Source organism: Netta rufina (assembly GCF_964035555.1).
Source record: "Netta rufina genome assembly, chromosome: 11".
Lineage (NCBI taxonomy): Eukaryota > Metazoa > Chordata > Aves > Anseriformes > Anatidae > Netta > Netta rufina.
Genome location: NC_140134.1, coordinates 6,508,625 through 6,568,892, shown reverse-complemented (window position 1 = coordinate 6,568,892; position 60,268 = coordinate 6,508,625). Strand labels below are relative to the sequence as shown.

At 39.0% G+C, this 60,268-nt stretch overlaps 2 protein-coding genes across 2 annotated transcripts; one reads left to right on the top strand and one right to left on the bottom strand.

Moving 5' to 3' along the window:
• Window positions 1-2,515: 2,515 nt before the first annotated feature.
• On the top strand, window positions 2,516-40,304 carry MTMR10 (myotubularin related protein 10). The gene is made up of 16 exons (XM_084293763.1): window positions 2,516-2,763; window positions 3,431-3,491; window positions 15,356-15,492; window positions 17,012-17,084; window positions 19,550-19,692; window positions 26,375-26,465; window positions 28,961-29,138; window positions 29,617-29,704; window positions 29,867-29,955; window positions 30,814-30,944; window positions 31,069-31,138; window positions 31,330-31,400; window positions 32,316-32,485; window positions 33,885-34,055; window positions 34,966-35,148; window positions 35,680-40,304. The coding sequence occupies exons 1-16, from the start codon at window positions 2,704-2,706 to the stop codon at window positions 36,277-36,279; spliced, it is 2,316 nt and encodes a 771-aa protein (XP_084149889.1). The 5' UTR covers window positions 2,516-2,703; the 3' UTR covers window positions 36,280-40,304.
• An 814-nt stretch (window positions 40,305-41,118) lies between these two features.
• FAN1 (FANCD2 and FANCI associated nuclease 1) lies at window positions 41,119-59,985 on the bottom strand. The gene is made up of 14 exons (XM_084293566.1): window positions 59,876-59,985; window positions 58,205-59,635; window positions 55,185-55,325; window positions 54,018-54,213; window positions 52,937-53,170; window positions 52,297-52,428; window positions 51,052-51,160; window positions 50,246-50,365; window positions 48,542-48,706; window positions 47,429-47,597; window positions 44,679-44,782; window positions 42,765-42,959; window positions 42,267-42,395; window positions 41,119-41,523 (listed from the first exon to the last, which is right to left on the bottom strand). The coding sequence occupies exons 2-14, from the start codon at window positions 59,502-59,504 to the stop codon at window positions 41,386-41,388; spliced, it is 3,132 nt and encodes a 1,043-aa protein (XP_084149692.1). The 5' UTR covers window positions 59,505-59,635; window positions 59,876-59,985; the 3' UTR covers window positions 41,119-41,385.
• Window positions 59,986-60,268: the final 283 nt, after the last annotated feature.

Here is a 60,268-nt window from a genome sequence, read left to right as displayed (position 1 = left end):
TCTCCTACCCCTTTTCTGATTTTAGTTTTCTTTGAACAATGTTCTGAATATGAACAAAAAACATTCAAGAATAAACATGAGGGCAAGTCGCCACAGTATTTCTCACTTATCAAACACTCAAGGGACTTGGCTCGTGAAAGAGTCACCGTCAGGAGGGGAGCTGTGGTTTGCACTCACAGCACTGTCAGGCACTCAGCATTATACCACCAGCGGCTTCTGCAGCACAGCACGTTCTGTAAAATGGAAAGGAGCTGAGCCCAAAACCATGCAGCTGAACAATGCCGGGTAGACAACGTTTTTTTGTTTGTTTGTTTTGGTTTGGTTTGGTTTTGTTTTTGTTTTTTTTTTTTGTTTGTTTGTTTGTTTGCTTGTTTTTCCCAGCATAAAATATAAATCCTATATGTAAAAGTACAGGATAAAGTGAAGGGAACTGCCCGCTGACACTGAATAGATGGGACGCTTGTGCACGGAGGTACACTTGTTCTAAAAAATACCAGATGGGATTGTTTTAATCTTCTGTGCCTGAAAGTCCAAGCATAGTGGATGGTTATGGAGGTCCTTGCAGGTGTTCTCCCCTGGGCTGTTGAATAGCTTTACACGTGCACACAGCCTTCTTCTTTGACCTCAGCAGGTGCCAATGGATCATTTCCCTCCTCACTGTTCAAGCAAACCTCCCTGTGCCTGGCATCAATGGGGCACCATATGTCAGGGAATCTGGACGGTGCCCTGAAGTCTGTCCTTTCATTGAATACCTATCTCCTAACCTCACCGAAAGTTCACAGGGTCTGCAGTGCTGTGTGTTTCCCAGCAGCTGGTGCTAGGTGCTGTACATGCCATTTTGTGTCATAAGTCATTTTGAAACTTGGTTTCCTGGTTACCAAAAGAAATAGCAGTGCAACGTTTTGGAGTTTAGGTGGGCAACTGCATTGCTTTCACATTTTGGAGAAGTTAAAGTGAGCGATCTGGGAATGCCTTGAAAACCTAAGTAAAGGGAACTCCATGGCTGTAGACCAGCATCTGCTTTCTCCAGTGGTTTGCACGTCTACAGCAGTGAGCAAGAGGGTGGCTGGGGCAGCAGCCTGGGAGCTTCACCAGTATGTCCGTACAATATTCCATAGCCGTAACGTGATGATACACCTCATGTAAAAGGTGACAATAAGAACTTGGTAACAGTAGCTGATTCATGCTGGAGCTGGGTTCTAACACCAGTTACCTGATCCAACCCCGGGTTACAACAAAACCTCCCTTGGCGGGCCTCAGGCAGAGGTTTCAGAGTCTCCAAGTGGCTCAGAGGCCGAACCATGGAAACCCTCCACTTGAGTCTACATTTTAATGTTGTGCCCAAACCCTGTCTTTTGCAACTTCTTTTCTCTGGGGAAAGCCAGGAGCAGATGCGGCGTCTCGGCCCTCGCCCAGAGGCAGTGCTGAGCTGGAGCACCAGCCCTGAGGTCCCCTGTGCCCTCGGGAGGCTCTGGGAGCAAATTCCCCTTCCCTCATCTCGAAACAAGGAGTGGCGGGTGAGGGAGGTCTCTGAGGGAATGGGGAAGATGTTGTAACCTAAACCTACTTTCCCTCTGGTCAAAAATAACAGCATTGATGGGAAGTGCTATTGCAGGAAGTGGGTAACAGTACCTTTGCTGTTTCTGCCTGCCCTACACTGCTGTGTTACGCTGTTTGGAGCTGTTTACGGCTAAATGTAAATGTTTACCCTTTCCTAGCCCATGGCAGCCAATTCTTGCCATCTGTAATTTTGCACGCATTGCTGTTACAGGCTGTGAGAGCTGTGAGGGAGCGTCACGCTTGTTCTCACTCAAATTCCTGATTATTCAGTGACGTGTACAGAAAAGCGATTCAGCCATTCTTACAACTGTACCTGTTGTTAGAGCTGGCAGATCAGCAGGTGAGCACACCTGTCTGCCTCTTTTATTTTTTACCAGGGTTAGTGATTTACTAACAGGAAGGGTTTGGCTGCCCCTTGGTGTGGCTCAGCCCCAGGTGCTGCTTTTGGGACAGCTCAGCAGCACCTCAGGCTGTGCGCTGTGTGCCCCCCGCACCTTTTGGCCCGCTCTGCGGTGAAATTTCATCCCTTTGTAGGCAGACAAAACACAACGGGTGAATTCCAGCAGTTTAATGAGCGAAGGGCTGGACGTGCCCTTGAAAACGCGTCACGAACGCCGCGTACAAGCTGCACTTTGTGATCTGTGTCGCACAAAGCAAGCGGCAGCGCCGTGCTTGAACAACCCGTGAGCCGACAGCTGCTTCCAGCGGCTGCTGCTGAGGCGATGGATGGGGAGAGCTGGGGGCCGCCCCCCGCCCGCGGCCCCCTCCCCTCCTCTCCCTTCCCCTCCCCTCAGCGGCCGCTTGGCCCCTGCGCGCCGCCGTACGAGGGCCGCGGCGGCCATGTCGGGCGGGGCCGCGGCCCGCCCCGGCCCGCCCCAGCCCGCCGGGGCCGCAGGGAGCCGCCGGGCCGGGAGGCGGCGCCGCGGGGCGGGGCGGGGGGAGCCGCGGGGCTCCGGGAGGGCTCCGGGAGGGCTCGATGAGGGCTCGGGGCAGCCGCCGGGCGCTGGCTCCTCCCTCGGGGCAGGGGGCGCGCGGGGCCGCCCACGCCGTGTGAGTGACGGGGAGCGCCCGGGCCGGGCGGCTGCGGGGCGCCGGGCCTGAGCTGACGGCCCCCGGCGCCCGCTCCCGGCGGCAGCAGCGGCCATGTTCTCCCTGCGGCCGCCGAAGCCCACCTTCAGGTCCTACCTCCTGCCGCTGCCGCAGGTAACGGCGCCGGCCCTCGGCTCCCCCGCGGCTCCGACACCTGCGCCTCGGCTGCCGGCACCGGGCGGCCTCAGCGGGGCCTGCGGCCGGGGGTGTGGGGGGGCGGCGGCTCCCTCCTCGCCTCAGGAGGGAGCCGGGCTCGTCGCGCAGGGCGGCGGGGGGCGGTGGTTGTGTGGCAGGGTCTTTATTTGTCGGGTTTGGAATTGAAAAGCGAGCAGGTGTGTGTGTGTATGTGTGTGTGTGTGTGTGTGTGTGTGTTCTGCGCCTTTCTTCTTAGGAAGCTTTCCCTGTGCTTGGGAAGTTGGTGGCGTTAAACGCCTCAGGGCTTTGTGCCAGCCTGCTGCTGTGCCCGCGGACAGCTCGCAGAACTCACGCCGTTACCGAGTGCCAAGCCCGATTGTTTCTCATTCATCCAGCGGCTTGTTATATCCTAGATTACACAACCAGTTAAATATTAGCAATTAAAATATTATACCTCTCTTCTGGTAGAAAACTAAACATCCCCAGCCACCTTTACAGCAGGCTGTTGCCATGATTAGATCCTGCCTCGTTATAATCAGCTTGTTAAAAGAACGACTTTCTCCTGTGCCCCAATAGATCAGACTTGCGTCTGACTGTAGGATTGTGTCTTTCTAAGAAAATTCCTTTTTTTCTCTCCTTCCCCCAGTCTGAAGACCATCTAACTGCAGAACCCAGGATTAAAAAACTGGAACCAATACTTCTGCCAGGTAGGCGTAAACCAGAAATTTGATGGATAACTCAACAAATACATATTTAAGACTTCTGTTTATTTTAGTAGGATTGGTAACATGTAAATTGTTTTCCCTCTTTTCCTGTGTTTATTGATTTCAGTATATTTTAATCTTAGCGTGCTCCTCCAGAGAGTGAAACTTCTAACCAAGTAGGAAAATCTAGTGACATGCTAATCTGCAGAGAGCTGTTCTGACCTGTTTACCTAAACCTGAAAAGCTAAATAAATACATACGCGGTTTTGCCTGTGTGATGGTTTACTACGTGTAGAATAATGTTTTTATTCTGTTGTGAGTATTTGAAATGGAACTACGGCAAATTTTGCAGCTTCTGTGGTATTTCTAGGAAGACCCCATTAGTAATTACAGTTTTGTCAGGTAGCCAGACCTTTACAGTCTGTTGAACTCACTACCATAGCATGTGTTGTGGTCTTTATTTTAAAGGGAAGTGTGTGGAACTTCCACCAAGCAGGTATGATTGACTCGTGTATTAGAAGACTTCTAATGCTGTCTGTGTTCACGTGCTCTTATTGAGTAGGTAGCTGTGAGGTTATTTTGGAACCTGTCTGTAAACCTGTGCAGACTATTCTTCTTAATGTGTGGATGAGAAAAGCAACGTTTTTCTTACTGTTCATAATTACGTAGGTATACAGTTCTAAGCTGTTGGTGACTTCCTTTTCACATTTAAAATCAGACATTATCTTTGGTAAATGATGTTTTGATCAGTGAGCGTTTCCAAAAGCCTTTTTTCAGCTACTAAAGGAACAGTCTACTGTTTTCAAGATTACTTTAATTGCAAACTGTACATCACAGCCATAAATTTGGCAAGCTCCAAAGCTTGCTGTTTTTAAGGTAATTTTTAAGTTTGAAACAGAACTTTATAATGTATTTTTTTCTTAGCATTTAGAGGGTATAAACTTACACACAAAGTAATATAGGAAGCTTTCGGTATCATGTTGTCAAGGTTGATAAAGCCTGCTAACTTTCAAAGTGATCAATATAATAAAAAAGTTACTCTTCAGAATTATTTCTCTCACTTCTTCACATGGAACTGTTGTTAATTCAGCCATGCTAATTAATATATGGTATGGTGCAGTGAGGTACCTGAAGAGGCTGGAATCCTGTGGAAGAGATTCAACTGAAAGATTACATGCCAGCTGACTGAACCTCTTTCATGAAGGAAGAGTGTACAGATTTTGCATGGGGTGTGAATACTCCGAGATACGTTGCTAAGAGCGCTCAGTATTTGACATATTTTTACGCTTGCTAAACTTCTGCTTAACAGTTGGAATCTTACTGGTTATGTTGCAGTTGTGAGTCAAAGACCTTGGATGAATTACAAGGAAGTGACTGCATGTTCTTCTCCGAGACATTCCACAGTAAATGCGAGGCAGTACAAGATTGCTCTTCTCAAACTGTGACACATCCTGCATTTACTGTGGGGCATGTGCATGAGCAGTTACAGAAAACAACCCACGTGCAGCAACGTTTTGCTGCGTGGTTAATTCTTTGTGAAAGTCCGAAGTGCACTTGAAATGGTGCTGACTGGCTTTGTTTTTCCTCAGCTGGCTTATATTTATCCCAGGTTTGCATCTTTTCTCATTTCCCTTGTTTCTGCTGTTTCTGAAATCAATATGTGATGGCTTTGGGGACATTTGTAGTAAGTTGTTCTCGGTAATATAGAAAGTGATTGAAAGAATGGGACTCAGAGCACAGAATTAAAACTGCTATTAAACTTTCTGCCTCCAAATTATTCTGTAATAAAATTCACTGCTGTGTACAGCTACAGAACAGTTGTGACAAAATCTTTTTGTGAGCATCAGTCTGTATGAGGGTGGGGTGAAGTTTAGAAGTGACTTATTTTAAATGACTTAAATGAAACTCTTCCTGTTTAAGGTTAAGCCTAAGTGCCTTTTTTTTTTTTTTTTTTTTTTTGTCATCAGCTAGTGCAGTAGAAAACTGCATAAACAAGTACACATTGTACTGTTGGGTAGACAGGCTTTTGGATTTGTCATAACCTAAGTTTCTGGCCAAATTCCAACTCATTTAATTACATTAAAGCTGACTTGTACTCCGCTGCAAATGCAATTTGAGTATGGTATTCTAACATCCTGACCTTAACAGTATTGTGGAGTTGCTTTTGCTTTTGGAAACCGAGTCAAACCTGAGCGGCTGAATGTTGATTATTATCTTTTAATTGGTGGATTTTTTAAGGAGTTATTCTGGAACTAAAATACATTAGCACAAACAGTTAATTACTTCAGTAATCGTCAAAAACTGCAAATAGCTACATTAAGTATGAAATTCCTAACATGTAATCATATTGAGGGAGTAGTTTACTAAAAACTGAATTCTAAAGTAGGACACCAGTTAAATACCTTGCTGCCTAGCTTGTATTTTTATGCTGTGGAGGTTAGGAAAGGGAGTTCCAGGCATGGAAATATGAGTCAGGTTATAAAATTACAAGGTTTTTATTAAAAAACATAAAAACAAAACAACATAAAAGTCCTTGGAATCTACATTGGCATAAACTTTGATCTTATAGAGATTCTTTTCAAAGTTTCCCCTGGGTGTCCAGACGAATAGAGATGCCTCTCTTCAGCTTTTGGAATAAAAGCCTCTAATTTTCATGGAACTGTGTACCTTGACCAAGGTGTGGCTTTAAGAAGAGCAACAGACATCATTTAAAGCAAGTAAAATAAAATAAATAAATAAATTGGTTGTTAGTGGCAACAATGATACTGCTATAGTGAAAAGCAAATATCTTTTTATAGAATTTGGAATAATTTCCTTCAAAAAATGTAGTAAAGTTTTAAGATGGAATTAGAGAAATGTTTTCTTTTTTCTGTAATTCCATTCTCTTAATCTATACTCCTGATCAAGTATTTTTGCTGATTTAGTTGCAGAGTTGGCCTGTGCAATGGTTTCACTTTTTTGTTTGTTTGTATAGCTTGGTTTATAAGCATATCCAAAAGGAAAACAGAGGAATGGCGAGTAGTCTGCTAGACAGTCTATTGAAGCAACTTGTCTGGCTAGTAAGTAATTAGCTTGTGTAATAAGTAATTAGCTAGTAAGTAATTAGCATTGTGAGAATGAAGTTAAAGTTGTGCTTCGTTTATCATTACCGATACTAAACTAAATCGTGAAGGTGTGTATTGCTCTGGTAATAAACTGTAGCACATTTTCCACATCAATGTCTAGCATTTTTTGAGACATCAACCAAAGCTTTCAAAGAAAATTGTACAACATAGCTGGAATATGTGTATGCTTCTAGGATCTTATTGGAAAAACAAAGCACAGAGAGGAGCGAGCTGTACACGGATGGATGGATGGATGAAGAACTAGTCCAGTGTCTGTACTGTGAGCAGTGCTCTTCTGGGGTGTAGGCATGATCAGGCAGAAAGGTCCTGCCAGTTGGCTCACACCAGCTCTTCTGCAGGGGATCGTGTAACTTCTGGGACATCTGGTGAAGTGTGAGGAAAGGATCGTTCTGCCTGAATCTTAGTACTTGCTTGCACTAATTATTTTAGTGTTGCTCTATGTACTAATCTGCTAATTGTTTAACTTAAAAATTTTACAGATAGCAAATATTACAGACTGGCTAGAAATAGTTGAGCAGCTTTTATTTTTAAAAGTTTATACATTAAAACCATAGCAGTGAACTGAGTTGGAATGGTATTTTTATCATTAAGACCTGCTCACATTAAGGGAACGTTGGTGGCAAACTGCTGTTGCAAAACAGTTATTTGTAGTCTTCTTGTATCTGCACCACGTTTCGGGGCTGCATACTAGAAGGCAACTGCAGAGCTGTTTGTGAGCAGATCCCAGTACTGCCGGGCTGGGTGGGATGCTGCATGCAGCACGGTGTCTGGGAAGGGGAGAGCAAGGCCAGCAGAGCTTCCAGCTGCCTGTTCTGTCCTCTCTGCTTCCCTCAGTGCATGGCCCGGGGACTTTCATTTCAGACTAACATAATGGGGATCTCCAAGCGAGGCGTTGCAGAGCATCATAGCGGTGGTGCTTTCATATTTAATTCCTCTGGCTGGATGTTTCTTGCAGGAATTGATCCAATTGCTTCCTTACAGCCATGTAAACTTCTGCCACCCACAGCTTCCTCTGGTTAGGAGTTTGGCAATTTGATTATGTGCTGTTACAAACTACCTTTGTTGGTTTGCTCTCAACCTACCACCATCTGGTTTCTTTGGATACGTCCTAGTTCTTCCCTCACACAGCAAACATCAAACTCTACTCCTCTAATCCATGTGACTCGTGATTTTCAGACTTATGGCACACATCTGGTGTTTCGCTTTCTATAGCACAGCCTTCTTAGTTGGTACTAACAAGGAAGCTTTGCTTATCTCTCATCATCCTTCTGATCACCTCTGAACAGAGGTGCTGTCTTCTTGATGAGTTGTAACTGCATGTTGCGTTCAAGATTTTCACTAATGGATATATTTTTTTGTTTGTTTAATAATGTCAATTGGATTGGCTCTACCACCTGCTTTTTGGTTTTGGATTTATTTTTTATTTTTTATACAAGTGCCCTTTGATAGGCAACTGTAGAAGTTTAACTGTGGGAACTTTTAAGACAGTATCAATAAGTATCTGATTCTCTCTTGAGATAGCTTCCAGATCTTTCTCTCTCTTTTTTTTTTTTTTTTTTTTGCTTTGCAAATCTTTAGAGCGTTGACTCGTGTTCCACAGCAGCTGCAATACATCTTGTGATAGGAGGAGGAAAGTACACTTTGAAGTACACTTTGGTGAGACACTATTGCACGTAGTACCCCAGATATGTCCTGTCTGCTTTGAACCCCCGCGCCTCTTTCTTGGCATTTTCATTTGGTTTCTGATATCCCAGCTCTGGAGAAGAGAGGTCAGGGTGTTGGAGTGTGAGCCCCAGCCCTGTGACAGCGGGGTGAGAAGCAGAGACTAAGTTAGTGAGCTGAATGTGTAACCCTAGAGACTTGTCAGGTCTGCTTTTCTTGTATACTAGGTGTAACCTCTTTGGTTTAGCACCTCAAATTGGAAACTGGGGTTGTTTAATTGCTTGGTACAAGTAATAATGTTGTTACTGTCAGTGCCCTTTCCATGTGTAATTGTGGAATGAGTTGTTGATATTCAGGTATTGCGTTCTTCATCTGTTGGTGGTGAATAGTGAGGGCCTATCAGTGCTGGTAACTACATTGAGCTTGTGTGAAGTCAGGTACTGCTCATTTCCAAAGCATACTTGACTGTTGATTCTCATTTCCAGCATAGTGGTTTGCTAACTGAGGCTCTCTTACTCATTGTGCAGCTGATTAAGACATATTGCAGGGCTAGAGGCTTTTTCCTGCTTCAAATTTTTTATTTGAAATTTAAATGTTAATGTAAAAGTTTTCTATTTTTTTATTATTAAAGTTGGTGTGTGGTATTAGTTGAGTGAAAACCTTTGTAATTTCACTGTGTTTGAGGAGTCAGTGAAATATGTGAGCGTGAAATTATTTTCAACATTTCAGAACAGCTAAATTAGAGAAATGAGAATGACTGGTTGGAAAATAATACATTCCCATAACACTTTTCTGATGTAGGGTTTTTTAGTTCATACTAAGCAGTTTGCCAAAAGTTTTATTTAATTAAATTCTAGATCTGAAAACTGAAACAGCAGCTTTCTGCAAACTCATCTTTCATACTGTAAGAAGTTTAGAAAAGAACCAGGCATTTTAGTTATATTTAGAATAATTGAGGCATCACTTACTGTAAGTATATAGTAAGTGCTCTTTACTATTATAGCTCTTTTGTTTGCTTGTTTGACTCTGAATCTTCAGGCATGCTTTGGGCTCAGTTAACTGCTTGTTTTGTTTTTCCTTTATTTATTTATTTATTTATTTTTAAGGCATGGCATCATACAAGTACTACCAAAGCTACCAAAGCAGTCTGCATGCAAGATCTAAGTTCCAGATACTGTCTTACAAGTGGATTTTACTGGGTGGAGTCAGTTCTGCTTTCTTTGTTATGAATACATAACATGTATTTGTTATGGTTTCTGATTAGTAATATGTTTTAAGTATTTGTGCAAAAGTTACTTCCCATTTGCAGCAGCTTAGCTGTAGTGCAATACAAAAAACATTCCTTAAAGGTGGAAGTCCAAACGCACTTTACAATTAAATATTTTAATGTTTCACCATGTACATTTTGCAGATAAGTTCCATTAATGCCACATGTCATAAAGACCAGAAGGGGAATAAAATGTTAGCGAAGATTTTGAGTTGACAGTTCATCAAACTTCATTTTTTTTGGTCTCGTGGCAATTGCATTCACTTCCAGTGAAATAATTTTCAGCAAACTAATTTCTAAAGAAGGTGTATTTCTGTATTGACTTCCTCAGGGTTGCCTTAAAATTAAGTATTTTACAAGTTCAGAACAGCATCTGTAACTTGTGTTGATGACGTAGTTATAAAAGCCTGAGAAGCAGTCATCTCAGATTGTTCCTGATTATACTGTTTAAACTAAGTTAGGAGTTGGGAATTTGTTGTTCATGTAGCCAGACTGAAAAGAACCAAAACACTTTCTACTCGCTGGCTTCTGTCCTGCTCATGTTATGGAACTGTGACCAAATCATTGCTAAACTTTTTTTTTTTTTTTTTTTTTTTTTTTTTTTTTTTGTGATAAGATTGTTTTAATTCAGCCTAAAAATCCATATGGATGCCAAGAAGAACAGTTCATTCTTTCATTTTCATCATTACAGATGTGTTCTTCTATTAACGACTTTGTGCTGACACTTGTGTTTAGGTAACTGTAGCACAAGCCAGATCAGACCTAATTCAGTTCATATCAGGACTGACAAGAAAAAAAAGAGGGGGGGGGAATACGTCAGAATAATTTTTCAACCAAGTCATTTCTCTTACATGCATAACAAAGTCTTTCTCAAATGGTAGTGCTGCACAAGGGCTGAGATGGGAACGAACATGAACTGTTTGCATTTTAGTAGTATTACAGATTTACGCTGGATTGAAACAATTCTTAAAGTGTGATCAAGAATTGGAATCTGCTGTAATAGTTTGCTTTGGATCTGGTTGCTGATGAGAGCCTGCCTTGTAATGGATGGACGTTCTCACCACATGAAATTTTGGTTGGCCGCTTTATGTTCTTTCATCCTTTGCTTTCCATTGGAAGATTTTGTGGAGCATCCCATGCGAGTTCAGAAAAGCAGTGTGTTTTCAGAGCCCTCCTATGTTCAGTTTCTTTTTTTTCTTTTTTTTCAAGATTAACAGCTGTTATCTATTATTGGACAAATGCCCATTTAAATCTTGTAATTACAGACAGTAAATGAATAGTTCTTCTTTGAAGACTTTGACCAAAAAGTCTGGTTTTGCTATGTTTTTCCTTGCTATTTCTGAAATTTAACTAAGCTAGTTATGATGTTTCTTTTTGTTAGCACGCTAGAAGAACTGTGTAATCTTACATGATATTTTAATAACATTTTTTCTAATCACATTGACAAAGCAAGCTCTTTTGGTGCTGTGCATTTAAAACAGACCAAACAGTGGTGAGCATAGATTTTGGACAGAAATGCAAGGTTCTCCTGTTCAAAAGTAATGCACATGGAATATGTCCAAATTGGGTTTTATTCCCCATTAATCACAGTATTGAGCTGTCCTTTTTTTGTTACTTTGTTCTGCATTCTGCAGATGTACAGAAACTTAAGCATAAATTATTTTCTAAATAATTGTGAATATACTGGAAAAGTGGGGGGGAAGATGAGTGATATCTATTGTATTGTGCAGCTCTTTGGCCTTTATAATACCTGCATCCCTAAATACGTTGTAAGAGCCCATGAAAATTAGAATTTTTTTTTTTTCATGAGCTTACAGCTACTTTTTCTTGAGCACACTGAACAGAAGATTCCTTGTACAAATGGATTAGTGACATTTACATCTAAACGCCTAGAGCATGCTAATAAACCTGTACAATTTCTGTAACCTACCCGCAAGAAAAACTGTGGCTAAATGAGTGAAGATGCTGTGGGTTTCAGCTACTTGTTAAACAGTTTTTGAAAACTCACTCAGCAGCAACTTATAAAAGCTAATTGTTCATTAACCATTTTGGAACAGTTTTAGACTTGCATCTTTCTAAATACAAGTGAATTCATTAATGCATGTTTCTAGTTGTTAAATGACGACTTAAGATAACTCTTTTATTGAGAACATTTTAGTGTCTCTCTTGCACAAACAAGCTGTATTGCTGTTTTCTTAATTGGGTGCAATCACTTGCAGCATTAGTGGATGAGGATGCTAGACCAGGCTCACTTCTAGCCAGATTCCAATGTGGAGGAACAAAAAAGTGCAGAACATGCACAACAGCTGCCACGCACATTGATGAGTGATTCTGCTGCCGATCACTTAATTCAGCTTTTTTAGTTTTGCCTCTCTGCCTCCTGTTCTTGTGCATGCTTGCTGCACTTTCTGAATTGCATGTGGGTTGTCACGTGTTGTGTATTGTGGAGGATTAGGTACGTAACATGGCACAGATTCTCTGAGCATCTAAATATGGGCAAGTCAAATTATGTGTGCTTTTGGGATGTTTAGCGGGATTTGTCTGAAATGTAGCAGTTTCTGAAGCTGTGTTTTCAATGGAAGGTGTGTGTTGGGTAAATCCTTTAGTCTCCCCTGTTATTTTTGTGATTCATGTGTTCGGTGTAGCAATATTTTTATAATCACGACTAGGCTTTATATTTAAGGGTGGCAACCTGTAATTTTTCTTCTGGTTTCCTGTCAGAGTTTAAACAAACTGCTCTTGTCTCCTGAGATCATTCTTTGACTGTTCAAGTCACATGGAAGTGTTGACTGCTGTTCCGTGTCTGGAACAGCTTGTGACTGTTTACTGGAAAAAGCAGCAGCTACATTGTAAAAATGTGCAGTGTAATCTCTCTGAATAGCTCTGTTGTTGACACTTGTATAGAAAAATCACCTACTGAACTACAACTGCAGTAAGGTTTCGTTGTATAAAACTGGCTTGGTACTACTTCTGTTTAGCAACTTTACTGAAGTTGTGTTAAGTTTGGAAGGCTTACACCTTTTTCTATTTCTCTCTGTAGACATCCAAATGAGGGATGAAGGTCGGGTCAACATAAAATTCCACACCTGCTATTTACAAATTCAGTCTGAGGCTTTTGAAAACTGCATCTCCTTTGCATTTGCATGGCAAACTTTCTCATGCTTCAATTGCAAATATGTTTAAACCCTTCAGCTGAAATCTCTGTGCATACTCTCTGTCTTGCCCTGTTATAATACTCACCTTCAAAACTGACAGCTCTGTTAGGGATGTAAAATTCTGCAAAGCAGAAGATCCAAGTGAGGCCAAAAAATCTATAATGTATTTGTGTTGGAAGAAATGCAAATAAATAAAGTTGCACTAAGACAGTATTCGTATTAGCACGTTGTAGTGTAGCTACACAATTATGAGGAACAGAGGAAGGAAATAAAAAGGACTGGCTTTATGAAAGAGAACAACGCGCCAGGCATATTTTAAACTGTAGTTTATCCAAATGGAATGATTTTGCATGAGAACAGTAACGGGTCTCTTATTTCCCTACTGTTTTATAGCATCAGAGATGCAAAGTACAGAAATAGTTTGGTAATAGTAATTTGCTTTTAGCAAGAGTGCACAGTAGTAAAAAAATATTCCACTTCTTAACAGATAAGGGGATGTTATATGGAAAACACCTGTCTCTGACACTTCCATTTTATGGTATATTTGGCTCTCCGTGTCTTTTTATTAGAAATGCAGTGATGTACCAGTGTACTTGAGAGAGGCAAGACTATAAACTACTTAGGTTTGGAAGAACTGACTTGTGGAGGGAGGACGTTTGGCAGGCAGAATGTGACTGAGAACTCAGCATTGAATAGTTGAAGATTAACACCGACTGTGAGAAGGAATTGCTTAAATACACAGTTTGTGCTTTTGCAGTTATTGAGGCAAGTAGTTTATTAGGAAAAACACTGGACATCAAGAGGCTTCAGGCCAGACTATGCTAAAAGTATTGAAATATTTTAATTTCAATGTTTAACAGGAGTAGGCCCTGTCCTTTTCATGTACCCTATTAATGAGACATTGTTTTCAATTGCTGTGCACTTGGCTGAACTTTAACTATTTGTACTGAAGCTGCTGGAATCTTTTTTTTTTTTTTTTCTTTTTCCTAAAATTCAAAGGCTTATTTAATCATAGTTTAGTAATGTTTGAGAAAAACAGTTTTAAGCTCCAGCATGTCTGCTTATCCCTGTAGCACCTTCCCAACTCTTCCCACTTCTGTTATAGTTATATGTACCTAATAACTATCGGTCAGTGAAAGTCATCCCCTTACACCTGCTAGCTCTGAAAGGACCCCGCAACCCTCCAGAACACTCACCGTAATTCTGCCAGCTCAAGGCCACAGTTAATCCAATCGATTTTTGTGTTTGTTTATGACAGCTGAACTAAGAGGAGGAACTCTGCTGCTGGTTTTGATGACTTGCAGGCTAATAATGCCCCATCATGTTAGGGGCAAGCGAGCTAACGCAGCAGCTTGGCTAAGTAGCTTAGGGTGAGGAGCATGCACAGAGGCCAGAACTCGAGAGTAGCGAAATGTGCATTTCCAGAGTCAGGTGCTCCAGTGTTTGGAATGCTAAGGAGAGGTCTCTGAATATATGGTTCCTTGGGGGCAATAACCTCCTCTGTATCAGTAGAGCAAAGGTAGATGAATTTAAAGCTATATACTTACTTGTTGGGGGTACAGATAACCGAGTACTGCCGTTAGTAATAGTTGCTCAAAGAACAGACCGTTTTCTTGCAAAGTATAGGACATAGAGATGACATTTTGGAGACTAGGTATGGCCTGCAAATTAGTCTTTAGCAAACTTTAGTCCTTAGTCTTTGTTTAAGAAACAAACAAAAAAGCCAACAGCTAAAATAAAATTACACTTTTCTTGAACACGCTTCCACTACCACACTATTTACAGCAGCAGAAGGAAGTGGTTATGTGATGACAGAAGTGATAGCCCTATATAGGAGTAAATTAAACGACTGTTTTCTTCATGGAGAATGAAATTACCATTTAGCTTCCAGAAACCTCTGTTGTGAGACTAAAAAGCAGCCCTAAATACAGGGATTTACCTTTTTATTTACTTTGCTTTTTATTTAGGTAGTCCTTATTTACATCTGCCTGTATGCTTTTTTATTTCAAAGTTTATCTCAGATAACTTAATGGCTTTTTAATTATCTGGCCCTTCTGTTTTGCAAACTGATGTGGTTGGCTTGGCCTCCTTCATCAGATGGTCACAGTAGAAGCTGTGTAGGAACTTGTGAAATTCTGCAAGGAGTGTGTAACGTGTTTGTCTTCCAGTCTTGCTTTTCTGCAATCACCTGAACATCAGTTTAGAAATGCAAAGCTAATTGTACGCTAATCTTCTGAATTCACGAAGTTCATAATGGTCTCCAAAAGCACTTAACTACAGCTAGCTAATTTCAATTTTTAAATTAAATGCTATCCGGAATACATTAACATATGCCTTTGGTTTGAACTACACTGTCCTTTAAACAATGAATTTTTAATAGTGAACTGCAGATTTTAATCTCTGGGTATAGAAAAGGAGTTGTTCTCTATTGAGAATGCCTATTTTGGAAAGGTAGTTTTTTGTTGTTTGTTTTTTTTTTTTTTTATCGTTTTCTTCCTCTCTCTGGAATGGTGTTAATTAAACACAGGGATTACCCGGAAGCTGCATATAAACTGAAATGGGATAAAGAGGGGGTTCTTGGTACCACGGACTTAAAATTGGTGTAGTTTTGAGATTTATATAGGCTATTCTTTTCCCCCTCCCCTTTTTCTGTTTTAGGTGAAATTGTGGTAAATGAAGTCAATTTTGTGAGAAAATGCATTGCAACAGATACGAGTCAATATGACCTGTGGGGCAAATTGGTTTGCACTAACTTCAAGATTTCCTTTATTACAGATGACCCAATGCCACTACAGGTTTGTTACTGCTCACATTACTACATTGTGCCAACAGATGTAGAATGTTTGTATTCTCATTAAATCCTTCTTATCTCAAACTGATATAGCTCTGACACCTTCTAAAACAAAGAAAGCTGAATGATGAGGTTAAACTGTCTTATTCTCAATGCGTTGTTATTCTATCCCTTCACTGAGAATATGAGAATAGAGTGAGTTTGGGGTGGAAGTACAGCCAGTTCCCGTTACCTCTGATTATGCAGGCTTTATTGGGAAGTTCATGGGAAAAGGTGAAGCAGGAATTATATAAAAACGTGCTCCTCCTTAAGGAGGAGAATTGCAAGTGTTCCTTTTCTTACACAAGTGTCAAATCAGCAAAGCCTTTAATGTGTCCAAGTTTCTCTGGCATAACTGAGAGAGGACAAAGTAACTGTGAAATGAGCTTTCATCATAGATGAGGTGACAACAAAAGGGAAGGAAGAAATCAAGCCTTTGTCAAAGCAGAACATCTGAAATTAAAAGCCTTAATCAGATTTCTTTGAACAGCACAGCCCATGGTACTGTTTGGAAATCAGAATTGTGAGCTTTGTTATTTTCACTAGTACAGTTGTTTCTGCCTTCATTTTGGGCTTTTCAAAGAAATACTCTTACGTAGGCAAGCTCTGAAAGTAGATAGATACTTTTTCAATATCAGTTAATATACTTGACAAAAGCTACTTCAAAAAATGAAATCTTCATGACAAGAACTATTCTTTGTCATGAAGGAGTTGTCAAAACTTATTTATCAAATTTGCCTAAATATCTTTGCCTTTGTTCTAATAAGCCAAAGTAGAAGATCTTGAAAGCTTGTTCCTCTGAAAGCAATGTGTCAATGGCTATTGATTTAAGTGCATGTTAAGTACATGTAGGGTTGTTATTGTTCAGTTGTATTTTCCTTCTCTAATCTTTACTGACTGAAATTGAGATTGTTACTGATTTTGTTTTATCTGAAAGTGGTGAGTGACCACATGCAGCATACTATAATCAAGATGGATTCAGAGCACTCAGTTGTCTGGACAGAAAAGTCTGTACTAGCATTGAGGAATAATTCTTCATATTTAATCTGTTTAATTCTGTTTGATAGTATGAAAAGAAAGCTTTGGGTTTGTCCTCATGAAAGTCAAGTTCATATTTTTTTCTTTCTTATGATTACAGTAATGGAGTTAATAGCGGATGACTACAGTAATAGTTTATATTTACATATATAAATTTACGCTTCTGCTCGTTGAATATCTACCAGCAATTTTTTAGGCTAGTAAATTCAATGCAAAAGTGAAACTTTTTTTTTGCATATTCCACAGGGGTTTGCAGACTTCTGGTGTGCTTTCACCAACACAAGAAAGCATGGTTTCAGTACTTCTAATTGCCTGTGAATAGGGAAGGGTGGTACATGTCAGAAAAGTCTAGGCATGCCTGATTTTTATCATTGTTTCTTCAAAGATGTGCTGTGTATCATCTGGTTGAGAACTGCAATTAATAGCTATGAGTTCATGTGTTTCAGAAATTCCATTATAAAAACCTCCTTCTTGGTGAACATGATGTCCCACTAACATGCATTGAGCAGATTGTCACAGGTATGTCAAAAACCGTTAATCAGGATGACAGACATTAAACTTATTGATTTAAAGCTATTAACTGCTTGTTAGGTTGTGCAGAATTGTTGACACTCAGGCGGGTCTTTAGCTGGGTCTTTGTATTGGTTTTAAATGTAATCGCAGTACTGAATCAGCAGGGGTTCCAGGATAGACACCTGTTAGAGCAATACACGTTTTGTTAGCAACCTGTCTTCCAAACATCTAAATCTCTTCCATTTAAATACACTGGACTGCAAAAAATGCATCACTTACACAATTTACACATAGCTGGGATATCCCACAAAACAGATAGATGCTTGGGTTTTCGATTTTGTCTAACCCTTAGGCAGGTTAGTAGCCAATGGTCCTCCAAACCTACAGATGGTAATGCACCATTAATCTGAAGAAGTAACTAAGCATAATTTTAAGAACCTGTTTTTGATTTGTTGCATACTCTAGGCTAACTAGTTTGCTAAAGATAATGTTCTTTGTCTTTTAGCTAAAGAATTTCATTTAGATAATAAGTTTTCAAATCTCGATTACAGTAAGAGCTGTTAAATACTTGGCTTTCTAATTGCACTTAATTTACACTTAATGTAAATCATTACTTACCTATAAGTTTTCAGTACCTAAAGTCATCCAGTAATCCGTTTCCACTCTGGAAGTTGGTTTTAATTGCAGTGAAAAGATTAATATGTGTCTGAGGAAGAACACTAAGAAGAAATGTGGTCTGTTTGTTCTTTTTTTTTTTTTTTTTAAGAATAGATTCTATTGACCTGTTACATGGTCTTGCCCTGGCCCACATTTATTGCCCTTTTTCAAAATTACCAGGTAGCTGTGACAAAACAGTGCAAATCTGTAGATGACAGTTTTGTGTGGAGAGATTTATAACCATGGTGTTGCAGTCTTCTCATTTAACATCTCTTACAAACTCCCATATAATAAATTCCCCTAAGTAAGGGGGAAAAGCTAATCAACGTTGAATGATTGTTCTATTAATTCTGTCTTCTTTCATGTGCCATGTGTTGTTCTTGAATGGGAGGGCTTCAGAGGTAGCACTCGTTTCAGAATAAAAGCCAATGGATTCTAGGTTATTCTTTACTGCATGTTTCCCTAGATTAAACATTCAAATAGCCTGAATGTTTGCAGTTTCATGGGAAGAATGTTAGAAGTTATCTAGGACCCCTTTCTGTTTAGCTTTTCTGTTAGTTTGAAGTTCTGTAGAGCAAGATGGCAGTATTTCCTGCCACATACCTGAGGAAATTAGTCTTTGTTCTTTTATTATTCTATTGTTCTTCTGCAGTCTTACACTAATTTTAGTGAAGCATAAGCTTTTACTGACAAGAACTGAGAGAGTTTTCACCAAAACTGCAGAGGAGGTTGTTTGATGGTTGTCACATTCAAGGTGAATAGCTGAAGGTGTATTGATTTTATATAAACAAACAAACATACACACGGGCCAGGTAGGAGCTGTTTCTTTCAGTTGTGCTCCTTGCCCTTTGAGTTTGTGGTCCAGATCTTAACCCAGCAGTTTAGAAAGTGCAAGATCCAGCTGAAGGCATAAGGAGCATGAAAGGTGCTAGAGGTGTTTCTGAAAAGAACTGTTAGTCCATCTGAAATGCCTGAAGAAACTGCACTATAGAAAAAGTAAGCTATAGATAACACTGTTTAGTATTTATAGTGGTTGTTGGCTCCTTGTCTAGCCATAAACTCTCCACCCTTTTCCCAGGAGATGAAAGAGCTTAATGCATAAATGTTTAATTTCCATCCTGTCCTAAAACGTTTGTCTTCTGTTTCATGGAAGTACTTTAGCTTAACCCAGAAGATGCCATAGCTGGCTGGTTGCAGGTAATTCATCATTCAGCAGCTATGTGCCCCAATTTTCCCATTTACCACACACAAAATCTCTGTGGCTTTTCTGGTGTTTAGTTTTATAAAATTTAATTTTCTCCATTTGAAAAGGGGTTGCGCAGGCCAAGAGACACAGCCTGTCTATGCAGGCCTAGGCCACCTGGCAATTTACTATACTTACATTTTTGGGTTTTAAGTAAGAAATGCAGTTAGTCTTAACTTGAATGCTTATTTATACATCCAAGTGACAAAACAAACCAAAAAACTGAGCATTTCTGCCAGTTACTGTACATCAGAAGGGCATTGCAGCGTATATGATGATCTGTCTGGGAGCACAAATTACTCTTTGAAATACTGAATGTTAATTACTTGTTTATGAAGTTGTCATTGATGCGTATAAATAATCCAGACGTATGGGAAACAGTAATTCAGCCACTTGTTTGAAAGGAGACTGATCAACAGGAGGACCTATACGAGCTCTTACTTAAACTGAATAGTTGAATCATACGATTAAATGAGAAACTGCTTATAGCAACACCACCGTATCTGTGTTTGAGCCAGTCTTGTGTTGTATACTTACAAAGCACGGTCCAATAACTGTCTTTTCTTTACAGTGAATGACACCAAGAGGAAACAGAAGGTTCTTGGTCCCAACCAAAAACTTAAATTTAATCCAACTGAATTAATCATTTATTGCAAAGACTTCCGTATTGTCAGATTTCGTTTCGATGAAGCAGGTCCTGAAAGTGCAAAAAAGGTATTATATCTTTTTATGAAGTCTTTCCTTGTAGTCGTTACATGTAGCAACAGGTATGCTAATAATATTTTGTGTTTTAATAGTGGTGGAGGGGATGGATTTGAAAATTAATTGCATTATATTGCAGCAGAGCATCTAGATTTTAGAGTGAAAATTAGTAGATTTTAAAAAAAATCTAAGATGACATGTTAACTCTTTTCATGTTAGATAAACCTACATTTCTTGTAATATGTTATATTTTTTAAAATTACTAACTTAAGATTTTTTTTTAAATACTATGCAACAGCTGTATAACAGCGTTTATATTTCAATATGGAAATTGACACGTTTTCAGCAAGCAGTAACCTTAGTTTAGCCATAGGTAAAGTGTACTATTTTATGTATACTTCTGATAGACATTGCACAGCAAGTTCTTTGATAACCTTTTGAAACAACCGATTTGTCTAATTACATAAAAAATGTGCTTTCTCCATGTTGTCTTAGAGTTGCATGCCTTTTGAGGAGTTACCTCTTTCTGTACACTACTAGAAATTTCATTCCTTCCCCAATTTTAACACTAGTTGCCATAAGTTCCAACAAAGTCTTACAATGTTGTTTAACCTGGTAAAATTCCGGTAAGTTTCTGCTGATCAGAGGTGGTTAGGCTACATAAAACTAGCTGGCCAGCCTCCTGGCTCTGGAATGTTGTTTGAGTTACATGTCCTCTGACCTCCATGGCACCACACTGTGGCCAAGCACGACACAGCAGTCTTTTTGTAAGGAGTGACCCAATTTGCTTACAGAGGTTGAGTTCCCCTCTCAGTAGGATCAAATTTGAGCTTAACCGTGTAAATCCTAAGCACCATCTGCCCAGACATAAGTCTGTTTGCAGTTATCAACTGCATGATGCCCAATTTATCACTTCTTCACCTTCTGCTCTCTTACAGAGATCCAGTAGCAGAAACCCAGTTATGAAGCCCACTGTTCTTTCCTTGTTATTTTCTGCATTCCTTCCTTCCTGCCTGCTGGCTTTGTTTGTAACCTTTCAAGTTCGGCAATCTTTCAGCTGTCAATTCCCCTTTTACAGCTTCTCTGAAGTCACCCTGGAGCAGTCTATCTGCAATATCTTTATAGCAACTGTTTCTAATTGGTTGTCAGAGCTAAGAAGAGTGATTAGCCTGTAGGAGGGAGGAAGAGTGCAAACTCAGCATCTCATTAACAGTTCTTGTGCTGTACTTCCTCATGCAAGAGCAAAAAGTGAAACCTTTTTATAAAGATGCTTGCTTTATGCATTCGTAATTACATGGGCTAATGTGATAACTGATAGGAAGAAGAGTTCCAGAGATCCAGAAGGTTCTGAATCTGCATAGTTATAAGATGGCAATGGTGGTGACCAAAAGCATAATTCCCCTTTACGAATATCAGAAGGTGGTCACAAGGAATAGAAGAAGACTTGTATAATTTTTACTATCAGTTGTATGGCTAGTGCCACAGTTTTGATGTGTCCAGTAGGTTACTGCATCTTTGTTTGGGTGTATGGGAAGCATGCTGTTACTGAGGGGAGATAGTTACCATAAACTAGTGTTTCTGTAACAACATTATTCTGTTAACATTAAAATACAGTTACCTAAAGCCATGAGGTCCTTGGATTGGTTTCTCTGTCAGGATTTTGCTTGTATTATTTTGGTGAACACAAGTAGAATGGTCTTATGTAGCATATTTATTGGAATTGGTTTGTTCTTTCTGGCATAGAAAGGGATTTCTAGCACCACACTCTTGAAAGATTATCTCATTCTGTTCCTGACCTTCAAGTAGTATATATTAGCAAGGTTAAATAAAATAAATAAAAAGATTATGCTCATTTTGGAGCTAGGTGTGAAAACCTCCTGAGTGGAAGAAAAAGGAACTGGATAGAATTATGCTTAAACATTATATAAAGGTTTTTCTAGGGTGTTCATTGTTGAGAAACTGCAGAGCTCAGCATTTCTGTTGTAATCAAAGAGTTGTGCAGGTTGTAATTTAACTATAATAATGTCCAAAGTAGTTCTGACTCTCAAGGTTTTCAAATAAGAGTCTTCTTCACTTATTAGCTTTAAAATGAAGGGAAAGTGAAGTTAACAGTTAATATTACAATCTGTGTTCAGTAAAGCAAGAGACCTGCATGTTAGTCCTTTATGAATCAGAAATAGCTTCCTTAGTCAAACCTTGCATAAATACTGTCAGGTGTACAAATCAGAACAGGGAGATTTCTCTCTACCTAGATGTAATCCTGGTAATACAAGGGAGTATCGTTCTATAAATGAAACACACTTGGGTCAAAGTGAAATATCTACCTGCTACAATATACACTTCAACCTATGGGAGTATTTGTGCATCTAACTTAATCAGTATGAGAGGCTAGCAAGTGTTCTGTTTAGAGCCATAGGTAAAAAATAAAAAGGAAAAAAAAAAACCAGAACATTATTATTTTTAAAATGAGCTTTAACTATGTGGAAGAATCACAAGGAGAACAAAGATACTAACTTCACATGATTAAGTAATTTCTTTCAAGCACAGTTGCTTGAATGTAATGGAAATACTCATCAGTATTCAGTTACATAAGTTGGTGTTGGCAAAGAGAACATAATCGGTTTCTAAGGAAGTAACTGGGTTTGCAGAACAGGGCAAAAGGGAGAATAACCCCTGCTAATTAGGCTGCTTTACTAGAACAGAGAGTATTCCCATTTTGGTAGTAAGTGAAACTATGAATCCAAGTTTAAAAGCAGTCAGACTTCAGACATGGACTCTCTATTGTATTTGATTACATAAATATATACGTGATATCTGGGTAATATCGATAGAATGTTCACTTTTTTTTTTTGCCACGTTAAAGCAGAAATGAAGTGGAAAAACACATCAGATTTTGAGGTGAATTAATTTTTTTGGGGGTAAGCTATGAAGATGTTTAAAAATCAGTTCTATAGAAACATACCTTCAACGTTAGCTGCAGACTATACATGCTAAAAAACACTCTCCCAACATTAATCAGTCAAGTAAATATTTCCTCTCTTGTTTTTAATGGATATTTGGGAAACAGGAGTTAAGGAATAATAATGGGGATGGAAACTCACATTCCTCATCATTTAGCAGTTGGATTCCATTTTGTCTCAAAAATAAAGCTGTAGAGCCTCCAAAGGAAGGAAAGCCAGATGGGTGTGGGAGGAAGTGGAGGATGGGGAAGCACGGGTAAGCAAGTTGGGGAAGTCTTAAGTTAGACAATATGAAAGAAGAAGCATTTCACCTTCCTTAAAGGAAAAGGAATTACTTTTGTTCCAAAAAGCACAACAAACAGGTCAAACTGAAATATCCTGCTGACTTCTAGCCACTGTAATACTTGACGTTAAACTAAGAAATTAAAATGTATGAATAGATGAAGCTTTAGATCTTAGGACTGTTAAGTGATGGAAAGTGTGCTGCCTTACTAGGCAAATGAGTCTTGGCCGTGTACCAGAATGGCACACACCCTATAATCTCCTGTTTCCTAAATATATCTCCATTTTTGCAGTCCCTTTCTCTTCTAGAACTCCCTCAACTCTTTTCCTTCAGAGAACTTTTTAAAATGAGTATGAGATCTGTTTCAGAAACACATGCTTAATCAAAACACAAGGAAAATTATCTCAAATCTTGTTTCCCGTGCAATCAATTCTAGTCTTCTAACACGTCATAACACTTGGGATGGAGTGGAACATTTTTTTCCGAATTGTTACAAGGAATAAGATAAAACTGAGAGTTTTGAACAAATGATCCTGACCCTTTCTAATGTCTTCTTTATTATTCCACAAAACTTCTATATTACCTTGTTCTGGTTGTTTGTATTGATCTCAGAATGTAATATCTCAATACTTTCTCATGCATTCCCAGTGCCTTATATTTTTATGGCCTTTGGAGAGGGATAAAGAAAGCTTTTTTATTTTTCACAAGTGAGCTCATCTGATGGTATTTAAAAAGCCTCTAATAATAATTCTACTAGCTAGTAGCTAGCAAAATGCTCATGATGGCTAGGGCTGAAAGTCTTGTTATCTGAAAGCTTATTCTTCCAAGGAGACTTGCTGCTACCTGGGAAGATTAAGAATTCTGTCCACGGGACTTGATCTAGTCCTGGTTGCATAAATTCAGAACAGGAATTGCAGTAGTGGGGAAGACTAGTGTGCTTCCAGCAAGTTCATAAGGCAGTCTGTTGCAGGGAAGATGAAATGCAGGGCTCAGCTAATGTAGCACATCTTACATATGAGTGCTCACAATGATTTTTTCCAAAGAGCGCTAGCAATATTTTGAAGTTCTTGCTCTTGGTAAAATTCCTGTTGAAAAAGAGAAGAGCTTGCCCTGCAAGTATCATCTGTGTTTTGCAGAAAAGCATTGTGCAGGGAACGCTTGACATAGGGAAATGGCCTTTGTACTATGAAATAGTTAAACCCATTTTCTTTACTGTTTTTTATAAATGAACTTTCCAACAAGCAGCCTATTCTCTTGTTGCCTGAGCCTAAATATCTTCAGCTTTACACGATTGTAAATTGGCAAAAATACCAAACATTTTTCAGTTTGATATGAGAACATTTCCTGTAAAACATGTTTGTTTTCCTATTTAAAAGCTTCTGCTTATGGTGATAATCTGCTGAGATCTGTGGAATTTGCTTGTCTTTTGATACTTGCTGACAATAAAACTACTATATGAATTTAGTGAGGAATAAAAGGAAAATCTGTATGTCTTTAATGTTTTTTAGTATATATTACCAGAATTTTTCCAAAGTGTAAAATATAGACAGCAGTATAAGTAGTAATTTTCTTTTTTTAATAATAGAAATTGAGGTCCTGAACCTGTACTGTAATCTTCAGGTGGACTGCTTCACCCGTGTGGCACTGGTACTTTGAGCTGTATCCGTTCTGTGGAACACCCAGAAAACTTCTCAGCATCTGGGTTCAAGAGCACTGCCATGGTCTCATTTTGGGAACCAGATCCTAACGCATACCATTTCCCAAACAATTTTACCCCTCTTAACATGCCACACATGCACATTCTCAAATAAATGAAAGCTATTTTAGATGCTGCCTTAAAAAATAGTTTTACTGTATTTGCATTGTACTGTTTGGCAGCACAATGGCATCCTTTAATGTCTTGCAGCTCATCCTCAAGCCTTGAGACTTGATTAGCATAGCAAAAAGCTTTCATCCTTCATGCCCATAAATGAAGATCGGGAGTAGCTCTATTAACATCAATTACTCTAATGAAAAGTTAATGAGAAAAATGGAAGTCAAAATGTATATGTATGCAGATCTGCATTTTGCTTCACTGCCACTGACAGACAAAAGCAGTCTGTTAGAAAATGACAAGTATTATGGAATAGCTGTTGTCCTATTATGGTTCTTGAGCTTTTCAAACCTCAAGATGTGTTAAAATTTGTGTGGCTTTTAGTTATTTCATGATAGTTACTACCAGTTTTTACCAAATTGTGGAAATCGGCTTATAAATGTTCATTTGAAAAGTCATGCTCATCCATTTCCCTGTAACACTTTTACTATTTCTTTCTCAGGAGTACCCTGTCTTCTATAGTGTATTGCAGTTCCATGGTAGCACTGAAAGAAAAATCAAAGCAACTGTTCTTCTAAGAGTTGATGGGAACTTGTTGTCAGGAACTTTGTGAAAAAAAGTTTTAAGGTTGAGTTAGTGTGTAGTCACTGGTTTTATAAATAGCAGGAAATGTCCCCCTCAAAAGTCAGAGTACATAAATACTCAGTGAAGGTTCCATAATGCTACATACGTGGTACATACAAGCTAGTAAAAATGCAGTGGCTTTCTCCATGCAGGACTTAGCATGAATGCACTCTTCAAGTTTTTCCTGTGCCTAAGAGTTTCCTAAGACTATTGCAAAGAATGTGAAGTTTAGACGAGACTCTTCCTTGTGCCCTGGGTTAATCTCTGCTGTTCTGAGGATGCATCTTTTATTTGAAATCTCTGCTAAAATTCTCTTCCCAGGGCAGGGCTTGTGACTCAGCCTAGTCGAACCTGATGACTGCATCAGATTGCCAGAGATGGTGCTGGAACTTGCTAAACCCACAGGCGTCTAGAAGTGATGGGTGGATTTCTTTTGTGAATGAAAGTGATTCATCTGAGACTGAACCTATATGGGCTAGGCCAAAATTCATTGAAACTGACATCTTGCTGATGTTTCAGTTGGCTATTTCAGTTCTCAAGATCAGCTGGGGAGGGGGAAAAGAGTGATTGCTGGCATGTTTAGTTAGTGGTAGAGCCCCCGCACTTGACAAGTGGGCCTACTGTAAAAAATCAGGTTCTATTGAAAATGGAGATTGATGGAGAATCTCCAGCCTCTCGCTCAGCTGACAAACTACAAGCGACTAACACCAAGAAAGTATCTCCCACTATTTTCAAGTAGCTTAGGGAAGAAGCTCTTAATTTCCAGACAATTTGCTTTTTACTTGGATTCATCAATGCCTTTCATAATTTGGGAACACAACTTAATGAGATGCAGAACTGACATAGGTCCTGGAAGTCTTCAACATGCAACCTCTGTTTTTCCCTTCAAATCAAATATGGAAATTGAACATTAGAAACTGGTTTTAGCTTTTGCTCTGCAAAGTTAATACTGCCATAATCATGAGCAATAAATGTTATGTATATAAACAATACTAATAAACATTTATTTCCTAGGTGTGCCTCGCAATAGCTCATTATTCTCAGCCAACAGATCTTCAGCTTCTCTTTGCATTTGAGTATGTTGGAGAAATATATCATAATCCAGGTAAGTATGAAAATACCTTATTTTCTTCTGTTTCACAATCTGTAAGTTTAGTAAGTCTTCTATCCAGAAACAATAGCAAAAAGCTTTTTAGGCTTTCTCTGGGGGCAAGTAAATTGGCTTGTCGGGCAGCCAACCTCTTACTTTTGGACTGAAGTGAGTTGTTGTGATACACTTTAAAGACCAAAATCAAAAGCAGTATCTGTACTCTGGAACAAAACTGCCAATGTCAGCATGAGTGCTCATATGTCTCCATTCACACTTCGATCCTCCTATCGGTGTATTAGCCTGTAGCGGTACTCCAGGTACATAGCTGATGTCCCATCAGGCAGGCTTGTTTACCTGCCCTTCTTTTGGGAATAAGTTTCTCTTCTGGTGGTATTGCAGGAGGATTTGTGCAGCTTGGGACTCCATACCTCCTTTCCTAGAGGCTTACTAGGCAGTTCTTCCCACTCAAAACCTCCACCACCCCTGCTGAGTTGGAGCACACCCTCTCTGCTCAAGGCCAATCTCCAACTGAACCCTGTCAGTTAGGTAAGCCTGAAAAAGATGCCTTTGGAACTTGATTTCTAGTGTAATGCTGTGCGGTCACTGCTTAGTGTTCCCCAGCCAATACACAGCTGAAAACCATCAGTTTTAGCATTCCAAGCCTCCAAATAGCAGAAGTACCATTGATGTAAATCTGTGGTACAGAAATATTTACTCAGGAGCTGGCATTAGAAATCATTGTTATCAAATTTGAATGTTGTGGAATTATGAGCTCAGACATTCAAATTTGTACAAAAATGCACATTTCTCATGCAGATGCCTACATGACTGCCTTATGCATGCACAAGAATAATGGTGCATGTGATTATGTTGCATACAGAATTATACGTGTAATATCTTACCTGCTAAGTCTTGGGTGGTAATTAAGGTCCATGTATGTTAGTGTTACAAAGTACTAAGGAAGAAGGCAATTTGCAGATAAAATGGCCATAAAGTGGTAAAGTAGCACGTGAACAAAATGTTGGTCTGTCACAAAGTTGCCTTAAAATGCTATTTGACATATGGAAAAAAATCTAGGGGACGAATTATACAAGGTGGGTAAAAAATGTTGTTCCTCTGGAGCTGCTGGTCAGAATGGCAAAAGCTGGTTGTTCTGCTATGCCGTAGTTGCTGGAGGAAAGAGCTTGAAATACTTTGGTGGTTGTTACTGTTTTTAATTTAAGTTTCCACGTAGTAAAGTGAACCATGGTGTTTGTTGCATGGATCTCTGGCTTTGCCCTTACAATTCCAGCACTGTGTTTTATAACTCACTATTCCTGATAGCCCTGATAAAGTAGAAGTTGAAATACTGTCATTGTGCTTCTTGGGGAGTGTAATCAGCCTGCATTGCTCTGGTGTGTATAGACATTGTTTTTTCCCAGGATATGTTTGATAATTATATATCCTGCCATTAAACAGTAAAATTCTAACATTATCTTCTAGTACTGGTATTTCTCTGGATACTAGGTACTTCAGTCTGAGTTCAGTATAGCTTTCTTCTGAAAGATACCGAAAGTAGTCTGAGTTCTGAATTGGTAGATATTAGAAAGTAAAAAATACACAGTCATTGAGATGACAGCAGAGCCCTAACCCTCTGTTCTGCTCTGTCTGGACAGAATTTACATCTACACTTACATCTTTACAACTCTTCCTAAAGATAGGAGCTTTCCTGTCGGAGATTTCTGGGTTGAGCCCCACTTTATTTCACCTTCATCTAAACATTTACTCCAAGTATCAAGAAACAAAATGCAGTGTCCTTTGACACAGCTGACTGCCTCCTTGGCACCTAAAGCATGATCAACAAAGGGGATCTTCTGTATTACTAAGAGAGCTTGTAATTGATTTCCTTGGTCCCTAGCCACAAAATGGTAGTTAATATATAAATATATTAACTAACTAAATATATTAATATATATATAAATATAAATATATTAACTACCTGGATATAAATATACATGTGTATGCACACACACACACATATATATAGCAGATGTATTAGGAAATATACCTTATCAAACAGTCTTTGTCATCAAGTTATTTTCCTTTTTGTTGATAGAGCAGTAATTTATAAGGAAAAGCTGTTGAAATTATGTACCATTTGTTTTACTTTACTCAGAAAATAGTTAATTAAAGGGTAGCATATAAAGGCTAGATGTTTTTAAAACACTGGTAAGGGGCATGTTGAAGAGAGAAGTCCTGTGACTGAACATAACACTTGTTCCTGAGCATTAGCATGTCCTGCTTTCTACAAAGCAGCACAACATACCAGCTTTACATTGCTTCTCTGTTGAAATTGCAGAAGAAAAGTACATTTGCATCTTCATGTATTGCTGAGCTGTCATTAAACCACAGATCTGTTTTAATACAAAAATAGGCAGTGTCAGCCCTGATGCTAATGGCTCGCTCTTGTAATTAGGAATGTTTTTCTTTATTTTTTTTTTAATGTGCATTGATGAATTTTCTTTTCCTAGCAAAGAAGGTGAACGGAATAGACCCAGGAGGTGGTGGTGGTGGCAGCATCGGCAGTGCCACTGGTCAGCAGACACCTTTGTTTGAAACTTACTCTGATTGGGATAGAGAAATCAAAAGGACAGGTGCATCAGAGTGGAGAGTTTGTTCAGTCAACGAAGGTTATATGATATCTACTTGGTAAGTTTCTGCTATAATGCAAGTAAGCATAGAAGAAAACAAGACAATTTAACTGTCTTTTCCTGTCTCTTCTAACAAAGTCTCCATACTATCTGACTGTACACTTTAACTCCTAAATGTGCCACTCTCTGGAGAGGCCCCTGGTTGGAAGATCTTGCAAGTGTTGTCTCTAGAGGAAATGTCATGTTTTGTGAATATATGGTCCCTGGTGCTTCCTGTTTTCCAGCATCTGTTGCTTTCATGCTTTTGTACTTCCCTCTGAAACATGCACGTTTGTAAATAATTTTTTTTGTTTACAAAAAAACATTTGAGCTGTACAGATGACATGTAAGAGATATACAGTACAGCCAGTTAGCACTGTGGTATTAGGGTTTGGTGCATTATAGTAAGACAGCATTGCAACAAGATTGCAACAAGAGAAAAGCTGATAAAATACTTAGGTAAAAGTAACCTTTTATACTGTATTTTTTTCCCCAAGTCTCCCAGAATATTTTGTGGTCCCATCTTCCTTAGCAGATCAAGACCTTAAGCTATACTCCTACTCTTTTATTGGGAGACGAATGCCAGTAAGTATATTTTTTATTCTGTTGCTGTTCTTAATCATCATGCCATGTTAATATTAAAGATATGTATGCCAATTAACACAGCTTTATATGCAGCATTAAGGAAAAAATAAAGGAATTAACACAAACCTGCTTTTTTGTTGTTTTATGTTTTTCCCATATTAGGTATGGTCCTGGAATCATCCTAATGGGAGTGCCCTTGTAAGAATGGCCAACATTAAAGATGTATTGCAGCAAAGAAAAATTGATCAAAGGTAAACAGTTGAAGCTATTCTTTTATCAGACATGGTATAGAGCAAGTGGTGATTATGTGCAATATGCAGCAGCATTTTGTAACTGAAAGGATAGTTAATGTTGCAGTGCAGTACCTTTCGAGAAACTGTCCTCTGAGTACAGTTGTAGCACAATTTCTGTTCAAGGTCCACTTCAGTTGGAATACTGAATAATTTTGCAAGTTTTAAGTGATGTTTATTATTTAGGTAGCTAGTCTTTCAGGTGACAGAATTTATTGATCGAAGGATTGGATGAGTATTGATGATACTGTGTTAAAACTTATGTTCATGGGGAATTCCTTACCTGCTTCAGAGAAACACAGAAAAATTATTTCTTTATGGCATTTACAGTTCTACAGATCTAGTACCACAATACACAGAGTCTTTTTGTAGATGTTGCATTGTGTGTGTTAGGCTGGTGCTACAAGTTTTATTTGAAACCCTGTCAGATTTCCTGGCTTTATATACTGCATATATGCTCTTGTTTATTTAGCCCAGACAAATCTTTATAAAAATTGTGGAAAAAATAAAAATTGAATAGAGCTGTTTAACCTGTAACTCTGCCTGAGGTTTTCATTTCCCAGAAGCGTTCTGATGGTCCAGCCTTTCCATTTTTTGTTTTGTAACTCGCAGATACCAAAAATGTTTGAGCCACTAGCATTACAGCAGGAGGAATATTATCTTCTTAATGCCTTTTTTTTTTTTAATTTTTGAATGAAGGTGCATGTTCTATGTGTTTTTAGTGTTTTGCAGTTACAGACTTTGCAGTGATTTGTGAAAGGCTCTTTCCCCTCTCCAATAATAAAGTGACTTTTTAAAAATTATTTTTTAACAACATAGGATTTGTAATGCAATAACTCGAAGCCATCCTCTGAGAAGTGATGTTTTCAAATCTGATCTGGACAAGTGTCTCCCCAGCATCCAGGAAATCCAGGCGGCACATATCAAACTCAAACAGCTGTGTGTTAATGGTATGCTGAACTGTCCTTCTTTCATGGCAGTTATTTTCTCGAAATACAACAATTCTAATAGATCTGGCTGACAGGCATAGTTACTTGAAGTCATTTTGCAATGTTACTGCTTTCCTTGTTGCAGAGCCCTTTGAAGAAACAGAAGAGAAGTGGCTATCCTCACTGGAAAATACTCACTGGTTAGAGTATATCAGGTTTGTACCATTGGTAGAGTGATGGTTCATGAGGTGTGAAAAACTTCCACCGGTGTAAGGAAGCAGTGAATCAGTTGAATGATTTGCTATTTTAATTAATGAACTAGGTAAATATAACTATGACTAATTTTTTTCTTCTATAGCATGAACCTATAATATTAATTGTTGCATCACTTTCTGTTCCCATCCAGATCATTTCTTAAGCATTCGGCTGAGCTTGTATATATGATGGAGTGTAAGCATGTTTCGGTAGTTCTACAAGGTAATAAAACCATATAGCACGCAACAATTCTTTGCATTAATGATATAATGTAGATGAGTAAGTTTAGATAAAATCAACTGTAATCTCTATACATAACACCCATCTATTCTAAATATCTTAAGCATTTGAACAACTGAAAAAAAGATAATTTTATTATGTGTCTTGGCTGTAGTATCATACCATAGCATCAAAGGATTTTTCACTTTGAGTCTTTTTGTTTCTTTATCTGGTAATGATATGATAGAGTCCAAACTTCAGGGTGAACTTTTGTACTGTCACAATTAGGCTAATATTCCTTGCATAACCAAGATCAGTTTTATTCAGAGATCCCATGTAGTAGCTGGTAGCATTTCACTAACATTGTTTGCTGTTGTTACATGTTAAACAAAATAAAAATAAAAAAACAAAACAAGCAAACAAACAAACAAAAAAAAACCTGAAAAACTTGCTGATGCCTAGATCAGAAATTCTGTAATTTCAACTCATATATGACACTTTCCCCATATTGGCTCACTAGCTTGCCAAAAACTGATTCAGGGAAGAAAACATGTTAAAACTTTTCCAGCAACGTGATCGCCCTCCTTCTTAGCATATCTTGTAAATACCAGGCTTTCCAGTGAGTATTTTAGGTCTTTATCAATGCATTGCTGTGCTTGATACTGCAGCAGGAATCTTTACTATGGAATGAGTCTTGGTTGGTTGTGTTTTTTTGATTTTTATCTACCTTTTTGTGAGAACAATTACAGCAATGAAAAGCACGTTATAAAATAAATTCAATTATATATTTTTTTAATTTTAAATTGTTTAAAAGCAATTCAAAACTAAATGCAGTTGCCACTTTTTGTTGAGATTCTGTTTGTGTGTGTATATACATATACTGTAAGTATGTACATATATTCTGTATGTTATTCACAGAGGAAGAGGGACGGGACCTGAGCTGTCTTGCTGCTTCTCTCATTCAAGTCATGCTGGATCCCTATTTTCGAACAATTGTTGGATTTCAAAGCTTGATACAGAAGGAATGGGTCATGGCAGGATACCAGTTTTTGGATAGGTGTAACCATTTAAAAAGATCTGACAAAGAGGTAAAGTTAATGGTAATTGTATGTGACAAAAGTACCTGGTCAATATCATCCTGAACATTTGTTCACACAGAAATCTTAAGTTACAAATATTTTTCATACTTTCAAATCTCAGGAAGCTTATGTTAGAGAAAATATGTCTTTGTCCAGGGTAAACATAAATATTCTTTATCTGTTGTAGCCACGTGAGAATCGATGACACACCAGGTGAAATTGGATGTTGATGGGATTTTTTGTTGCTGCAGTGTTACACATGAAAAGGTCAAACTGTTGCAAATGTTAGCACAAACACACCCCACAGTTTAAATTAAAATTAAAGGGGTTTAGGCGTGTATTGGGAGGGGGCTATTTTTTGTTGTTTTTTCCAAGGGTATGTTTTCATCCCTGTTTTTGTTGTTTTTTTTTTTTTGTTTTTTTTTTTTTTGTTTTTTTTTTGGAATGCCAAGTCATAGCAATATGCAGTATTTTTCAAAGTATTGAGCTGATAGAGAAACGCTAGAGCTTTATGAATTACGATGCACGGCTGACAAACAGATTAATAGAGGGCAACACAGTGCTTGATTTTCAGTATTTCTAGGTAATTTTATGGTTATTTGGGCTCTTCGTTACAAAGGAGAGACTTTTAATTGCAGTTGAAAAAATAGAGGGACCAAGGTTAGCAGTCTTCGTCAGGGACAAAGCCGAGGAGTAACAGAAAAACTGTATCTGCAGAGAGGGGAGCCAACAGATGAACTGAGAACACTGAGTGGTAAACAGGAAAAATAAACAAAAGAAACTGAAGTATCAAGGGATAAATAATGAGAAAGCATTGACTTGACTCTAGGAAAGGATGTACAAAAGAATGAAACTGGCAAGAGGAAGTATTTTTAAAATTTTGTATAAATTATAGTTTATACTTTTGCCATTCGTGGGCCATCATGGAAATAGCAAGAAAGTGTATTGAGTAGTTAATGTGGCTGAATCACAAGCTCCAAGTATTTCTAACAAGAAGGAAGTATAGCCCTTGTGAAAATAAGGCCGAATAGTAAGGAAGTGTCATGCAAGTACTAATCTGGAAATTACAAGGGACACAGAAGATAATAGAAAGCATTTTTGCAGCTTTGTGAGTAAGAAAGAGAGCCCAGGAAAGAATTGATTGACTTCTTAAAGAGAAGAGGAAGCTGTGGAAAATTAACACTGAGAAAGTCAATTGGCATAGTTGCTTGTGGAAGTGGCTGAGTAGGAATACAGGAGATTATAATTACATAAAATCATAAAAAATGCAGTCCTCCAAACAGTCCACCCTGCTAAGGAATGTACCAGAGATATGGCTAAATACCCTGAGGGGAGCACTAACTGCAAAGAAAATGGCATGACTTGGGAAAGGCTTTTCCTAAATCTAATTCCCTGTTTCTCTTTCCAGTCCCCTTTGTTCTTGATGTTTCTTGACTGTGTTTGGCAGCTGCTAGAACAATACCCAGCAGCCTTTGAGTTTTCTGAAATGTACTTGACCATATTGTACGACAGTGCACGTATCTCATTGTTTGGCACTTTCCTCTTCAATTGTCCACACCAACGAGTAAAGGAAAGCACTGTGAGTATCAAGTGTTACATCTACTTTTCAATTAAGAGACTTCAGCTTGCTGTTCCGGAAACACCATCATCTAAACCAAATGGCATTCCTTTGTGTTTTTCAAAATGTATTTCAAAATACTCAGCTCCCTAGGTTAACATGATCAGAATGTCCTTCCAGGTGAGCTTTGCATGCACAGTAACAGGATGTTCAAGAAAGCAGTCAATTGAATTTTTATTTTTTTTTTTTTCAAAAAGCTTTTTGTTATTGTGCATTATTATTTGTACTCTAAGAAACAGATCTTTGTCTGGAATTGATAAAGCAGAATGACAGGCAATAAACAGAATTTCACATTTCAGGCAAACTTTGAAGTCTCTTGATATAATTGTTTAAATAGTTGAAAAAGCTGAAAGAGAATGTGTAAAGTCCAAAGCACAATGAAAGTTTATATCAAAATATTTGGTAAACTAACACCTGAATATATTTTTGAAAACTAGAGTTGATCAGAACTGTGTAGAAAATTTTTAGTGGCTGATACAAGCACAAATGAGCAAATTTTGTTAAGCAGCTTCCTGTTAAAGTTGCAGGTAGCAACCTTACGAAGAAGCAGAGCACAAGGACCATTAATGTCTTCTCAGAATAAAGAGTTTAGGGGTTTTAGAGTAAACAAACCAACAATTTAATATAATGAAAACATATTTTTGCTAAGTAAGCATTAGTCCCGTGTCTCCATTGCACTAATATAAAGCAGGGTACAGCCGTTTCCTCTAGCAGCAGACTGTCTTGCTGCTTTGTTGCTTTCATCTGTAACCCCCTTAGATTATGTCTCTGTTCTTCCTTACCTGATAATTATTCACTGTTTTATAGTTTAATTTTATGAATAAGCTTATTTTGTTTGATTTGTATTATACTTGAGTGTTACTTCTTGCAGGAATTTGCCATAAGCAAAAATATTCAGCTGGGTGATGAGAAGGGCCTCAGATTTCCTTGTGTTTGGGACTGGTCTCTTCAGTTTACAAGCAGGGATCGCCTGCTCTTTCACAACCCCTTGTATATTGGGAAGAGCGCACCGTGTGTACAAAATGGAGCAGTGAAAACTTTTAAACGCTCAAAGGTAACTATGGCATTATCTGTCTGTGGACTGTTTCTGCTTAAATATAAGATGTTAATGCTTAAAAATGTAGAGTTATGCGGTGTCTTACACCCTCTCTTTAGCAATAGGAGTGTTCTCTTACCCTCACAGCCTAAAGAAAAATTACTCAGATTTCTATAGATGCAAAGACTGCAATTGTTGAACTTCGCATTCCAGGGCATTTTTGGATATGTCTGAACTGGCTGCCAACAGCTCCGTTATTTCACCTGTGGAAAAGTGCTGACACGCCCCTTTCTTTTCCTTGGAGCTGTCAACTTTGTCAGTGAATACTGATTAATTCAATCATTCATTGCTCTAGAAAGTCTAGGAAACAAGTATTTCCTTGTCAAGGCCTTAAGTAGCCACATTGTTTGGTCTGTGAGCCATGCAGTGGTGACTCATGAGCGTCCAACTGTTTAAAGGTCACATCATTATCTGGATGAGGCATCGTAGAAGCTCAGGGAGATCTGCTGTTGAAATGAGCATAAAATTGCTGGTATTTATTTTCTGCAGAAAAACTACAGCTCAACTTTGCGAGGTGCCCCCCCTGCGTTAAAAAATGGAATCATCAGTGACCAGGAGTTCCTTCCAAGAAGAAACTCTCTGATACTAAAACTGAAACCAGACTTTTTACAGCAAACAGAGAGTCAGAGTAACAGTATGGAACAGTACTTCAGAGACTGGTTTACGAAGCCTGTTGATTTGCACGGTGTGATTTTACCCCATATCTCTGGAACACAAATAAAACTCTGGAAACTGTGCTACTTCCGCTGGGTTCCTGAGGCCCAGATTAATCATGGTGGCTTCATCACTGCTTTTCACAAAGTTTCTTTGCTGGCAGATGAAGTGGACATGTTAAACCGGAACCTCCGACAGTACAAAAGCAACTCTTCTTTGCAAGGTAGCTGCTCAGAACTGGATCAAAGCAGAATGTACTTCAGAGCAAATGGTTTAAACGACACCACTGGGGCCCCAGACTTTCTCTCCTCTTCTTTCCCGTTTTCACCTGTAGGGAACCTGTGCAGACGGAGCATTCTGGGAACACCTTTAAGTAAATTTTTAAGTGGTGCCAAAATTTGGCTATCCACTGAGACGCTTGCAAACGAAGACTAAGATGATGTGATGATTTAAAGGCTTGGGGAGAACATAGCATATCATTTTGTCTTTTCTAATTTAACACTGCTAAATGCAGCATTGAAAGCTGTAATAATTTTATATACAAGAATTTCGTAAGTTTTGCACAAATATTTAAAAGCAAAGCGAGTCGTGCTTCAAATCGCACAATTTTGTCTTCAGTAGTTCTCATCTACATGTCTTGTTTGGTTTCTGGTTCCTAATTCATTCTGTGTTTTTGGGGTTTGGCTCATTATATACGATCGAGCATTTGTAATGCTAATTGAAAGGCTTGGTGCAGTCATTACTGAGGGTTGTTTGAAATACCTGTTGTCCCAGATAGTGACTGGAGTGACTTTGTGTCAAGCAGACTGACGAATCAAGGTAGTTAGATGCAGCAGACACAAACTGACAACTGAAATCTGGGAACAAACTACCTTCATCACATCTCCTTTTCAGGAAGAATATGTGCAAACATATGGACTAATGTTCTGTGACTTGATCACCCTACATACGTGCATCCATGGGGAGAGTGTTCCCTTTTCTTTCTCTCCCCAAAACACATCCATTAACAATCAGTCAGATTTGTGCTCTTTGTCAGGAGCTTGACTTTAGGCTATAGGAATCAACTTCAGGACAATGCACTGTTAACCTTAAAACATTTACTGTACGTACGGTATCATAGTAGCTTTAGAAGTGCCTTTAATCGGGAGGAAACTGTAGCAGGATTTACTCTGATGCAGCTACCCACCCATCCACCCCTGGCCTTTCTACAGTCAATTGTTCCGCTAAGTTCTGGTTCCACCCTCTGCCTTTCCCTCCCCATTTCTGGAATAACAGAAGGCTGGCTTAGGAGACAGTAGGGATTTTTCCTCTCAAAGTTTAAGCTCATTTTTAAGTTTCATAAGAGCCTCGTTTTTTTTCTTTAAGCACCTGAAATACTCACCATTGTATCCCTGCACAGATCTGGATCCCTGCCAACCCCTCTCATAGCTCTGTTTCAGGATGAAGTAGCTTTCAGCAGAATTCATACTTAAGCCCTGCAGGGTTCCAGAAATGAGGCTGTGCTCTTAGTGGCTAAATCACCGAGGGGTGCTGGTGCTGTTGTCACTTTCGAACAGGGCTGGAAGAAGAGTGGTTAGCAGTGCCTTCTTTTTTTTACGTACTCCTAGCACACGCAGACAGCACAACGGACAAGCACAGCTTGAGGGAATTAAATCCAACAGCCTCCCTCTGCCTAATGCAGCAGCTTCCTTGCTGCTCTTAAATCTTTTAAATGCCACTCACTGTCAGATGCTGAGTGAAAAACCCTCAACTTTCTTAGGGAGAAAAATGAGAGTGAAGTGCACTGGGGCGGAGGGGGGATAGTGGTGTGTCATTCTCACAGGTTAAGGCATTGGTGGAGAACAAGAGAGTGCTTCTGTTGAGTACCTGCTTTTAACAGTGAGTCTTCCTTTTATATTAACTGACTTCTACATAAAATGCAAAAACTCTTAAACTGATGCTGTGCCTCTCTTCAGGCACCAACTTGCAAGTTAAGGCTCTGAAGGCCTTGTATGAAGCTATTCTCAGTTATGGGAAAAAAAAAAAAAGTTCATACCCAGTATATTGTGGTGAAAAAAAAAAAGGCAGGGGAATAAGATTTGGAGCTGTTCATTTGTCTATGAAACCAAGCACTGGTCTTCAGCACAGCCTGTATCACAATAATAAGGGTTTTGGATGTCTCAGATTGCTCATGTATTACAAGTGCCAACTTTGTGCTAGAAAGTCTGGTGCATACAGGACTGTATTTTCTGAAAATTATCCAAACTGCAAAGCTGTTGAACAGTGGGTATGCTGCGTTCTCACACTGCGTTTGGTCTGGTGGGGATAGGGGGCAGTTTCATTTTAAAGGTGAGCTGATATAAAAGAGGAGAAAGAAAAGACTTCCTTTTTTTAACTAACCAAACCCTCAAAAACCTGTTGTTATGCAAAGAAGCAGTGTGCGCACACGTGTGCACGCATGCATATTATGACACAACGCCAGATTGTTTCTGGTCAACTGTTTGTGAGGAAAAAACGTGTATTCACCTCAATTGCCTAATTATGCTGCAAGACGGTTTGAGCATGTTATATGGTCCACAAACTAGTTCTGTTTATTTACGAGCTTGTTGAAGCAGTCAACTAACCTGTTCGATTCATTATTCAAATGGTTGTATTAGTTTGCTTTTGTATTTTTTATTTTTTTTTTAAACTAGCTTACTGCTTTCCCTGGCCTGATACTTGACATAAAAGACCTCAACCTGTGTGCTTAGTGTATTTTGGTACCAGTTCTTCCTCTCTGATAAATTACAGTTAAAAATATGCTTTTTTTTTTTTTCCTTAAAGGTAAAACTTTGTTTGGTTTAAAGGTACCAAAAATGTGTAAATAAATTATTCCACACAGGCAGCTGGTGGAATAAAAAAAATAATAATAACGTTAAGCTAGTACCCGTTAGGGAAAAATGGGTACTATATTTAAACAGGATTGACTTCTTTGTAAGGAGATTTCAGAAATTTTTACATTTCAGTTCTAAGATGTGTACAGATGCTGCAGATGGTCTTTGTACTTTATATTGTTATATATATATATATATATATATATATATATATATATATATATATAGCATTTGGGGGGGGGGCTTTAAAAATAATATGCCTTTAAAATAAAACCTTTCTAAATGCCTATTTGCCAAACAGACTTGAAAAGTAATTTCACAAAGTTCAAAAAGGGGAGCTAGGCAGGCGAGGCTGGGATGGTGGTAAGCGTGGGGAAGGAGCGGTGGAGACCCCCTTAATACATGGCTGAGCGGGCGCAGGGAGGAAGAGAGGAATTGTCCTGAAAAATACAGACAAGGTTCTGCTTCCTTGTGTTTGCATGGGTCTTGCCCACGAACAAACTACTGTGTGTGTGTGCGTGCATGCATGCCTGTGAATGCTGTTTCTTCCCCTTAAGTTAAACAGATTTTGTTTTGTTTTCCTTTTTAAACACAGGTACTAGAAGTTAATTTTAAAATATTTCCCACTCTACACAGTTGCCTTATTGTCAGTAGGGACTGCTATAAATGTCTTTAATAGCTTTCAAAAGCATTTTTGGGGTGTGAGTACTTATCTTTAACTTCTGTGTACAAAGTACTGACATACAAGTGTATATATGTGTGTGTGTGTATATATGTACACGTTTTCAAATTATAATTCTGTTCACTGTTTCAACATACTAAACTGTTAATGCCATTTTGATGCTACCAGAATAGAAAAACTACCAAGAAGCTCATCTTTTTTGTCTGTTTCTAAAAAAAAAAAAAAAAAAAAGAAAAAATATGTGCACTATTTTGGCTGTTACTGGCTGTTATAATCATGATTTTTTTTTGTAACTACACTGTAAACCATGCGGGGGGAAATATGAAATGCTGGTTGATATGGTTAACGTGTACCTCCAGTATCACTAATTACTGCTAGGTAGAGATTACTGTAGACTTAGTAATCATGGTGGTACAACTTTATTCCCCATTTACTGCTATGTATCAAAGAAATTCCTTTCATTCCTGAAATGCATTGAAAAGTGTGTGTTTGTGTGTATACAGATAACCAGGCCTGCACATGTGTTTAATGTGCACCTGCCTGCAATACCACTTTGCTATTAACTGCCTTGTATTTTTAATGAAGATGTAGCAAGTGGGGCAAAGGTTTTGGCTTATGCTTAGACAAAAAGAAACATTAAAACCAAAAAATTTCTAATCAACAGTTAAGCAAAGGACGAGATCTTAAATTTGCCTCCACCATAAGAGACAGAAATCTGTACCTCAAATTGCTCTAGGCAGTAGGTTTTTAATGCTGTTGCTGTGATGGCTTAGAGTTCACTATTTCAACTGAAACTAAAACCTTTGTGCCTGATAATGATTTATTGAGTAAAGTAGCAGTGCCAGGAAGATTATAAAATCCTGATGCGGAATTGTGAATGTGAAGTAAATTAGACTAAATAAAAGTTCATACCTTTCCACAGTGAACTTCAGGTGGCTTTCTTTCACTTCCTCTAATGAAACAAAAACTTGTGTTTGTTTTTTTTCCCCAGGAAAAGCACAGACACTGTGCTGTAAGAAAAATGATTAAGAAAAAAATATGTGCAGCTGATCTTAATTTCTCACTACATTCTATAAAGGTGTCAGCTATTTGTATGATAAACAGAATATCTGTTATCAGACAAACTTGGTATGAGAATGAAGACTCCAGGGAAAAGCTGTTGGCTACATGTTAAAATTGAGACAGACCCACTGCATTTTTCATGTCTTAAAAAAAAGGACTTGGCTTTTGGTTCCATTTCAATTGACTCGCTTCTCTGTGAAGGAGAATACACGTCCATTTATGTAGGGCAAAACTTACTATGATGAATGATGTGCAAATGAGTGCTGCAAGCTTGGCACATAACTCCTATCTACTACCAGAAACACTTCCCCTGAAACACAAGGAACGATTAAGCAAGCCTTTCAGTTATAGCAGCAAATTAAAATAGCATTTTTTTATATATATATATATATATATATATATATATATATATATATATATATATATATACACACATACCTTACTCTATGTTATCATTTTTCATTTTGACCTTTTTTATATTAAAATGAGAAATTGAAATACAGAATATGAAGTAGGGACAATTGAAGACCCGTGCTGGTCCTGACATCCTGGGAGAGGAGGTGAGCATGAAACCTGCACAACATAATGAACGAACTCAGGCTACCAAGACAATATGGAAACGATCAGACCTTGATGCCCCACATTTTTTATTGTAGAGAGTGTTCTCATGGGTACAAATGTGACTGCAGCTGTTTGTCTTCACTGGGCAAAGATTACTTTTCACAGATTAAATAATGAATTGTGTATAAAAGAGGCTATGTTCTTCTGAACACAAGTGCCGTACATTAAATCATGAAGTTTTTTCAAACCATTCTTTAGAATGTTTTGTGCTCCAAGAAGCCAGAGTTCAGAAGACAGTATTTTAAACAAGCAGCAGCCAGTAGTGTGTGTTGTGCCATTTCCTTTAAAACATGCAAGTTACCCGTGTGAGTAAGACATCTCTTGTCAACTGAGGCATTTACTCTTAGCTCCAACTGCTTGCACGTGGCAGACTTCTACTGTAGCACCCAGCTTCTTCAGTTCACTCAGCCAGATCATCTGCTTGGGGGACAGGCGATCATTCGGACCTTTCACTTCCACCAGCTATGAAGAAATGATTGATTAACAGTGTGCCTTACGTGGAGGAACTGAAAAATCATTCATTCCAACAGACTAATGGAAGAATTATTTTATGGCTGTTATTTGCAACACAAGTAATACAGATTTACACGACATCTGACCAGTGGGCACTAAGTGATTAACCCGGGTCCCTAAGTGTAAGAATGAAATTTGATGTAGCAATCACCCACCAAAACACAGCCAGAGGCACTGGTGAAGGAAGAGACCACATGTTCAAAGCCTGATCATCTACAACCTTGTCTGTCATTCACCTCCAGTACCACAGTGCCAGCTTCTACTGACAGCAACTGAAAATACACTACGTCAGCTGTTTTAGAGAACTGATTTCTGCTGTTCAGCTGTGATTTATAAATGCATAACAAGATGCTCCAACAGCTGAGATGTGCAGTAGTCTTCTAGCAACTATTTCAATATGATGTAAGACACAAACCATGACTGTTTACTCAATTTTGACAGTAGAGAGAATTCTGTAGTTAGCTCACATACTCAATTTTGTGTAAGCGGTGACTTGAGCACTCCTTTCCAACAGCAGTCTGAATCTGTATGACTGCTTAAGCGCTTGCTAAACAATTGCCTTACAATAAATTTAACCAAAAAGATCTATAACAATACCGAGCCACCTCTTGCTGGTTCTTACACCCATTAAGACCACACCAAAATAAGTGATAACAGCAAAGCAATCAGCCACTATTTGCTGCACACGATACCTTAAAGTGATTACTGTGAGTACTCCACACAACCAGGTCAGGCAGTCCCCCTCTGCAATGGCGCAGATCTTTGGAAAGTCGCCTTAAAACACCACTCAGAAACATTCCTCCAAGGCAAGAGACAAGGCTCTGGAAGAGAAATTTAGGCAGTTGACCTTTTTAATTTCTTGTACAGCCATTTCTCAGTCCTCATAAGAATATTCTATGGCCAGTCTCAGTGTCTTACTTAGTCACAAGTAATGAGCAATTTAGATGTTATCTGCAGCAATTTCCCCTCTGTGTTCCCAACTACTGTTGCAGGAGACGTGGCCATATCAGAAAAGGGTAACAGCACCTGGGATTAGCGAGAAGTGTGCTGAAGTCCCCATGCAATTCCCCCCTCCCAGCCAGTCTTGACTCAGTGCCTCAGCACAAACTGTGAGCACACCATGACTCTGTGTGTGAGTTAGCAGTGAGCTTGATGAAGCAGAGCACCTGCTCTCGACAATAGTTATTTACCTGAACTTGTTGGAGGGAATCAAAACGTCCCCAGCTAACCAGTGCTGCTGCTTTTCCCTCCTGAGTAGTCCAGATGTCAGCAATCAACTTTGCCAGAGTCTCTGAGGAAGATGCATGAAGCTGCTGGAGTCTGGCCTCAATGACATCCCTCCTGTTCTCATAGAAGCTGTCAGTGTATAAATCCAGAGGGACTGTCTGTATGACAAGGTAAACACAGCTCTGAGGAGCTGCCGGCAAAGCAGCGATTCCAAGAATGACAATGCCCTACTTTGTACTTTTCTTCATCTGAGCTACCAAGTCACTCAGAATGAGACAACTGAACATAACCATACCCATTCCATAAGCCCCTATTAAGCAGGAGAAGAGCTGCATATATTTTAACAATTGATGTCAGTGCAGCAAACGCTGGCCACATCTTAGCACACGCTGTTTTTTTTTGAACTCTGGTCAGAGGTTCATTTAATTAGCAGAAAACAAAATAGCGCTCTCTAAGGCGCCGAACAGTAATACTAGAGTTAGAATTTGTTATGAGGATCAAGATTGCTCAGCTACAGTGAAACAGGATAGGGGCAGGGGGAACAAAGCAGTGGTAAAACTGGGGAATATCAATCAAGCCTCCTAAAAGCAGAGATCTCTGAACACATTACAGTATAAAAAGTCCTTAAAGCTATTATTTGATTTTGAACATGGGCAAAAGTGGCAGGCAAGTAGATGAATGCCGTTCCAGCTTTTCATGCTTAAAAGCAGAGCAGTTAGAAAATATAGAATTTCAGATCTCCTTACACAAACTGTTGCCACAGCTAATCCTGGGAAATGCAGAGTAGGACTATCTGTGTGAGCCTGCAGCTTTCAAGCCTAAGGCCTGTGATAGCTTTGCTGTGTTAATAAGTAAAATGTAGCTAACAACAACAACTAATAAGCAAATGAGCTACAAATGTGCTTGTAACGAGCAAGCTCAAGAGCACATGCAAGGTGTTTTTTTCTAAAGAAAATAAAAAGCAATAATAATAAAAAAAACATGCATGCCACACCTTTAAAATACAAGGAAATTTCTGCCTAAGCTAAGTTATACTGATATAAATCTGTAACATCATACAGTACAAATAATACATCTGCTTAGGGAGGAGGACCACACCAGCTGTTCTACCTCTTGGATAGGGTTCCAATTAGAAGCAATGATTAAGGTAGAAGAAAGAAGAAAAAATGTTTGGCCTTTTTACAGTCCTATGACATCTGAGATTATAGTGCTTTAGAGTTTTCTTAGCAAACGTCACTACAAGATCAAGTTTTCTAGTTGGAATTATTAAAAGCGTTTGTATCTGTAATTTGTAAAGCATCTATATAAAAGCCACAAATTTACCAGTAATCATTAAGCTTCGTGACAGAGCTCTTGGGGATGGAGGGTGTATTGTTGTTTGCTCATTTATTAAAAAAAAAAAAAAAAAAGGGTTAGCCCAAAAGCATGAACATGTTTGGGCTGAGTGGATGGGGTGGGGGGTAAACAAACTTGAGCTTTACAATGTGATTTCCCTTTAAAGGTTACTGAAAATAAATTGGCTCTTTTTAACAGAGTGTGTCAGCTTCAAATGACGTGAACTATATCCTATGGAACAGCAGCGTTCCTGCACTTAAAGGACCCTTCAGCCAGTGAGTTCAGATATCGGACATCTGCATTTAACCAGATGTATCCTACCCTACCTGACAGCCGATCCAGTCTTACATGGTTGTTAGTTACTGAGGAGCCCTTTAGCAACAAGCCCCACGTAACCGTGTAAAATAAGCAATGCCAAAACCTTTCTGAAAGTCCCTCAGAATAAAATGTGAATCCAAATAAGATTGTTAACACAGCTACAAATCCTAGAGCAATATGGGTAAAGAAATAAGTAAAAAAAAAACAACAACTTTTAAAAGTACCTGATAGGAATTTCTGAAGACATCAGGTATGTCATCCATGTAAATGATATCCCACATCAGAATACCATACAGTGTAATAAATGTTGACCCTTCGCCATGAATACCTTAAGAGCAAACACAAATATTTCAGTCATAAAAATTGAAACATCATAAACTTCTACAGCAACCGCATCTGAAGAGCTGCTAAATCAGCATGATCCAAACCAGGAACAGGCTATGTTCTGGTTTATAGGCAACTGAAGCTAGTATATATTAACATTGCAGCAAAAAGTTATAAATATGTTTTATTACTCAAACAGCTTGCTAATGCCTTCCATTCCAGGCTAGTGGCCTTCATTTACAGGATAAGATTAAATGACCATGCCCTGTTACAATAAGGCTTACTTTTCTAATGTTAACGATTTTTTAATACACTGTTTACAGGAACCCCGTGCAGCAGGACAGGCCTAGGGAAGAGTGGCTGGAACCTGTCTGGCAGAAAAGGACCTGGGGGTGCTGGTCCACAGCCAGGTGAGCATGAGCCAGCGATGTGGCAGGGAAGGACAATGCCATCCTGGCTTGCATCGAAAATAGTGTGGCCAGGAGGACTAGGGAATTGAAGTGATTGTCCCCTTGTATGTGGCACTGGTGAGACCACACCTCAAGTACTGCATTCAGTTTTGGGCCTCTCACTACGTGAAAAGATGATACTGAGTTGCTGGAATATATTCAGAGAAGAGCAACGAAGCTGGTGAGGGACTAGAAGGCAGGATTTATGAGGAGCAGCCAAGGGAACTGGGGCTGCTTGATCTGGAGAACAGGAGGCTGAGGGGAGGCCTCATCACTCTCCAACTACCTGGAAGGAGGCTGCAGCCCATCCTTCTCATGCAACAAGTGTTAGGACGCGAGGAAATGGCCACAAAGTGCAACAGAGGAGGTTTAGGTTGGCTGTCAGGAAGAATTTCTTCATGGAAAGGGTGGTGGTTAGGCACTGAACAGGCTGCCCAGGGAAGTGGTGGAGTCCCCATCCTTGGAGGTCTTTAAGAGGTGTGTGGGCGTGGCACTTAGGGACATGGTTCAGTGGTGGGCTTGGTAGTGTTATGTCATGGTTGGACTCAATCTTAAGTGTTTTTCTCCAACCTAGATGAGTCTATGATTACATATATATAAAAATGTATTGTGGGTTGGCCCTGGCTTGTAGATAGATACAGGATATCAGGAGGGGGGAGAGAATCAAAGGGCAAAAGTGAGTGGGAAAAAAACAAACAAACAAGCAAAAACTTCATGGGCAGAGAAAAAGACAACTTTGTGCGACAGGGATAACAAAAAACAAACATGATGCAAAAGCATCAGGTGCCACCAGCAGACTAGTGCCCTGCCAGTCTCCAAGTAACGACCTTTAGGCCGTGTTAGCACTATTCAGCAACAGCTACAACATTTGTGTATCATCAGCAACACTGTTCTGGTCACCAATCTAAAGCACAGCACCATATGAGCAGCTATGAACTCCGGTCAGCTCAAAGTATATCTAAAGGCCATCTGTGTGTGTGTGTGTGTGTACACACGTGTGTTTGAATATATATATATAAAATAAATTTAAATTTATTTTATATTACATATTATATAATGACATATATTAATAAGTAATAATTAATAAGTATAAGGTGTATAATATGTAATAGAGCACAGTATGATGTAATAATAGACTAATTAAATATTTTATAGATACATTTTTACATATTTATTATAATTTCTGTGTGTATGAATTAATATTTTGTAAACTCCATACTATTATACCGTTTATTATATATCTATAAAATATGTGTACTACATATACATTGTATAAATTAGTTGACATACATTATATATCACATATATTATGTGTTGTTAAGTAATATCTTTTTAAATATAATATTGATACTGCAGTATAGTGAAATAGAATGTATTATAGTATATAATATATATTATGTGATATGTATTATATCTATCACATATATATGATTATATGTTGTATAGTGCAACATTTGTTATTATATATGTATATTATATATACATATATGTAAATATATGTGTATATATATTGTACATGTATATTGTACATATACCATATATATATATATATCATTTAAATGCATACTGTGAATATACCTACATATGTATATCTTGTCATATATATATACATACAACATAGATAATTTTAGATGTCATTTACATGAACATGTATATATATATGCTGAGTAAAAAAATGTTTCATTATGTTCATATATATGAACAAGCAGTTGCTGAGTGTCTTGCTATGGTACATACTGTTCTCATGTTCATCTAGTACCAAAGATCACTGGACATCTATTTACCTTTCCTGTAAAGTATGTATCTTCCTTAATGACACTCTCTTGATGGTCAGTGCTAGTTTGCCCCTAACAAATGTATAGTTGCTCACTGATAAGAAAACCAAAATAAGCATTTTTCTAAGGAGTGAAAGAAGAAACACTTTTTTTTTTCTTAATACATTACAAAACTGCCTTTCGTACTTGAAGGCAGCAAATAATTAAAGGCCAGGAAGAAAGTCAGCTGGAAAATACTTATTAGAGCATTCTGCAAAATAGAATCAGACTGAAAACTGGTCTATTTAATTAACTAAACTGCTTAATAAATTAGAGTTACTAAGTATTTAGTAACTCTAGTTACCTAGTAAATTAGAGATACTGCTTAGTAACTCTTCACTCCAATAGTTATCTTACTTTATATTTTTAAAAAAAAGTTAACATTACCCTGATCATATCCATTCTGCCTGTAATGAGTTAATGCAAGCTCCTCAACTGAGCACATGACTGTGGATACACTGAAGTCTTCGCCTCCTTCTTCATCACCGACATCCTCCATTAGAAACACAGATTTTCCCAGTCCCATTTGAGGACACATCTTTCCTTTGATTGTAACCTGAACATATTAAAACAACTAGTTACTTCCTAGTATCTCATTTAAAAAAACTTTAGCCTAAATATCCAAAGCCCTCCTAAAAATACAGATCTTCTTCTCAGTTTTTTTAAACCAAAACCTGACTGCTTCCAAAAATCAAGTGACTAAAATTTAGCTGGGCATTCCCTTGAAACCATCCTGTTAAAAGATTTTCTCAATGGCAGATCAGCTTTTCTAAACTGGCAAATTATTCAGAAAAAAAAAAATCATAAAAATGCTGAGCAGAATGGAATGTTAGTATTTCCATATGTGAGACCAAGACGAAAGAGTATGGACAACTAAAGAGACAGATTCTGGCCTGAAAAAAGAAGGGCTGTAGTGAGGTATGCAGTGACAGGGCTGAGGGAGAACAAGGCTCTGCTCTGACTTTGCCCACATACAAATCTCTCTGCAAAAGTAGGGAAAAGAATGGGTTTAAAAAAAAAAAAAAGAAAAAAGAAAAAAGAAAAAAGAAAAAAAGGCATTCCAATATGATGCAAGTGCACTATATTTCACAGTTTCATAGGGTATATTTAGAGTGCATAACTCCAAAAGACTGTAAAAGAAACCCTTGCTTTTTCTTGTGCCATTAGTCTAATGCTCATATCATCCTACTACTTTTTCTTACACACAGAATGCCTGAAGACATTAGAGGCAATGCACAGACTTGCTCAGGCTCTTCTGACAGAAAAGTTCTGAGGGTGTTACTGGTATTAATTAATGGGGTTTAGATATAAACAGATTTGCACAAATGAGTTTGTACATGAGGTTTTTGTTTTAGAAACACATTTGCCTTCACTTTCCTAGAGCAGAAGCCAGAGTTTGGTGAATAGCACATACTGACAGTTTCCCAGATTACTTCTTGTCAAAATGATAAAGGCTTCATGAGATCGTGTATCTCAGAAGCTCCCGGCATCTTTACTTACATGAGTTACGTCCTCCACAGTTATGACTGGCAGATCATGCAACAGGCATCTGAACTGCCTGCAGCTTGGCGAGTCTCTGATGCGAAGGGCCCGCTGGTAGAGAGAGAGACGATGCCCAGTACGTACAAATGGGTCTGCCAGTCCATTTCGAATACAGTCAATGGCCTAGCAAAGAACAAGATAATTTAGGAGTAATTTAGCAGGAGTAATTTAGCAAGATAATTTAGCAGTAATTTAGGAAGACCTATGCAAATCCTTCTTACCAGAACTAATTGATTTAAGGAGCGCAAAAATGTGAATGCAAAAAGCTCGCACATAAACAGGGCTGCCTTTCTTATATGTGTAATGAAGTTCTGGCTATTATTTTGCATTGGAAGTCTTCTGGATTAAAATTTTGATTGCACTGGTATGTAAAAAAGGAATTACTATCCATTTGTACTGATCAATATAAGACTGAGTGTAAAATCTACATAAGCAACTAGAAAAAAGTTAGCTCTAAGGCAAATAAGCTTAATACTTTTAAGCCTGTTTCTTTATACTTAAAATGAAAACAGAAGGACTAGATCATTTGTACAAGAATGCACACGCAGAGCAACTTTTAGACCGATGCACGACATGCACTGATGAAGATCCAAGGCTAATTCTAGAATTAAAAAAATAATTATTCAAATTACAGTTGTGACGTACTGTCTTTCTGTGACTTGGAAAGGCATTTTGTCCTAATTTATAAATGACTGAGACTCTTCCTTTGTACAACTTCCAATTCAAAATCTAGAAATAGCCTGATGTTAAGCTACAAGATGCAGAAGAGATGCTGCAGGCACTAGACAGCCTATGGTATTATTTCCTATTAACAGAGTTACAGAATTAAATACAACAGAAAGTACAAGCATTTAATGCCAATTCTCAATAGCCTTGCTCAGGCAAGTAAGCAACAGCAAGAAAAAAAAAGTTATTCTCAGCTTATTTTAAGTAACTCTACAACTGGTACTGTTCCTGGACTTAAATCTTTTTTTTTTTTTTTTCTTCACAATTTTTCACTGCCAAATTAGTCATATATCTTAGGTGTGTTTAATTACATTGGCTTTCTTAATTATGAGATAAAAGTTGATTTTCAGTGTCCCTGTCCCACTTTGCTGTGACATAAATTGTCCTACAGTTTCAGTCACTAACATTTTTTCTGCTTTGTATGTAACAGACAAGAAAAATGGACATCATCTTCCTGTGTTTACAATTCTTCAGACAAACAGCTGATACAACTACCACCTGCTGTTTTATTTCTTTATTCCAGGTATGGCCTCTTCATGACTTGGGTTCAGAAGCAAAAGCATTTACTGCACATAATTTCTCTGCTTCTCAGATATCAGGCATATTTATATGGAAGAACAGAAGAGGATGCTGCTGATTGGTAACTCTATACAATCCCTCAAGCCTTGTGTTGTGTTCTTCTACACAACACAAAAAAGCAGGTCAACCAAGGATGGTTGACCTTATTACACTCAATATGACACTCAATATGCAGAATTCATTGTATTTCTTAGGAGAAAGTGGTTCCCCGACCTTGGGATTCCTACCAACATACGCATTTTTAGAAGAGCCTACCTAGATGTTCTTTTCATGAAGTAATATGTATTTTAAAAAATGTTTTCAGACAATGCCTGTAGTGTTTCCAGCCACACAGCATGCAATTGTGATGATAGATACCTTCTTAGTGTTTTTCAAGTGCTGATGTAAATTCAGAGCCAGACGGTCCCACCACCGCCCTCTGCTGTCAGTACAATACACATCCTGAGCCAAAAGAGTCTGCAGCTCCTTCACCGCTTCCTGTAGCAACAGGGATGTATTTTTATTAACTGAGTTAGAAAACAAAGTTTAAGTTCCATTATATAAATTGCTTATAATTTTCCCTTCTAATTTCTGGTACTGTAAAAACTTTGCACAATTCAAACCCTATTTTTACTCCAGCACCATACGTATTCAGTTGTCTGTGTATATCTTAGGAACTCTACGATAAAAAGAGATACTTTTATGTAAGCTTAAAGCTTAGCTGTAAAAATAAAATATTTTTGTCCTTTTTGTCTTCCTTGTTGTATACGAAAAAGGCCTGAATTTTACTTGTTCCTTTTCTCCAGAGGCAGTCTTTCTCAGAATAATATGTCTTTTTTTAACATAAAAGTCAGAGGACTTTGGAGATGTTAGGTCCTCAGGTGAAGAGGCATGAGATTGCACAAAAGACTTTTATTCCAAGATTTTCACTTTTAAAGGCATATTACACATGGCAAAGCATAAGCATAAATCAACACAATCTAAAAACATTGGGTTTCCTTTAAAATCTTCTAAAACATACAGAAAGAAAAAAAAAAAGACACTTTATACTTAAAAGTTATCTGTTAAGAGAACTGTAGCAAGTCATGGCAAACATCACCATTTTCCAGCCACATCAGAAATACAAATGATACATAAAGCTACATTAAAAACGTTTTCCTGTTCACCTTACCACCTCACCTTACCTTGTACATGTGAAGTCTCTGCAAAATTTCAACACCTTGAGAAAGTATTCTTGTATATACCCAGCCAACTGTGAAACGTCGCAGGTACTCAGGTAGAACTCTGTGATAGCTGAAAGGTAAGAACAGCTCAGGAGATTCATTTAATGATGGCAATTTAAATTCTTTAAAATTATCTTACTAAGAATGCTTAGAATCAAAGCATTTAAAACATGCAATGCCTTATATATGAATTGGGTTCTGCAAGTCAAAAACCCAAAGATAACCATATAGCTGAAGCAGCAATTGTAAGCTGCATTTGTGCAACGTTATTTGGTTTCAAGAAATTGGTTGAAAGAAGATATTCAAGATGTCGGTTTTCAAGAAAAGAATTAGGTTCTGCATCAGATGCAAAGCAGTAAATTACTACGTTGTGTTTCCTAACTGCTAACTTGTTCTCATAAGTCAAACTTCAGAAACTCAGCTGAACAAAAGGAAAAGACTGGAACAAGCATTTCCTGCCCTAAAAGAAGATTAATGCCTTTGGGGTAGGCACCTCTATGTTTCGAAAAATTACTGAAATTTAAATAGGTTTTTCCACTGCTTTCAGTGTGAAATGGACTAGAACACCACGCAACCCTCCATTAATACATGTATTATTTTAAATCAGTTGCCATGACAATGAATATAATGTCAAACTTAACACTTTAACTTTCAGTGCATCGTTAAACCAGAGAACAAAATAATTAACACAGAAAACAGTGAAGGACGCTTCAAAAACTGTACACATTACTTCAGTTCTCAGATCTTCAGTGGTGTTTCCTGAATGAGACACAATTGGAATTTTCAACAGATGAATAACCCACTCTGTTTTCCCATAACCTTTGCAACATTCTTTTGTTCACAGTGAATTTTAAATTCTGCTGATTGCTATTTGTCTAAAAGCCATAAAAACAAACTATGATGAGGGAAAAATAAGGCTCTTGTTCTCCTGCATTGGCATGTAGAACAGAAGTGTCTTAGTGCTTTATCCATGCCTACCAATTCATTCCCAAGGCTTTAGAAAAAAGGCTTTTTCACATATACCACTTAAAAGCTAAACAAACAACCAGGAAGTTCAAAGCTTTCAAGAACATGAAAGTTTCTAAATTTATCAGGCTTGAATAATACCACAAGTCTATAAGCCTCTCTCAAAAGGAACAGCACCAAAAGTAAGACGATGCACTTAGTAGTCACTTATGAACATTGTGCTCGTTTCCAGTTTACTACCTCAAAGAGGGGTGCTTTTTCAGTTTATTCCACGTTTCTTTCGCACACGTATAGAGATGATTAGCTTCTTCCAAGTTCCCATTTACCACTGCAGTGGCTATATCATTTGACAGATGAGCAGCAGTTGCATACCTACGGGAAAAACATGTAATCACTGCTTTAGGATCAAGAAGCATTTATAGTTAAAATAAATCAATTCCTCCATACAGTACTTTCTAAAAACTCCCTTCCAGTCTCCAAAAGACATAGAACCGTGCAGCCAACTTTATTCTTAATCTTGTAGGATCAGCAAAGTTTATACTAGCAGGATATATTACATTTAAAAGTATTTATAAACTGGAGAACATATTTTTGGTTTTGTTAGGTTCCATTCTAATAATCACAGCAATGTAAGAAGCAACTTGCATCAGCAGATGACCATCAAGCAAATGAATATGCTATTTTAGTTCAAAATAGAAGCCATTGTGAGCAACAAATCCTACTTGGACACAAAACTGCATCTTAAATCACTGCAAAAGTGCACTTCTACCTATTCACATCTGTAGTTCTACATGATGAATATCTTATTTGCCTATACAAGTACTGCAGTAAAGCTTTTCTAGAAGAAAACAGATTTCCAAACTGCCAAAGCTTCCTGTACCTGATAAGATCTTCTCTGTCCTGGAAGATTTGTGTTTTCCTATTTACAGTGTAACTGGGGAATACCATACGCCCCATGTTTACCATAAGGACTGTGGAGAGCTGACTTTGACCAGCACTACCAGCTTCTTCATCCTCTATTGACTCAGAAAGTGAAAATAGCAGCAGGATTCGAGAAAAGACAGCCCGAGGGCCTTTACAGACCCTGACAGATCTTCCAGCTAGATCCTTTGCCCTGTAAGGACAAATAAAATGATTATACAATTAGTTTTTCCCATCAGTTATAAAATTCAAATATCATGAATGAAGTATGAGATTTTTTTCATGTTCACACCATTTACTGCATAAACTTAATTTTCATAGAGTCATAGAACATCCCAAGTTGGAAGGGACCCACATGGATCATCAAGTCCAACTCCTGGCTCCACACAGGACCACCCAAATATCACACGATAGGTCTGACAGCTGTGTCCAAACACTTCTTGAATTTCGTCAGGCTTGCTGCTAAGATCACTTCCCTGGGAAGCCTATTCCAGTGCCCAGCCACTCTCTCAGATTTTCCCTGAAAGAAGCAGCTTGAGAAACCATATAATGTACATAATCTATCGTGAAAAGCCAAGGAATCGCATTAATTAACAAAAAGTGTAAGGACCATCCACAAGCAGAATAGAATTGGAACTGACTGCCCTCTGGGTGCAACCACTCCTGCTGCTATGCCAGGCTGTACCAACATGAAACAAGATGTAGTTAGCTGGTAGGGCAATGTTTACAGATCACAGTTTGAAATCCTAGGTTTTGGGACTTCATCAAGCTCTTTCATACAAGACAAGATTTTTGGTGCTTCTCCACAGAGCAGCAAAGATTTAAACAAGAAATTCTCTGATCTTAGGGGGCAACTAGTATTTCAGCTGTCAACTACAGAAAGGAGCAGTACGTTCCCAAAGTTTATATGGCTAAACAACTCTTTATATTTTTATTTACTAAATGCATTCCTCTCTTCAAACGACATGTTGAGTCTTTCAAAGCATAACTTACATTCACCTGGAAAACTTAACTGTAGAGTTAAACAGCTTAAGAGGTACCTTTTTAAAATCACTGTCCCAATACCAGCCTGACTCCTGCTGAAGACTGAACGTTGTTTTGCCAATCTCTGAAAATCATCCACAAGTTGCTGTTTCTGACCGTTTGGGTTTGGCAAGTGAAAGATCTTTGCTAACGTTTTTAGCTCAGGAGCTGAAAGCAAATCCAGCCCTTCACCCAGGTCTTCCAGTTCAGATTCTAAAAGTAAAATAATCCACGTACATTCATTATGTGCTATATGTACACATTCAATCAACAGTTCAAAGATTAATACATTCATATAACCTAGTACTAATCTAATGATTCAGATTCTTCCAAGTATATTATTGATGCTAGCTGGTCCAGCTTGAAATTCATTATCTTCAAAGGTCCAGTCTGAAGGAATGGAATAATCAGAAGTAATCCCTTTGTAGCTTCAAAGAAAAAGCAAATACAAAGAAATTTTGCTGAGTTACAAGAACAGCTGCTCAAGAAAAACTTCTCTCTTCTTGATGACTGAAACTTCCCAAGGCAAAAAAAAAATGTACTGCCAGAGAGCAGCCGCTCCACAGGGGGGAATGAGCCAGGAGTCAGAGGTGAGCACAGCACAGGCAGTGTCTTCACTACCCCTGGTGCAGTCCCACTGTAAGCAAAGAGAACAGGCGGACCGAAAGTCCTGATAGCAGAGCCTACAGGCAGCCCTAGAAAAGGCAAGGTGATGAATCAGGTCCTGGGTCCATTTAAGAGATGAGCCAGACCTAGAGACAAGCCTACAGCTTAGGTCTGAGACCCATCCACAGCACATGGCCAGAGGCAAGACTGGAAACAACTGGCAGCATTGGTTGGAGGGCCATCTCCCAAAGCATGCCAGGGACAGAGCTGAAGGCAGGATCACCTGGCAAGACAGCTCACAGGTCACGGTCTGAGATGGGGCTGATGAGGGCAAGTACAGCTGACTGCTGCATCAGTGGCACTGACATTTGTTCTGTTCTCCCTGTTACACACTTTGCTCCAACAGCTTCTACTATTAAAGTAACGTAACACGGGACTCATCGACCTGAAGCCTGGAGTTATTCTGCTCCTCTAATTCTCTTCTCAATGAACAGCCAAGCATGCAGTACATTAAATGCTAACAGGCCCCAGTACATTTTATTTATAATACTTTTAATACGCATTAATGCAGGCCATACCTGTCTGCAGAAATCTGGCTTCAACCAGTTCTTCAATTATTGGTGACAAATCCAGACTTATCTCTCCATACTCTATTTTGTTCACTTTTAACCAGTTCAGCTTGCGTTGAAAAAGTCTCACATATAACTTCTGCCCACCAACTGCAAATTTTATTTAGAACAATGAAAGAAAGCAAAAACATTAAATTCTAAAACACGGTGCTATGCATACTCACTAGCTTACCTACAAAAATTACTGTGATGCAGATATCCTGTAAAACACTTTTTAAATCTGCCTGTGCTTTATAGACAGACTTGGTAAAAAAAAAAACAACAGAACCCACCTTTCAAAGTAATCATTGCTCATTAGAATCCTTAAGTTTTGTTTTCAGGTAGCAAACATCGCTAAAATTTACTTTGGACACACTTACCCTTTAAGAAATACTTTTTAGGAAATGACAACTTTATTTTATTTATAACCTGCATAGTGTGACTTTAAATAGGTCTTTTTGCTCTCTTTAATACTCGAGCAATAAGCAACCATTTGATGCTTAGGAAACAAAAGAAGCTGTAGTTTGATGGAGTGATTTCAGAATCACAGAACACTTCTCAGTGTAGTAGTCTTTGGATTCTTTTTTTACCAATGATATGCAAACCTAATTTTAATAATATACTTATTGAAGACAAGAATAAAACTCCTGTTGATTTGATTTTTGTCAGGGAAGACATCGTAGAATCATAGAATATCCCGAGTTAGAAAGGACCCATAAGGATCATCGAGTCCAACTCCTGGCACCGCACAGGTCTGCCCTAAAGTTTAGACTGTGTGTCTAAGTGTACAGTCCAATCGCTTTTTAAATTCAGACAGGCTCGGTGCAGTGACCATGTCCCTGGGGAGCCTGTTCCAGTGTGCGACCACCCTCTCGGTGAAGAACCCCCTCCTGATGTCCAGCCTAAACCTCCCCTGCCTCAGCTTGACACTGTTCCCATGGGTCCTGTCACTGGTGATAACAGAGAACAAGTCACCTGCCTCTCCACTCCCCCTCACGAGGAAGTTACAGACCGTGATGAGGTCCCCCCTCAGCCTCCTCTTCTCCAGGCTGAACAGGCCCAGTGCCCTCAGCCGCTCCTCATACGTCTTCCCCTCTAGGCCCTTCACCATCTTCATCACCCTCCTCTGGAGGCTCTGCAACAGTTCAATGTCCTTCTTGTACTGTGGTGCCCAGAACTGCACACAGTGCTCGAGGTGAGGCCGCACCAGCGCGGAGCAGAGCGGGACAATCACCTCCCTCGACCGACTAGCGATGCCGTGCTTGATGCACCCCAGGACACGGTTGGCCCTCCTGGCTGCCAGGGCACTCTGCTGGCTCATATTCAACCACATAGTCAACCACAACCCCCAGATCCCTCTCTGCGGGGCTGCCCTCCAGCGTCTCATCGCCCAGTCTGTACGTATAGCCAGGGTTGCCCCGTCCCAGGTGCAGGATGCAGCACGTCACTTAAAGTAACTTTAAAAAACACTTTAAAAATACTAACAATGCTGCAATTTGACCAAATAATAACTTATTAAATCTTAGCTGAAATTTGCCAAGCTATTCTTGCTACATTCAGCACCCTTCTGAACAACTATCTCGCCCCTCATTAACTTCTAATTTATTTATCCATTTGATGATTGGCAATGCTCTCCATCCACTTTTTGCTGCTCACCCACTTTTGAGAAAACTAGGCAGGAAGGAAGGACTACTTCAAATTTAATTATTTAAAAAATATCATTCCTTTTATAATATGCAACTCACGGAAGAACTGCATACTTTTATCAGAAAATAACAAAATACTGGAGAATACCTATGCTCAAGCTATTTAATTTATAGCATTAAGCACGTATGTGTACTTTTTCTTGTTGTAACTGAGAAGCAATACTTGCTTCAGTAGAAACTACTAATGTGGAACAGATATCTCATCTACCTGAACTTTTAAAGTATTCTGTCCAAGATTTCTTGAAGGTAAAGACATCCATCACTTGTCCAGAACTCATTATCTATTGACTTAATAGTATCCGACCATGTCTCGTGGCTGAATCATTGTTTTTCCTACCCTGCAAAGAGAGATTGTTTTATTTGTGACTGTAGCAGTCAGTGCAGACATGGATTTGTCAGCTCTATTCTGCAATAACTTTTTTTTCTGTCTTCTGAACTCCTGTGAGAGAGGAACCCTGAACTCACTGAAAGAGAAACAAGTATACAATTACTGATCAAGAGAAGAGGGTGTAGAAATAAAGAAAGCTGTATCCTAAATTTTTCTTTTAGTATTGGTTGAAGTAGCTGAAGCCCACATCCACTAGCTACCTAACTGTAAGCTTATCCCCAGATCTCCTTTGAATGTAAAGAAGCCAATAAGAAGTTTTGTTGCTTTTATTCCATTCTTTACATACTCCTATTTTAACTACCCTAACATAAGCAACATATTAGCATTAGTTTTTGTGTTTAGTGTTAGTGCGTGTAATCAATACAATATAATCTGTAAGAATTTAATTGTGATCACTGCAGAAAATGCCGACGTTTAGAACTTAGGTTTCCAAATAGTTTCAGACCTATTATTTTGAGATCTATGTGTATAGCACATGCCTCTTCGTAACCCCATTCTGCAGAATCTTCATATGTATTAACCATAAAAAGCTTGGTATTAACTGATGGTCTTTTTTTGTGGATTGATGTTTAAACACAGAAGCAAGCTGACTTGAGATTCTAAAAAACATGCATTTTTCTAGTTAAGCTACAGAAATAACCACAATCATATATTTTTAATTCTGTCCTTATTTCATGCAATCTCTATTATTTATTGCTACCTTCCCTTAAAGCAGCATTAGGAAAATTTACCTACAGGAAGCTACTGAAGGGATACACCTCCTGAGAAAAAGGAGTTTCTTCCATGAAGCAGTTTAACAAGCTGACCAGTCCACTGGTATAGTACTCTTCACTTACAAAAACTATGCAAATTCTCTCTACAAGAGACAGCATAGGAATGTAAAAATAGAAGGATACCTGATAATTGGCAGAACTTAGTAATAACGTTCATATCTTGATCATCAAATAGTCTCACATCATCTTCATTCTCCAAGACTGCTCGCAACACCACTAAAAAATTCTGGAGGTAATATGGTTGACCAGGAGCGTTCGGAACAGAGATAACCTCATTTATTTTGTCTACAATGTCACCAGTGGAAATTTGAAACTCCACCTTTTGCACAGTTTCTGAAAAATTACGATTAACGTCATCCTTAAAGTGTTCATGAACTTCCACAGGAAGTACCTGTACATCACCCTTTCCAAAGCAATTTTGTGTACTGCAGTTCACTTCCATTTTGGAAGACGGAGTAAGTTGAGCATGAAGTTGAGTCTTTACCTTCAAACTACTGATCGGCTCTGCTGAAGTATAAATGGCTAAATGTGTTTCACGGTTATCAGGATTAAGCATCACGCCTTCAGGTCTACTTTCTGTTTTGGTGTTCCTTGTACCGAATGGTAATCTCTTGCTGTTAACAGCTGCTAGCGATACCTGAACAACATCCACGAGGTCTTCCCTACCACATTTGTTTATTTCTTCTTGAAATTCAGATTCCTTTTTTGAAGGATTTTGTTCCTCATGATCTCCCTGAGCAAGCTCATTTTCTTTCTGAGAACTATGCCCAGAAAAAATCTCAGCATCATCATCCAGTGTTACAGCACTTTTGCACATACTGTGAACAGCTGGAGGTGAAGAGTCGATCTCTTTATATACTACCTGTTTTCCTCCCTGGATGCAACGTCTTCTGGACAGTTTAGATGACAAGCTTCCCAAAGAGACGATTTTAACTGGGTGATCTCTTGGTTCACTGTGAACGCCAGAGTCTGAACTACTGTTGCTAAAATAAGGGCTAATCTGTTGTGCCGCACTCCCTTCTGTTTTCAATGCACTGCTTTTGGAAGGACTCGGGCTTAGATTTGAGAGGTTTTTTGAGAAGTATGGGCTGGAATTATTGTCCACATTTGCACCGGGAGGACCCTCGCTCTTAGCAGAGCTCAGTGTTGAATCGACACCACCCAGCTCACCGTGGCTGCCTGGACACATGGCATCTATGTGCTCATTTATTCCGTATCTTGGTACCATTTGCCCACACATGGGACAGGTAATTTTTGCAGGGGGCACATTGTTAAAAAATGAAATAATAGAGGAGGATTCTGAACGTAGAGGTGGCGTGCCTTTAATATCCACTTTCTTTGCTGTTTCTTTTTTTGTCTTCTTTTTGCTCAGTGACAAGCTTACTCGGGCTCTCTTACTTTCTGAGGACCCAGCTTCTGACATGGTGCAACTTCAGAGCGCCGACACGGCACCGGCAGCTTCAGTCAGCTCATGCTTCTTTACCCTGCAGTGCTTGAAAGGAAAAAGAGACTTCCCTCGGCTTTGCATCACCCATCCGCAACCCTCGGACATGCCTTTAAAAAAAAATAAACACGCAGCTGAACGCAAGGCTTTCTCAGACACCAAACACAACGAAGACGAAAGGTGAAGGGCCAGACCCGAAGGCAGCCCCGCCAGCTCCCGCTGCCCGCTCCCTCAGCTCCCCTCACAGGCGCCACGCGGTGCCCGCGCGTCACCCGCCGCCCGCCCGCCCGGGCCCTTCTCCTCACGGCCCCGCCGCCCCCAGCCCCGGTCCCCCCGGTCCCCTCACGTACCGGCGCCGCCGCCGAGCGTCCCCCGGGCCGGGAGCGCTGAGGGGAGCCGAGGGAGCCGGGCGCCGGGGCCCGGGCCGCCCCGTGCAGGCCGCGCAGCGCAGCGCCGATGGCGGCGGCAGGCCTGGGGAGCCGAGCGCGGAGCGCACAGCGGCCCCCTCAGGCCAACAGGCGTTAAAATCACACCTCCCGCTGGAAATTTGGGCCTTCCACAGCCCTGTTCAGTCACCGAAGGGAAAGAAATCCTGAAATACTGCTACTCTGGGAATAACGCTCCCAGTTAAACAGCGCCTGCTTACTGAGTTACTGCTGGCTGCTCTGCCTCACGGCCCTCAGCTGCTTCCTGCGCTGAGGAACCTGCTCCTAGAGGAGCAGGGCAATGTTAAAAAGGCAATA

Bases quoted from the DNA above. Each gene is read 5' to 3' on its own strand.
- MTMR10 (XM_084293763.1), top strand. From the start codon at position 2,704: ATGTTCTCCCTGCGGCCGCCGAAGCCCACCTTCAGGTCCTACCTCCTG. The intron at 29,705-29,866 runs GTAAGTATATTT...TTCCCATATTAG, and splicing joins TTATTGGGAGACGAATGCCA to GTATGGTCCTGGAATCATCC. The intron at 30,945-31,068 runs GTATGCTGAACT...TCCTTGTTGCAG, and splicing joins CAAACAGCTGTGTGTTAATG to AGCCCTTTGAAGAAACAGAA.
- FAN1 (XM_084293566.1), bottom strand. From the start codon at position 59,504: ATGTCAGAAGCTGGGTCCTCAGAAAGTAAGAGAGCCCGAGTAAGCTTG. The intron at 54,214-55,184 runs GTATGGCCTGCA...TTTTACTTTTAG, and splicing joins AGCCAGATTTCTGCAGACAG to AATCTGAACTGGAAGACCTG. The intron at 52,429-52,936 runs GTACAGGAAGCT...TTTTTCCCGTAG, and splicing joins GACAGAGAAGATCTTATCAG to GTATGCAACTGCTGCTCATC.